Raw genomic sequence first — 69,534 nt, 5'->3', positions numbered from 1 at the left:
ATAAATGCTGAGTAAGCTGCTGCGCTCGCCGCTCATTCCCTTCTCAAAACTGGGGACCATCTTCGAAATGCTGCACAAGCCAGCTGATGTTTACATCATCACCGTCGAGCCTAACCAACAGCCATGCAATTTCTAGCCAGCCTTGTCCTGCACTCACCTTGTAGATAATGGTCTGCGTGTACGGATTTGGGAAGGCGCGCTCCAGTAGCCTGATGGGCGTCATTGCCACAGAGAGGATGCGCAGCAGCAACTTGGCCAGCAGCGGGTGCGGCTTGATCAGCCCCTCGGCCAGGGGGTTCTGGTACCTGATGGACAGATAAGAGCGAGACTGTGAGGCTTCTTCGTGTGCTATACACGTTGAGCTTATCTATCGCGTGTTATCTATGGAAAACCGCGGAGACACCCACAGCACGACTCACGTGTGCAAGCAAACCGGAAGTATTCACAACACCGACCATTACTTCAGAGGCGATACCTCCCACGCCGGCATCGTTTCCGCTCCGCACAACTTCCCCGGTCCATTCACCGCAGCTGAACGCAACTCACCGCAGTCCGCAGAGGCCGACAAAGAAGCCGCCGTCGGGCCGCGGCCGGATGTTATCCGGGAATCCCGGCAGATTGTCAGCGGCCACCTCACTGGTGCCGGCGCGGCCGCCCTTCAGCCACACCCTGCGAACACAGGGGGGGGGGGGAGGGAGTCAGTGGGACAGGGGACATACTACCAACACAGATAATCAGCGGCCACCTCACTGATACCGGCGCGGCCGCCTTTCAGCCACACCCTGTGAATAGAGGGAAGAGTCAGTGATACAGGAGTCGGTGGGACAGGGGTCACACTACAAATATAGAGGGGGAGGAAGTCAGCTGGACAAAAGTGGTGGTAAAATGGCGAGCCGCAAGCGACGCCAACGCAACATTTTTTGATCGAGTTACACTAGTTTTCCGTTCCGCGCCACTGGCACCCGAGCGACGGGTGTCAGTGGCGGCCCAACTGGCTAACTGGGAATGACGAAAAGCCAGACAAGGATGGGAGTGACGAAAAGTCAACGATTTGCTGTTATGTTGGGGACGGGGTAGTCCCTTTCGGTCTGACAAGACCATTTCAGGGCCAGAAGGATGATAGGAATTAGGGGGAGACATTGGTTTGGACGAGCATCCTGGTGAGTCGCCGGGGGTGAGCCTGTCCAGAGGACAGGCCACCCAGCCCCCCCCCCCCCCCCAGCACTCACCGCACCCGGCTACGGGCGTGCTCTTACGGGCAATCCCGCATAGAATAAAGTTGCCCGTCCAGCCCGGAACAGGGGGTTGAGGTGTGGTGGAGAAGCTTTTGGAAGTCCTAAGGATGTAAATGACGGAACAGCGATGAAGTCAAGGGTGTCGGACTGGGCGACGTCTGATCAAAAGAAATGTTATATGTATTAACGCGCGAGACTCGGTCACGAGACAGATAAAGAGAAATCCGAAAAGAGTTCGAGGTAATACCAGAGAGGCGAGGAAACAGCAGCACTGTGTCTTGGTGTCCGGCCTCACCTCAGCACCCGGTAGCGCGCCGTCTCGGACACCAGCAGCGCCGTCTCGCGGCCGTTCAGCGCGATGCCGTTGGCGAAGTTGATCCCAGAGAGCAGCACCGTGGTCGTGTTGGTGACCGGGTCGTGTCGGAACAGCCTGCGGAAATATATTAGAATTGGCGTCCATGTATTACTGACAATGTATTCATCTCCTATAAAAACTGCTCGTGCTCTTCGTTCATCGTTGCTATCTTTAAGGAGCTCTCAGACGATCTATTCTGACCCTCGTTTGCAGCAGCAGCGGACCAGATTCTACTGGTGCCCCTGATTGTCAGAGCATTGATAACTACCCTCCCCCTGTAGCCGTGGTGGATTGACCTGCCGTTGTCCCGTACTGACCTGCCGGTGCCCCGAACGGCCAGCTCCATGAAGCCGTTGTGCAGGTCGGCGATGGCCGATGACGAGGTGAAGTAGATGGTACCGTCGCTGGCCGACAGCACGTCGTTACAGAACCGCAGTGGCTCGCCGTCCACCATCACACCAGTCGGGACCAACCGCTCCACGGCGCCTGATGGTAGGGCACGGTCGTCAGCAGGTCGGGACAGACCGAGCCGGCGAGTACAAACGTTATTAAATCGGTACAATGATACACCAGAATAATACAATGATACGTGACAGTTACGACTCACGATGTCATTTAAGTCGCGAAATCAGCAATGATCAAGTTAGTTCACGGGCACTGATCTAGTGGTGCAGCTGAGCAAATCACGCAAACCTTACATTTTTCTAGCTTCAGTTTTTATTAACATCATCAGGAGTTTATTCCGTTATTTTTTTGCTTTTATACTGCATGAAAATAGCAACGAAAGTGTTTAACGACAGCACAAGCTTATGTCGCATTACTAGTTTTTGGCCCCAAAAGAATATCCAGAATATGTACATAAATGATATTTTTCCAGGGGATGTAGTCCGTTGCAGCGTTTATTGACGGAAGTTCCCGAGGCAGAAATTGACGCTGCTGTTACCTGAGCTGACGTTGACCCGGTGGATGCCCAGGTACGCGTCGGCCACCAGCAGACGGCCCTGCTGGTCAAACCGGATCCCCAGCGGCCGGCCGCACCGCGGACTGTCCAGAGGATCGTCTGCGGAGAGGGGACATTCAACCATCAGCGCAAACCCGCACTACCTACGCTCGATAAACAGAAAAAAATTAAGTCCTGCCTATCATGACCTAGCTGAAGGGAAATATGTGTAGTCAAGCATGTAGCTGGAAGGGAACGATTCTCCGATGGGACCGGTGTCACGTCGCTGTTGGCAAGTTCCCCGGATATTGACAAATATCACTATCAAAATACCCAGCCCGAGAGGAGGGAACATAGCACCACTGCAGGCGTGCGGCAGTCTGTCGCAGCACTCACCGCAGCGGCCCAGCTGGGCGACGGTCTCCGCGCCGCCGTCGTCTGTCAGCCGCAGGATGGCGCCACCCTCGACGCCCGTGTAGACGGCGCCGCCGCGACTGGCGGTGGACTCTGGACCGGTGGCCAGGTCGCCCAGCAGCGGCTCCATCGAGGACAGACGCTCGTTGCGCTCCAGCACGCCCTCCAGCGGCGGACTGTCTGAGAACCTGCCACGGATGTTTGACAGCGAGAAAGCACAGCAGTGAAATTGATTTCATATTGCCCCAGTCACATTCAGCTAACTGTTTAGATACTGATCTTAGATGGATTTATGCAGCTTATGGCCCATTTCCAAGCTCAGCATACTATAATGATATATAAATGATTTAGTTGTAACTGAATTAAAAATACGAAAGTCAAAAGAAGAATGACAAATACCTATGTTCAATGATTCTTAATAAGAATCACAGATACCAACCTAACATCTGATTAAAGCAATTAAGGGAAATAAATTAATGATAAGAAAGAAAATAGGTAGGTAAATGAGAAATAAAACAATAACACAGGAGTTTGTTTTACTTGCAATAGCTTAACCAACAAGGTATAACATTATCCCTAGGTAGGTACCCTCCTGGGTTTTTGTGTTTTAGGATCAGACAATGATCCAGATTTTTGTGATACAATGCTAGTTGCAATATGACAGTTTGCTTCAACTGCAAATACCCACATCAAACTGGATGTATTGCTTTAAAGCACCCAGCAGAAAATAAAGTAGGTACCAACAAAAGAGATTAAGATGAAACATACCTAGTAACCTCAAATTCAGCATTTGGGGATATTCCTGGGAACAGCATTATAGCTATGGTGATGACAGTGAAGTCAAGGAGCATACGTCCAATCCATTTTAGGAGCCCCATCCTGAAACCTGAAATGAGAATCAAAACTTATCAACAAAAAGCACACAGCATTGCTTGCATATGGTTGGTAAGCAATTATATGTAAGAAACATGCATTACATGAAAAACTATTCATATCAGTCAGTAATATTTTAGCAAAATGATTCCAAGTACCATGGAATTAGGATACAAATGTCATACCACCAAATACATATTGATACAGGCAGCATCTAGGAGCTATATACTGCCTTGACCTAGACCCTATGCTATTGAGGCCTGATGCTGTAGACACTAGTCCCATTCAAGGGGACTTACTAACAACTTGATAAGATCAACTGGCCCAGTCTGGCCGGCCAGATGAAGATCAATGACGAAAGCCATGGCATTTATTGATATAAAAAGGTAGTAGATGGAGTTGAACACATAAAATGGCACTCATAGAAAAAATAGCCACCATACAGCGCCAGCTGGCAAAAAAATCCAGTAAATAGTACGACCCCCATTCAAGTGCATGAAAAACAGTTGGTGACATACCAGGGAAATAAGCTAAAAGTAGAGCGCTCTATTTATTGCTCCTGCCCCATGTTGAAGAGATACCCCTAAAAGCGTGATCTTTTATCGGCCCTTACGCAGCAAGGCAGTAATTCTCAGACCGGTGGATGGTATCAATAGAAAGAGAATGCGTCAAAGATTAACATGAAATAATTAAAATAACATTAAAATGTTAATTAAGCGTGGAAATTAGTCCCAAACATAAGCTAATTATTGCTCCTACCTCGGCGACGGCGCTCCCCGCAGTCAGCGGAGAAGCTAAAATAAAAGCCACCATCCTCCTCCGTAAGTCAATTTTAGAGCGGCCGAGTGGGCCGATGCGGGGCCACCAGACGGAGGTGAGACGTGGCTAGCAATTGCGAACTGCCATAGAAATCAATCGTACAATATGGGATGATTACTCTGAAGCTGGAGTGAAAGCATGAGTAGATTGCAAGAAACGAAATGCATAGATTGGTTGAATTATGTACAATAGGCACAGCTCAGATGAAGCCATTTCTTTGATGTTGACATTTGACATAACCCTTCCTCTCCTCACCTACGACCTAAGTACGTTGGCAGTTACCGGCATAGTTTTTTAGCACGAGTGTAATTCGCCATCGGACCGCAATGCATGTTGCTAGGCTGCTGCAATTATAACGAACATACGAATACTGCCTTCATTTGTAGACGTTTGTTTTTTAGGCGGTCTTTGACGTACAAGGGGGCATACCTGTCGACAACTTGAGTTTCTCCGAATTTCAAAAACTCCCAGAATTCCAATTCCTTATGCACTGTTGTAGGTACAGCTATGTTCACAAGTGTTCGTTTCCTCCTGCTCTAAAAAGGATGATATTTGTCGATTTCGTGCGTCGCTGATAGAAGGGTGCGTTTAATAATTAGGCCCAACGCTTTCTGCATCCGCGAGTACCTTGAAAAGGGAACAACAGTTTCCATTTATTACACTATGGGACAAGTGACAAAATGACCACTGCAACACGCGTGAAACGGAGCTCATATTCCTAAAAATGTCTACAATCACTTCTTTTCTGACACTATTAGCAAATACTATCTCAAGTTAGGTGGTTGACAGACAGTCAATGGAGATCTGGGGAGACTGAGTGATGCCAATTCACCACTTAACTGATAATGAGGGCCGAGGGAAGAGAAACATGCAACATGCACAACTGACAACTTGACAAGTGACAAAACACTACCACTATTGCGCAGTGCACAACAAATTACAGCAGCCAGCCCAAAAATGCTTTTGGTGGCTAATTGCAAAACAAGTCACTAATAAATGTCTTAGTTGCAGCTGAACACTGCACAATGATCACACTGTTCACACATTGAGTGAGATGCCACAGGTGGTTTGAATCACACTTTGGTACAACTGCAAATCTGAAGTGTTGTCATGAGGTTCATGCCTCCATGATCACAGCACTTTGGTTGTGGTTGGCATAACACTTGTAGTCTGCAGAGTTCCACATGAACTGCAGACACCTCATCTGGTGGTCTTCATGTTGCTCAACTTCTTCAGGAGGCAAATGTCGACCACCCAGCGGAAGCATGGTCCTGCAGAAAAGAAAGGTAATGCATAAGATACAAACATTATCTGCTGAAACAGCCCCTTCTGTTTGCTGTTATTAAACTTTTAACATAACATAACAACATGTATTCCATGTATATTACATTTGTTGAAGTAAAATACTGCCGGCTATTTCAAAACCAGAAAATGAAATTATATTGTGGCATAATTCACATGCTCAGCTATCAGTATCAAATAATAAATTAATTTAAAATTTGGCATATTCTATATAACACATTCATAGAATATTCTACTTCACGTCACAAGGACTCACAATCTTTCTGTTGGGTGTTTGATTGACGCATTAACTAGGTTTGTCTTGGGTTTTATTATTGCAAAAAATTCATATTGCATTATTGTATCAAAATACTGCCAGCAATAACAAAACAAGAACATGAAATGTCAATGAGCAAGCCGCCTTTCCTAAAAATGGATTACTTTGAAAATAATTTTAGTTTCTTTTAAGGAAAAGGAGAAATGATTATCAGGTAATTATCAAAACCACTCAACCAGCAAGTGGCTGGGTGGTTTCACAGCAAACATCAAGCCAAAACATATGCCTACATTTATCTAACAATTGAGCCATTTGACTACACAGGGATATGTGAGCAAAATAAGAATCCAATTATCCAATGTTGACTTCCTTGCAAAGTTTATGCCTTATTTTATGAAAATGTGTCACTAGAATATGATACTTATCATCGAATATTATTTAATTTACGATTTATTTCGACCGGAACGCACATGGGGTCCCGCGCCATTTTCGTCGACGATGAATATGATCGTGTTTCATGAAGAGATAAGGGGTTTCAATGGTCTTTCAAAGCAATAATTTGATGCAAAAATTTGTAGGAAATAATATAAAGCTGGTTCAAATGGCCATCAACCATTTAAAACACCGAAAATACTCACAACTCCGCCCCGACGACCACGCAGCACCGCGCACGCCACACTACTGGCACAATGCCAAAACTGCTGTCACAGCGGAAATGTTTTTTTTCTCGATTGCAATTGTGGAATTATTTATTAAACAGAAGATGATCTTTCCGAAAAACCGACTGATTTCATACACAGATGCATGGAAAATAAAAAAATCCCGGTAAGTTTATTTGTATTGTTTTGTTGATTTTGACATGCTCCTAGTTTGCAGCCATATTTCGATATGTTCTACAGGGAGTTCAGAATTATTTCAGGACCAATCTTTTCCTCATTCATTTTCCCGTCGATCATGAAATTTTTAGAGCGGAACAATTAGTTTCCAGGCGGTCCGAGCGGTTTTCGTGAGAAGGGTGCAAAAATCGGCGTCATTTTTAGAGCCTCGACACCAGCTCAACACAGGACCCTATGGGAGACGGTGAAGTAGCGGGAGCAATAAATAGAGCGCTCTAATTTTAGCTTATTTCCCTGGTGTGTCACCGACTGAAAAGGGTGGAAAAAGGTGTAAAAATATTTTGAGGATTTCAGTATGAACTATGTGCTTGGTTTAATTTAGGGAAGTTGCCAAAACTTCAAGCATTTATCAATATGATTGAGAGAGGCACTTGTTGTGGACCTGTGGCAAAGGAATTAAATAAATTCGGTTGTTTCTCAACTATTAATATTTTGATTTCAATAAGAATTTCAATTTTGTACACACGGTACACACACCTGAGGAAAATGTATTTGAAACTTTTGCGCCAGAAATGGCGACAAACTGGTTGAGCGAAAGAAATGAACGATTTGAGGGTTATATACGATAATTTTCTCAAGATTAATAGTTTTGCTGAATATTGAAAAAACAATTAACAACAAATTTGTGAATAGTCTGAAAAATGATACAAAATTGAAACTAAATAATCAATCTTTTTACTCTTGAGGATATTCCTGACCGCTTATTGGCCCACGTCCGTGGTGTTTTCGCGCATGCGCACAGGTTTGTTTACAAAGTGATTTTCGTCATGTATTTGACTTCGCGCTCATAGATTTCAATAGATTTGTTGTGACTGGTCCTGCGGGAAGTGCTTGAATAGCTCTGGTCTGCCACAAAATCACTGTGTGTCCAACCTGACATCATTTTCTGCATTTTGTCTTATCACAGTTTGAAGACAGATCAAGATCAATTGTGGCAACTGAAACCGTGGTTCGTGTGTGTCAGGAAGCAAGGAAGGATATTGATATTTTATATAACTGAAGGCAGCAGAGGCTGAAATTGTGACACTTCAAGATCAAGATGAATGTGGGCACTTTGTTTCTGATCATATGTTTTGCCCAAGCATGCTCAGTGCTGGGGAAGAAAGACTATTACAAAGTCTTGGGAGTCAGCAAAAGTGCATCAGAAAAGGAGATCAAGAAGGCCTTCAGAAAACTTGCCCTGAAGTATCATCTGTTGTGTATTAGGATGATGTCTCTTGTGACGTCATTTACTCTGCCTGGATTTAGAGAGTGTGCCTCATATGGAGAACCTTGGAAGTTGTTGTTCTTGGCCTTGTGTAGTATGGAAGAAACGTTCTGAGTAAAAAGGAGTCTTTGGAGTTAGCCAAAAGCATGAAGTACAATCGGAAGTAGCAGAATAAGGAAAGTACGGACCACTCGATACACAACAAAATGGCGACGAAGGTAAAATACGCGATTTAAAGTCCCGAAGACGCATCTGTAAGGCGCAGCACGTGTCGCGCCAAAGTTTGTCGCATTTCAAGGTTAAGGGCATATCTCGAGTTGGAAGTGCGCCAGTATTTGTCGATTTGGATATTTTCTGAATTATGGCTGTTAGTCTGCCTCCACCACCAAGTATCAAGGAAGGTGAAAACTTCATGACATGGATCAAATCAGTGGAAATTTACATGGGTGCAATTGATGTGAAAACTGCTTCTCAGAAAGTCAATATTGTTCTGCACCTTCTCGGACCTGATGTTCAAGGTATTATCGATACTTTGCCAGAGGGGGAAGGGACAAATGCATATGAAAAGTTGAAAGATCAGCTGGAGAAGCACTTCAAGCCAAAAGTAAACGCAGTAGTTGAGCGACATCACTTCAACACAATGGTGTACGAAGGCGGAAGAGTGGAAGGATACGTAGCAAAGCTGAAAACTCAAGCTCGGAAGTGTGACTTTGATGTCAATGAAGTGGATAACCTGGTGAGAGATAAGCTGGTTGCAACATGTCCCTCATCCAGAGTAAAGGAGAGCATGCTTAAGGAAGAAAAGCTGACTCTAACCAAAGCCATCTCTATATGGTCGACAGATGCCACTGTTCGAGAGCAAGCTCGGAAGATGGAAGTGTCAGAGGAAGGAGCATCAAGGAAAGATGAAAAGGTGAACAAGGTCAACTGGAAGCAGGCAGAAAGAAAGCCAAAGAAGGATGAAGCTGTGAGAGGGCAGCAAAACCAGATGAAAAATGCAAGAGGTAAGATGATGCAAAGCAGTCAAAGGGAAGATGAAAGGAAATGCTTCAGATGTGGCAAAGGTAACCATCTGATAAAAGACTGCAGAGTGCCGAAACATGTCAGATGTAACAACTGTTCAAAGCCGGGTCATCTCCAAGCTGCGTGCAGGAACCCGAGTGCTGAAGAGAGAGTGAGGGTGAACTGTAATGAAGGTGACAAAGTAGAAGATGACGAGGAAGACAACTATTGTGTGTATCAAGCAAGCAGGGAGAAGTCAAAGGCGATCAAGGTGAGCATGTCCGTAAATGGCAAGGATGTGGAATTCCTGGTTGACACAGGATGCCCAGTGACGTTGATGCCAGACAGTGTGCTTCCTGGACTGAGTCTGCGGAAAGCTGGATGTCGTCTGACCTCATATACAGGGCACAAGATCCCTGTGCTGGGTGTCACAGATGCAGAAGTAGTGTACCAAGGAAACCAGAAGGAACTGGAAGTGCATGTGGTGGAAGGAGATGGACCTCCACTACTGGGACGTAACTGGCTGAAAGAAATCAGACTGGACTGGGAACAGCTGGTGGGAAGTATGCAATCTCAGAAGACAATGCGTTGGAAGCTGGAAGATGTTCTGCAGAGGAATGAAGAGCTGTTTGATGGTACGCTGGGTCAGATGAAGAACACTGAAGCTCATCTAGAGCTGAAAGAGGATGCCAAACCAGTGTTCCAGCCACCACGACCTGTGCCATATGGTCTCGCGGACAAAGTGAAGCAAGAGTTGTCAAAATGGGTGGAACTTGGAGTGACAAAAGAACTGACGTCAGAGGATGCAACGCCGAAGTGGGCCACGCCTCTCGTAGTCGTGCCAAAGCCGGACGGATCAGTAAGGCTCTGTGGAGATTTCAAGGTAACGCTGAACCCAAACCTGGAAGTGCCGAAGCACCCGCTGCCGAAGATGGAGGACATTTTTGCAACAGTGGGACAGGTTCGATACATCTCAGTGATTGACCTCTCCCAAGCGTATCTGCAGATGCCCCTCAGCACAGAAAGCCAGGAGTACTGTGTTCTCAACACACCATGGGGGATGCACCGTATGCTGCGACTACCATACGGGGTGAAGTCAAGTCCAATGCTCTTCCAGAGGGAAATGGACAGAATCCTCAAGAATGTGCCTGGAGTGAAGTGTCTGTTGGATGATATGCTCATCACAGGAAGAACTGAAGAAGAAGCACTGAAGCGACTGGACGAAGTGATGCAGATCATGAAGTCACACGGTCTGCGTCTGAAAAAGGAGAAATGTCAGTTTCTGACAAAGGAAGTCCGGTACCTAGGGCTCAGGCTAGGAGCCGAGGGCATCAGAACAGATCCAGAACGTGTGAAAGCCGTGCTGAACGCAAGAGCACCCACCAACCAGAAAGAAGTTCGTGAGTTTCTCGGTGCTGTCACGTTCTACAACCGCTTCCTGAAGAACCTCTCGAAGACAGCAAGGCCGTTGAATGAACTCCTGAAGAAAGACAGCGAATGGAAGTGGACTGCAGAGTGTGAAGCCAGCTTCAACAGCATCAAGAGACAGCTGTCATCAACGGAAGTGCTGCGTCATTTCGACGTGACGGAGCAGGTGACGGTGATCACGGACGCTAGTCCAGAAGGACTAGGCGCCGTACTCGTTCAAGGGAAGGATGAGCGGCCGATCATGTACGTGTCAAGATCGCTGAGTGAACACGAGCGGAAATACTCTCAGATAGAAAGGGAAGGACTCTGTGTAGTCTGGGCATTTCAGCGACTGAAGCAGTTCCTGTACGGGCGCCATTTCAAGCTCGTAACGGACAACAAGCCGCTAGCTCACGTCTTTGGACCTAAGGCGCCGCTGCCGACGTTGGCTGCCTCACGGATCCAGAGATGGGCGATGAAGTTGGCGGAGTACGATTTCTCTGTGGAAGTCAGGAAGTCGGAACAGATTCCAGTAGCTGATTGGCTCTCACGTCTACCGAGAGAAGGCTCAGTGCTGAAGTCAGAAGCACCAGAAGACGAGTGCACTGTCTGTCTGATCGGACAACTGGAGTCGCTAAGTCCGGTGACGGCCGCAGCGATTCAACGAGAGACGGCCAGAAGCCCAATCCTGGCGAAGGTGATGCACTTCGTGCACAACGGCTGGTCAGAAGCCGTAAATGAAGAGCTACAACCATTCAAGATGAGGCAAACCGAACTGACCGTGGAGCGCGGATGTCTAATGTGGGGATGTCGCGTCGTGGTTCCGCCGAACCTGAGATCCAGAGTGCTGAGCGAGCTGCATGCCGGACATCAAGGAATGGTGAAGATGAAGCAGCTCGGAAGGATGCACGTCTGGTGGCCGAACATGGACAAGCAGATCGAGGCGGAAGTCCGGAACTGCGAAGGCTGCTGGCAAAAGCGAGCAGAGCCACCAAGCGGAGATCTCCACCCATGGGAGTATGCCAAGGGACCCTGGCAACGGATACATCTAGATTTCGCTGGTCCTGTGGAAGGTAGATTCTACGTGGTTGTCATCGACAGCTACTCGAAGTGGATGGAAATCGCTCCAATGAAGACCATCACAACAGAGAAGACGATTGAATACCTGCTGAACCTGTTCGCTAGGTGGGGACTGCCTCACCAACTGGTCACGGATAATGGTCCACAACTCGTCAGCAAGGACTTCGAAGGGTTCTTGGAGAGGAACGGAATCAAGCACAGTGTCACAGCGCCGTACAAGCCGTCCACTAACGGAGCTGCGGAAAGAGCAGTGGGTTGTCTGAAGAACCTGCTGAAGGCCTCAAAAGGCAAGAAGGTCAACATCCCGAACTTCCTGATGGCGTACCGCAGTACGCCACAAGCGTCAACAGGACGTACACCGGCGGAGTTGATGCTGGGCAGGCCGCTACGAAACCGCCTGGACCTCCTGAAGCCCAACCTCGCAAGTGAAGTTCGAGAGAAGCAACAGGAACAAGTAGAAAGATCACAGAAGGGAACCGACAGAACGCTCGAAGTCGGCGAATCAGTCCTGGTCCGCGACTACCGAGGTGCACAGAAATGGAGGGAGGGAGACGTCATCGAACGACAAGGCAGTAAACACTACCTAGTCCAAGTGCAAGACGAAGTGTGGCGTCGACACATCGATCAGATTGTCTGTCTGCCAGGTGTCCGACCTCCAGTGACTAATCTGCGGCAGGAGATCAATCCGTCTGAGCACTGCAATCTCCCAGCGCAAGACGCACCAGCGGTGCAGCGGGAACATGGACCGCCACTGCATAGCGCTGTGGAACAGTCGGTAACTTCAACCGGTAACCGCGGGCTCGTGCTGGAGGAAGATGGGATCGCTGCAACACAGTCACCTGAAGCAGCGTCAGCAGCGAAGGCGAACACTGAACAAGAGACTGTAGGTCCTAGGGCACGTCCAGCGGACGTCATCCGGAAGACCCCAGAACTGCGCACTCATCCCCAGCGTGAGCGTAAACCTGTAGTGCGCATGAACCTGTAAAGTGTTGTTTAGTGGGGAGGAGTGTTGTGTATTAGGATGATGTCTCTTGTGACGTCATTTACTCTGCCTGGATTTAGAGAGTGTGCCTCATATGGAGAACCTTGGAAGTTGTTGTTCTTGGCCTTGTGTAGTATGGAAGAAACGTTCTGAGTAAAAAGGAGTCTTTGGAGTTAGCCAAAAGCATGAAGTACAATCGGAAGTAGCAGAATAAGGAAAGTACGGACCACTCGATACACAACATCATCCAGATAAGAACAAGGAGGAAGGGGCAAGTGAAAAATTCAGGGAAATATCAGAATCTTATGAAGTGCTTTCAGATCCAAAGAAGAGAAAACAATATGATAATGAAGGAGAGTATCACTTCTCTGAGGGACCTGGAGGTGAAGGGCATGCACATTTCTTTGACCTTGATGACATCATGAAGATGTTTGATGATGATATCATGTCAGGCTTTGGTCACAGTTTTGGAGGCTTTGGACATGGTGGAAGTCAGCGAAATCATGCCCATCATAATCAGCAGCATCATGGGTCAAATGGCAGGAGAGGATTTGGAGGCCATCAAAGAATGAATGCTTTTGACTTTGATGATATTTTTGCTGACAGCTTTGGCCAAGGAAACTTCTTCATGCATGGTGGTCCAGATCCATTTGCTTCTGGTGATAGCTTCTTTGGTTCTCATGCAAGTGCTTTTTCTCATGGAGGAAAAAGTGGTCATGCAAGAGCATCTAGCTATGCAAGTGGCAACAAGCACCAAAGCTGTAGAACTGTTACCAAAAGGGAGGGAAACATGGTGTCAAGTCACACAATTTGTTCATAGAAAGTGTATTGATGCCACTGTATGATCTTGTGCCAGGAAGCTTGAATCTATATTATAATCCCTGTCTGTTAGGAGACTGACTGGGTCTATGGTCTGTGATATGTTGTTTGATCATGATCAGCCTGTATACAAAATTATGCAACACTTGCATGGCAATAGGTCTATTTTGTGGATGAATATCTTTGACTTTTGGCTTAATATATACCTGTAGTCTTGCAATTTTTCTTTACTTTTTCCTGAAAGATGATAAGCATGTAAAATTCAGCAGCTGAATATCATGTACCTATTACAATAATAAAGTGAGTGACCAGAGTGCAATCGCCAATCATTTGTTGTTTTTGGCACACTGGTATTGAAGTTGCTTGAATTTTATGTCGGCGTCTCCTCCTCCGTCGGGGTCTGAGGTCCGTACCTGGCCGAGGAGGGGCCCAGGAGCGACCCCTGTGGTCACTTGTCGCCGTCTGGGGCCGTGCCGCCGCATCGGAACGGGGAGTCGGGCTGTGACCCGCTGCGCGGGTGGGTGCCAAGTCGATTGAAAACGCAACTACAACGCATTGGACGACCACGAAACGCTGGTTCATAATATTTTACTTGTTATTGAGCGTGAAATCGATAAACACCCGCAGACATTTATTTCTCTTATGTCAATAGCCGAGGGGATGGGGTGGTTAGTGGTAATGTCGAACCTCTTCGCCTTCAACCTGTCACGGCCGAGGGGATGGTGATACCCCTTTACGTTTTTATTTATTTATTTCACGACTGCTTAGAACGCATCATAGAATAGTAAGTTGAAGGTTGGCATCCCTAATCTTTGATTCAAGTCGAACCGTCCTCGACACTCATGGCATTTTTAGTGGAGACCAGGTCACCGACCTCTGACGTCATAAGTGCACATCTGCAGTGTCCTAAAATGTCGCCTCGCAATGCCGTCAGCGGTGGAGAATCGTGTGCAAGGAAATGAAACTTGCAGGTATTAGGTAACTTCCCAGCACGGAAAACAGGTACTTGCATCTCGGATTTATCAAAACGGTTTCCTGAGGTCAGGTCACTTACATGACCTCACCATTAGGCATAAGTCAATGGGGGAAATATGGAAACTGTTTCTTTGTCGCCGGCCGCTGGGAACGGTCTTACACTACCTCAAGGTCAAGGACATGGAATTGTGATTTCATGCACCCCTTGAAAGGTCCAATGTTTCGCTTTTGCATCGTCGACTTTGCATGATGTCACTGAGCCGGTCATAAGAGTTTTTGTCAATAACTTCCAATCAAATTAAGTAAGCGGCTGGAAAGCCACCGATAAAAGCGCTAAGAGTTCCTGAATCGAGCGAGAGCGACATCCAACACGACATCCTTGATCCTTCGACCAATTCGTGACCTAAGCGGCTTTGACCTGACCTTGACCTCAGGTCAACACAGTAAAATGACCTCTACCGAACAGAAAGTATATCATGTAATACACCGGAACATGGCGAACACGATGGTGCCAACATCGCAGTTCTGCAGCCATGTATGGCGAAGTTATTCGCCAAAAAAGACGAACCCATACCTACTTTAGAGGCTGCAACGGTGACCGGTGACCTCGGAGGTCACCGGTTGACCTGAGATCTAGCGATTGGGTACGCATTGCTACGTCACGTAACACACACGCTAGTTTGTTGCGCGAAGCCCCCGTCCAGTTAGTGATCAGTGACTATGCTCGTTCATGACCGAGGAACTACTTTGAATTATTTGTTTTACCTACTTTCTTGTGCCGCTTACCGCTGTTGTTGCTTGGTGGGGTAGAAACCGACGGTGAGAGGTGAGGGCGCCGTAAAGGCTTTCCTCCAATACACTTTTTATAGAATTTCAAATTTGGGATAACGGGCTGTCGAATTTTAACAGAGCTCCTACCTCACGTAACAGGTGGTTGAAACTGTTTTACAAATAAAAATAAAAAACGAAAATAAACAATCGAACGGGGTCGAAGCCTGCAGTTCCCACTAAACCGCATACATAATCTATTCGAGCGTCGTGGAACGAGGTCAGATTTCCCGTGCAGGAGCTCTGTCCACACTGCATCGGCTCATCTTTTGCACGGTCGACGCTCAGCTGTGCCGCTGCCGACCGCGGTCGCCATTCGTCCACCGTTCCAGTCCGCTAGGTCACGACGCGACGCACACTGGTCGGAAACGCTCCAGCGCGAGGCCAGCGGCCTTTCCGCAAAAGTTTTTTGCTTGTTATTCCACAACTAGTGAAGCAAACTTCATAAAACTTTGCATACCTTCTCTGTCATATGTAAGCTATCATTTGGATGTCAAGCACTAAATATATGACGTGAATCTGTTAAGTTATGACGTCATAATTAAGTATAATACAGGATCTAGCACCACTTTAAGTCAACAAGGGAAATTGGGAGCTGCTATTCGGGCACCGGGAATGGTTTCATGCACTCCTTGCAAGGTCCAGTGCTTGACTTAAGCATTGTTGACTTTGCGTGACGTCATTTATGACGTCACTAAGGCCATGTAAGTTTTTCGTCAATAACTCCTGATCAGATGGAGCTAGAGAGTCGGGAAAGCCACCATTGGACTCAGGAAGACCTGCCGAATCGAATGATATGCGATATGACTTCCTTCAACCATTTTCGTGACCTGAGGGGCTCTGACCTGACCTTGACCCGAGGTTAACACCTTAACCCTCGCCGGCACAGGGGGGGGGGTTGATGCAACCCCCCCTAAGGTTTTTCGCGAATAACTCGCGTAAAAAGCGGTCGATCGCGACGAAACTTTCAGTACCCTCGCATTGATCAATTTTACACCTACCCTGAAAATTTCATGACCCTGACCCCAATGACCTTTGACCTGTGACCTCTTTTCCGTGACCATGTTTGGCCGAAATCGCGATTCGGCGTATGTCGGCTCGCATTAGCTGCGCGTTTGCAAGCTTTTCGTGGTTTCAGAAGCTCAAACATGTGATTTGATGTTGCTCCCATACATTAGGATGGGTGTCAAGGTCACCTGAAGGTCAGGTCAGGTCATTGACCTTTGGTGACCTCGGGTGACCTCGGTTCACTTTTTCGAGTTTTACATGTTTCTAGGCTAGTTTTTGGAGCTGAATTTTAATTTAGCAACCATTTGAACATTTACGAAGTAGTTTTGGCGCCTTCGTAACATGTTACGAAGCTGTCAGAGGCGGTTGACACGTATTACGAATACCCGTCACAACCCCTACCGGTTGACCTGACCTGACCTGACCCGACCTGGTCTAAATGCTTAAAGACATCATCTCTGATCAAAACTAATACAATATTCGTGATCAGCACCCCGGAAAACCACATAGCAGCCACAATTTACGACTTTCTAACAGGTTCCGATTTTCCCGGTTTTCGGGTCATTGACCTGACCTGGAAGGTCACCTGATGACCTAGGACCTTAAAATTGGGTATCATCGGCTTCCTCTCGTAACGGGCAACACGCTCGTTTTTTCCGCGAGGCTCTAGCTCAATCAGGGGCCAAACGCGAGAGGGGGGAGTCGTACCCCCCCCCCCCCTTGTGCCGTCGAAGGACGCAAAATGGCCTGTGCCGGCGAGGGTTAAGTTGACTTCACCCGACAGTGTGGCCAAATTGGTGATGTTGCGGGGAAAGTCGCCCCCAATGAAAAGTATAATGACATCCTCAGAAATTTTAAAATTACATCATCACAACGTTTTTGTTGTGAAAGCATACCTAGTGAAGGAATAAAGACTAAAAATGTTCCAATGTACGATTCACACCGTCATACTCGTACTGTCACGCTTGCAATGTTTTTTCATCTTTGATGACAATATTTGATTTTTTTTTTACTTTCCACCAGAGCTTGACGTCAGGTATAGTTTTTCCACATAACTTGTAAAAACTGCACCTAAAATGACACTGAAGACGAGTTTTTTTTTTTGAAAATAGTGACATCCTCATACAACTTTTTTATACATCCTCCCCCTAACGCTAAACCAATTTGGCCACACTGTCACCCGAACACCAAGTATAGCATTCAACGCGCCTGAGCTAGACAAACACGATTATGCCAAAATCGCGGCAGTGCGACCATTTTTGGCAAAGTAATTAGGGGAAGTTGGGGGAACGCCGAAGACTTTTTTTCTGACGCCCGTAGCACGCAAGGTAGACAACATAAGCTATTCTTGTTGGCGTCATTCGAGAGGCCAGTCTTTTGCCTTTCAAACATACCAGGCGCATTTGATGAATTCGCATACCGTTAAGCGCACAAACTAAAAATATCAAAGAAGTGACTTTTTCGGCGTTGCCCCGGACTGCGGGGAAAGCCGAAAATGGGAGAAATGATCTACGGGGAATGCCGACATTGATGTTTTGCCATTTTATCTCAAACTTTATCCAGAATTGATCAAAGCTGACACGCGTTTTAAGAGCTTGAGGACGCGGTGCACACTGGAAGTTATAATTGTGTGATATAATAAAAACATGCCAGGTAAATCATTCCTTATAGGTAACAGGCCGTTGTGTCGGTTGAAAGTGTAATTTGTGTGACTAAAAATACGCGTTGCTATTCTACAGCAGTAAAGTCCACGTAGCGTGCTTTTAACACGTGCGTAATCGCACGTTTTCGGCATTACCCCAACCTGCCATACTTTCATTTGCAGGCCCATAACTTTTCAACGTGCTGTATAAATTTCAAATAGGCAGCACACTTATGCAAAGACATGCTAAAGATTACTTGACCGAATTGGCCAGACAAACGGTAGCATAATGAGTAAGAAATGCAGCTTCAAAGGCGCATGTAGTACAAGGGAAACGTACCTTGAAAACGCTCTTGGCGCCCTCACAGTCGAAGTATTCCGAATGACGACTCGTAACAAACATGCGATAATTGTAGTCACTTAAGCTTCAGAGCATCACTGACAGGTGGCATCCATGTCTTACGGTTTTCGAAATATCTCGAATTTCGGCTTTGCCCCAACTCCGGCATTGCCCCAACTTCCCCTAACCTAAAACCGAGCCCGTGCCTTGTGGCACTTACCTGACCTAAGAGGTCACTGGCTGACCTAAGACCTTAAAATCGGGTAGTACCTAATTTTTGCGTCTTATAACGGCACACAAGCTTGTTTTTTTCCGCGAGGCTCTAGCTCAACTAGAGGCGAAACGGCGAGGGAGTTGTACCAACCCTCTCCGGTCAATGTAGAAAACCAATCGGTCCGGCCAGGGTTAAATACCGGAATTGTGATCTAATGTAAAGAGACGGCCCAAGGTAACCCGACGTCAGTGACAGGTGTCCTATATTTGCAGCGTCTTATATTCACGAAGGCTTCAATTTCCACTTTCTTCAGCCGAGTGATGGTTGTCAATAGCAAGGCTCTCTAAATGCAAGCCGTAATCGCCACGCAATATGTGGAAGGCTTTTGATGTCAATACATACATAAATGCATACATAAAACGCGCTTTTCACAAAATTCATAAACTCAAGCGCATCTGTTTTTAATGACCAGTCAACTACGCATGGATGCGTGCAGGCCACACAGGTCAGCGTAAGCCGGGCGCGGCGGCCGAGCCGAAACTGGGGCGGGGCGGGCGGTAGTTGGGTAGGAAGAGCGGCTCCTGCAAATTTTGCGCAAATATGCGCAGTTAGCTTTTATGTTGCCCTGGTGTAAATTTAAATCCTACTTCATCTCACAAAAAATCAGAGTGGAACTAGATGGGACTACCTGTTGTTTCCTTACCTAAACTTTGCAGTTATATTCCAGAATCACTGTAGAAGAGCCTTCATAAAAAAGCTATAGTACATCTTAGTTAGGGAAAAAGTATACCAAAAATTTTGCACTGACCAGTCGGCAACTTCATAACGAACATTTTGATGCATAATATGTGGGATTTCAATTTAATGTCTGTCAGCAATAAGACTCTGAATATCCGGCTCAAGAAACCTCTTGCTCCGCGTCAGTTTCCGAGTTCTGGAATACCCCATCTTCGGGGGCTGATTACAGCTATTTTTAGTCACCCGGATTAGTTTTTTTGGCCTAAGTATAATAATTTGATCAATTTCAAATCGATCTATATAAAAAATCATCCAAAACTCCGGAATCGCCCATGGCCTCTCATGAGGGCGTTTCCGACCAGTGTGCGACGGTGCGGTGCCGGCGCGTGTCCGCGGCCACCGGCTGCCGGTCTCCCAGGCGGCACGATGCAGCGGTGTGCCGAATAGCCAACCCACCGCCGCCGCTGGAGAAAGCAGCACACGGTGCGGCCGTATGCCCGTCCGGCCCGCGCAGTGCAGTGCATCGCATGCCTCTCGCTGTGGCGCACCCCCGCGACCTGTGCTCACGTGCTGTGGTAGTGTTTGGCTATCGACGAACTCGTATCCGTCGGCTGGGCGTGGCCGAGCGGCCTGCTGCAGTGACCTGAGTTTAGTCGGTTCGGACTCTAGCGGTACACCAACCAGACTGGGCCGGCGACCTGGACTCGATCCGGATGCTAGTCAGACTCGACCCGTACTCGCGCCAGACTCGATCCAATCGAGCTGGACTCTGCTGGATTCTACCCTGACTGCCGAGACTCGAATCGGACCTTTCTCAGACTTTCGACTCGGACTCGTACCTACGCTAGACGCATACAGCACGCGTAACGCAAATAAATACTGTGCTTCATCCGGACTTATCCAGCCCGACTCGCTGAGAGAAAACTGCACGACACGAAGACGTCAGATTTGTATGGAACGTATCTAAGAGTCCCACCGGAGCTGCATGCATGTTGCACCGAGACTGCAGAGTGCAGGTGACCTATACCGGGACCGGGTGAATCACACCTGCAGGCTGCAGGAGGGTGAGCATGCGCCCGCTGCGCCGCCGTCTCGCTCTCTCGCTGCTGCTGACGGGAGTCGGCACTCTCTTCGTGCTCAACAGCTTTGAAAGGCGCCAGCCTTGGTAAGTTTTCCGCGAGGGAGTGAAACGGAGGGGCGGGGCAGGAATAAAGCAGTGAATAAAGCAAGTAATACAGCGACCGTCGTTTCACTGTGATGCATAAATGTTCGCATTGTTACTTTATATTATTGTACCATCATAAAGGTGCATTGGGAAAAGCCGAAAATTAAATTCGAGGAAATTTACATGTATTCCGTTTTTTTTAATAAAACATTTTTTTTTAGAAAAGTGGGTAGAACGCCCACTTTTGCACCGTAGCATATAAATGCGCATGTTTTGTGGTCACATAAACGCTGCCTCCTTCATGCCATGTGCACATATGAAACAGTGAAAGTCATTCGTATTTGCATACTAGTGAATCGCATCACGTTTTCTCGACACTTGCTTCACCTACCTGTGTTGACACAAATTATAGAGGAAACTGCCCGTTTCACGCATATGTTTGTGTTTGCACAATTCGAGGGAGGCGGTGTGTTTGAGGTGTGTGTTTGTGTTTGTGCAGTTCGGAGGAGCCGGTGTGTTTGACGCGTCTGTTTGTGTTTGGACAGGTCGGAGGAGCCGCTCAGGGGCGGCGGTCGGCCCCCAGTGGTGTTCAGCCCAGCACCGCTCCACCCTCCGTCTCTGCACAGTGTGGTGGTGCGACACTCGACCGGGGCTCCGACGGAGGCGCCGTCGGCTGACCTGCGCGCCATGGTGCTCACCGAGTACGTCATGGAGGAGACGCAGCCCGGCTCGGGCGTGTGGCGCGCCTCCGCCTGGAACGACACCCAGTTCTCGGCGGCCGAGCTGGCGCTGCTAAGAGGCATCACCGCCTGGCTGCAGAGCGCCAGCGGCCGCTGCGACCGGCTGCAGATGCTGGGCGCGCCGCGCCGCTCCGGGAACGGCGTGCGGCCCGAGCTGCCCGTGTGCGCCGACCCGCCGACGGTGGCCGGTGGACGACGCACGCCCTGTCTCGTCTACCAGCTCGGTATAGCCGGCGGCGACTGGACATTCGCCGAGCAGATGGCACGCCGGGACTGTCACGTGTTTGTGCTCGACCATCGCGAGCGTGCCGAGCCTGAGGGCGAGCACTCGTACCACGTGCTGTTCCGGCGGCTGGGCGTGGGCCGGACCACCTACGTGGCGTCAGGCGGCCTGGTGCTGACGCTGGACGGTCTGATGCGCGAGCTGAACCACACGCAGCATCAGGTGCACTACCTGCGCTCCGACCTCGGCGGCCTGGAGACGGAGATGCTGTTCGACCAGCTGCTGGACCCCAAGTCGCGCCGCCGCCGCCGGTTCGTGCTCGACCGCGTCGACCAGATGTCGCTGCGGCTGCAGCTGCGCAGTCGGGTGGAGCGCGAGCTGACCTTTTACCGGATGCTGGGGAGCGCGCTGCGCCAGCTGGAGCTGCTCGGGTTCGAGCTGGTGCACAGTGCGCCGCTGGCGGCCGGAGACCTGTGGAAGTTCCCCGGTCGGGAGCAGCCCATGGCGCTCATACACGACGTGCTGCTCGTGCGGAAACGGCCGCCTGCCCGGGACTTCTCCGCCAATATGGTCCTATGAATCGGGCGAATTATCTATTGTACAATTATCTGTGATGTCAATGTAGATAGAAGATAGGTATAAGCCAGTGTACATATTCTTTTTGAGTGTGAATAATATAATAATAATGTCGCATTCGACGAATTTGTTTGTACCACGGGCCTATGAATGACGTGGCGAGTTACTATCCGCACTTCTACTTGCACTAACATATAAATTAAATTAGCCGTTTTCACGGCGGGCTGTCCGGCGAATGCACCTAATTTGACCAAATCTGCACCTAATCTCTTTTACAGCAAATATTTTCATTTAACTAATTTATCTCGGTATTTTAATCGATGATATTCTCTAATAAGATGATAAAGCAGACATATAAGCAATTAGTGCAACCCTAGCTGATAGCTACTAAGAGACACGCTGAACCTAATTTGACCAAATCTGCGCCTAATCTGCACCAAATGTGTACCAGATGGCCGTCGTGAAAACGGCTAGTAGGTAGGTACCACTTTAGACACCTATTACGTTACGTACATCAAGTCGTAGTTAGGTTAGCTAAGCATGGGTTTTATTTTAACATGTGCCTTTTTAGGATATGCTGGACTTATAGGCATGCTGGGTGCTCGATGTTTGGAGCATGGGCTATGCAATAAACCGGTATGTGAAGCCGAAAAGCTGTAGTTACTTAATAATAACATCGTTTGTAGATGCACAGTACACCGTACCTTCCTTTCTATCCCAAATGATAAAGTGACTAAGAAGGTCGTTGCCACGATGTGGCCAATGTTATGCGTGTTTAAAACGGTGGATGGCACGGAAATATAATAGTCATGGATGTTTTATGCTCGTACATAGTCAAGGCTATAAAACTATCGTAGTATTCGCATTCAGTCGTAACTCACTGGGGATATTCCGGCATCAGGTAAATCAAGTTTATCAAATGCGCGGCCTTAGACATATGAATATCTACTCGGTTACGTGAGCCTGATTATTATCGAAGGATCGAATGTTTTTGAATTGTAAATATTTACTGAAATTCCCCTCAACTCGCGCTCGATGCGGTAGGCTGGTAAGCCCGGCGCCGCTCGGACAAATTCTTCACGAAAAAGTGGTATGGATCGATCTTGAGTTCACAGTCTCCAGGTCAATAGCGCCATCCATCAAACTGACGGCCGGATATTCTTTTACGGGTGAACTCCAAGTGATGGTACCGTGAACCACGCCAACGGGCCGTTTACCTTTGTTTTCGGTCGCTACGTTGGTAGCCGCCCAGACGCGCGTCGGTCGCCGGCCGCGATGGACGCGCTCCGTCCCCTGGCCGTGCTGCTCCTCAGCTGCGCACTGCTGGCCGGCGCCTCGTACGTCCGCAGGTCGGATGCATTCTCCGCAGGACTTCTGTCCGAGTCCGCGGCGCCGTCTCGTCTCAGCTGCGCCGCCTGGTGCAACAGGACGTCCGGCTGCGGGGGCTTCACGTTCACGGCCGACGGACGGTGCCGGCTGTCGGGCGGCACGTTCAGCTCTCCGCCGGCGGTGGAAGTCACGGAGGTCGACTACACCCCGCCGCCGGCGGCGCCCTGCCGCGCCGGCTGGCACCCGTTCCGAGACAGGTGCTTCCTGCGGCAGACGTCGTCGGTCTCGCTGATCAGGAGCCAGAGCCGGCAGGCGTGCCAGGGCCTCGGAGAGGACGTCACCCTGGCGACACCAAACGACGACGCGGAGGCCAGCTGGATGCTCTTCCATCCCTCTCGCAAGACGTCAGCTGAATTCATAGGACTGAAGTACCAGAGTGGTGTGTATACCGACCTGGACGGGACAGCCATATCGTTTCAAAATCCGGTACCACCCACGAGTGTCACCGTCAATAGCTGTCTCAACCTCAGATGGCGGCTAGATGTTAGTACCTGGGGTACGCTAAGCTGCAGTGATGCTAAGCCTCACTACATATGCGAGTCCCCTACCGTTGGCTGTCTCTCTCAGGCGCCCTGTCCGCAAGACTGGCTGGCCCTGGACCACTACTGCTACCACTACGTCTCCGCGCCGATGGCCTGGGAGGCCGCAGACGCCCACTGTACCAGCCTGCAGCCGACAGCCAGGCTGGCGGTGGTGCCGCAGATGGGCCTCTTCCACATCCTGCACCGCAGCCTGTCGATGGGAGCGGACGTGCTTATCGGCATCACCGACTCCGCCGCCGAGGGCTCCTTTCAGGCCGTGGACGGCACCGCCTGGTCCATCGACTGGGCGACCGGCGAGCCGAACGGAGCCGAACGGGAGAACTGCGTGCAGCTGTCGCCGACCGGGGCGAGCGACATCCCCTGCACCGATACCAGGCCGTTCCTCTGCAGAATGAGCGAACGCGAGTGCTTGCTCTAGTCGCTCTCACATCATGGGTATCGGAACACACACCGAAGCACTGGCGGTCGCAGCCGCTAGCAAAAGGGGGGGCCAAAGTCACACTTGCGGGACATAACATTTATCCGTCACCGGGAGGGGGGGGGGGGAGAGGGGTGATCGGCTAATTTTTTACGTCCGCGAGGCGCCGCACAGTTGGCATTACTTATGCTTCATCCATCTCATTCTTGCGTGAAATCTTTGAGCTCAATACCAGTTCCATTTACCGTCTCACGGTGTGCCCACCGGTCGGGCCGCTGCACCGTCCATGACGACGGATCGGTGTAGCATACTGCATAGGTATACTGGAAGGTCAGGCACGCGGATTCATGACCTTACCACTATAAAACAATTCGGAAAAGTACAGATACATCTTGCTAAAAAGTACAGATACCTCTTGCTTTGAACAAGCATGTGAAACCCAGAGAGCATTTTTAGACTATGACATTTACCCATATAGGTACCTAGTTGTGTGGCGGCGGGAGAGAGTAGGTACACCGGCCTCTGGAGACCCCCACAGGTTCCGAGCTTTCAGAATTGGCATCTGAGGGCCGCGCGCGACTCCTGCGGGGCTTCGCAACGGCTCTGTTGGGGCTCACTCAACCTGCCTAGTCCTACTGCTAAAAAGACTGGCCCTGAGCCCTAAGGACTTCATCAGTCTCTGCCAGCCCCAGGACCCACACCGGCTCATGGGGTCCCGACTCCCGACCTCGAAATATGAGGGAATCAGCGCGGGACCATCAGGACGTAAAGCAATCTCGATCAGGACCAACGTAAGGCTGTGCCGGAGACTGCGTGAGCCCTCTGATCTTCAGAAACCCACCCATGTATGTTTTCATGTAGAGACTAGTTTAGGGCCCTCAGAGACCAGTACAGGGCCTGCAAACTACAAAGGCCAGTAGTTTGAGACCATCAGAGACTGAGTTGGGCTCTCAGAGGCTAATGTGGGTCCTTACTCATTACAGGCCAGCATGGGCCCTCAGAGGTCAGCGTGGGGCCCTAAAAGACCGGCATGAGCCGTCGTTGGACCCCAGAGGCCAGCAGAGGGCCCTCAAAGGCCAAGATGGGCCCTCCTCAGAGGCCAATGCAGACCCTTAGAGGCCGGCATCGGGTCTTCAGCAGCCAGTGCGAGGCCCTTATTGGCACCTAAAGGTTCGTCTTGGGACACCAGAGACAGAAATAAGGCCACCAGAGACCGGTGTGAGACCCTCAGACGCCGGTTGGGACCCCTGAGGCCGGTTAGGGGCCCTCATAGGCCAGATGTGGGGCCTCAGAGGTTGATGTAGGCTCTTAGAGGTCAACGTGGGCGCTTGACCGCCACTGAAGTTCCCTCAGAGGTCAGTGTAGGACGTTCAAAGACCGGTGTGGGAGCTATATTAAAAGCTGGGCGTGGTTTTTTTTAGCCTCGTGACGATCGAATAATTGCCAGGGCCCCATACACCTATATGGGGGCCCATTGGTTGTTTGAGGGGGGGGGGGGGCAAATGATATGATGGCCCCCTTTATTGACCTTTGGGGGCATGGCCCTGATGCCCCCCCGGCCCCCCGCGACCGCCACTGTGTACACATTACACACATGCCTCTGAGATTACATACTAGCTCATGCAAACTCTATGCAGGCCCCGGAGGTCCCACGCTAATCCTTAAGAAACCAAGCCGGCATAGGGCGTCACCACCGGGCTTCTGAGGTGCACAGCACCAACCCATGAGGTCTTACTTTAGTGTCTTGGAGCCAATCTCCTTTAGCAGGGCCCACCCGCCACTGCCGAAGAGGGTCTCATGCCAGCCATTGCTGAATGCTGGGCCTACGAGAGCCTCAAGTAAACCCACGCTGATATTCCATATAAGATCCGGCCATACTCGTGAACCGGTGCCAGCGACGCTGACCGCCAAATTGACAGAATGCGAAACTGAGCACACTCATGAGTGAAATTTACGTCCTTTGATGGCGCAAGAAAGAAAATGAAACATACGAAAAGCTTTTCTAGGACTTTTGTTCGATCTGAAAGGTGGGGCCAAAAGATAGTATGGCCCCACCTTTCAGCACCAAAGGGGGGGCCATGGCCCCCGTGGCCCCCCCCTGCGACCGCCAGTGCACCGAAGGAAGTGAGCTCGCTGGCTGGACGTGGCATTGGTGAAGCCGGTTTTTTAGCTTTATCCAATCCGTGAGGCGTAGGGTGCGATGGATTTAAGGGCACTGATTTTTATATCTTAAGTTGTGCTTAGTTCTTACCAATAATATATAACTATAGGTTCGCTCTACAGTTATGTCTCTGGAAAGCATCAGCACCGATATCTCAGCATACTACGAAGTTTAAACAAGTGACGTAAAGCATAGCCGGCAATGAACAGGGCTGAAGCTTATGTACGTGTATTCCACTTTCCCTATCACCTATGCTTAACCCGCGCCCCGCTGGGCTATTCAGCCTATATGCGCCCTGCTGGGGGGGGGGGGGGGCAGATTCTGCCCCCTGTCTAACTTCCGAACCGATGGTCGTAGAAAGACGGGGAAAACGGCAATTGAAAGCTCTCAACAAGCGGATCCTAAGAGCCAATTTTTTTGCTTAAGTAGGTCAGAGGTCAGGTCAAGGGCAGGTCAAGGGTACAAAATGCAAGTTTATACCTACAGTATCGGCCTTGCACCGTAGTTGCCGAAGAATGGACTGAGACTGATTGCCCAAAACGTGTTCTTAGGTTACCAAGACAATATCCGTTGCATACAATATCATGCAAAGGTCAAGGTCAAGGTCAGGTTAGGTCACCAAAAACGAAATATAGAAAGGGACATGTGCGACACATGTGTTTTATTGGTCATTTTATTCATAGAATTCAATACACAAACTCAATAAGTGATAGGTATGGACCACATCTGGATGAATTTCAGGTCGAGGTCAGGTCAAGTTAAGGTCAAGTGAGGTCAAATTTTGAAGTTTGTTGTTAAGACCTGAAAAGGGGTCTATGTGATGCAGTTTTTCACGGCGAATCGAATGGTGTTTTTTTGTTTCCGTACGAGGTCTAGAACTTCCAAAATATTTTTTAAAAAATGTGTGTCGTGAAGTCATAAAATTTTGAATAACACCCACATTTTTAACCGATTCTTCTAAAAATTGGCATGTAAGTGCACATAGACCACGTCTCTGACATTCATTCCGTTTTTATGCACTTGAAATTTTGGATTTTATAATTTTTACAAAAAAGTCAGTTTTTTTAAGAAAAAAATTGGGCCAAAATCCATAATACTAAAAAAAGCTGAGATAGCCATTTGATAGACAAAGTAGATCACGTAAACCTTTTTGTTGCGTCTTCATTCCTTTAAAAATAATGATATTAGCGGTGTTTGATGTTTTGCCGTTTTTGAAGCGAGAATGGCGTGACGTCACTTAAACGTCATTTTCTCAAAAAATTTCCGACGGATTTCGCTCAAATTTTCAGAGAACGTGTTCCTACGGTGACGCAGCCCAACCGAATGCCACCAGCCACGGGGGCCGTAAGTCCTATACTGATCGAGGTTGTGCACGTTTAAGCGGAAAACTTTACCATGTCTTTTACCCACTCATTGTGGCCATGCAACCACGCGGTTGTGAATTATTCACGCACCTAATTTCCGAGTCAAGTCCATGAATGGACCTCATGGAAGCATTGAAACCGACAGCCGAGGCGCAGGGTTACGATGCAGTCGCCTGTAAATCACTTAGCTAATTAAAGGTGAAATACATATCAGAAATTTGTCGTGTGCCTACGGTTACGCAGTCGAGGGTTCACTCATAAAGACGTATCACACATACGGAGGCGCAAAATGACCACTGCAGCCGACACGCCCAGCTCCAATGAACTAGCAAATAATGTACCTATGTGCAACGTAAGGCCACTCGCGTACTCGAGCAAGGCTACATTGTTCCGCTATTCGTATTAGCCAGTTTTCACGACGGATTGTCTGCTGATATTAGCCGTTTTCACGACGGGCTATCCAGCGAATGCACCTGATTTGACCAAATCTGCACCTAATTTCTTTTACAGCAAGTATCTTCATTTTATAAATTTATTTCAGTGTTTTAATCGATGATGCTCTATATGACAAAGCAGGCATATAAGCAATTAGTGCAGCCCTAGCTGATAGCTGCTAAAAGACACACTGAACCTGATTTGACCAAATCTGCACCTAATCTGTACCAGATGTGCACCAAATGTGTACCAGATGGCCGTCGTGAAAACGGCTAATGGCACAAAGCCTGGCCAAATCTTTAAAAAAGATATTTTCAGGCAGCAAATATCTTTGTAGCATGAATCTTTTTCAACGCTCTAAAATGTAATCGGAAATAATGTCCGATAATTGACAAATCTAGCCAACTGGTGCAACTAGCAACCCATAAGCAACTACATAGTGCAACCTAAGCTGAAGGTCAAAGGCTGCATCTAAGGTAAATACAATAATCAACTTTGAATTCCTAATTTGATCAAATCGCATCAAGTGATGAAATGTTTGCCAGGTAACCGTCGTGAAAACGTCTATTAGATACCCCCGAGGGAGTCCCGCGCCGAAACGGCCCGATGGGCCGCAGGCCCGCACACCATGCGCGGCGCGCTTCAACATCGAGTGGGCACTGGCGGTTCCAGGCAGGGGGGGGGGGATTGGGGGCAAATTCAATCCCCTCCCCCACAGCGCCCGAAATCGACGTAAATTTGCGGTTTTTTTCGAGGATATCGGCCTATTTCCCCTGTCACCGAGGATTACAAAATGGCCAGTGCCTGGGAGGATCGGGATTCGGGATGCGCACTGGGCAGGGGACGGGCTCTCTCGCCAGGCGGGAGCCAATCAGGAGCCGAGATCGCGGGGCTGGGGCACGGCTCGGGGCGGGGCGGGGCGGGTGGTGCTGCGGCTCGGGTTGCCCGTCGTTCTACACGGGACGGCAGTGATGGTTCACAGCTGAGTAGGATGGGCGGCGGCGGCGATCTGCTTACGCGAGGGCGAATCTGTCGCTCAGTGTTCAGCTCACCGATAGCGCTCAACTATGTTAGGTCGGCATTCGTAAGTTCAGCGCAGCGATTCACTGTGTGACTGACGGAGGGTCGATTGCCACAGTGCAGTGGGCGCGAAAAGGCAGCGATAAAGCTCGGTGGCTGTCACTGCCAGTTCGACCAGCATCGGATGTCGGTGTAACCGAATATTCATAGGAGGAAGGTAAGGAGGGACCCTCGTCCACTGGCTATTTGGTCTTGGGATCAGTTTTTTCCGAATGAAGCATTAGCCTTTTATATGCATTGACGTGTACATTTACAAAGCAAAAAATGCTGCACCTGATTAAATATGGTTATTTACATTTATGTTATAGCTAACGTGTACCTTATGAAATGATCCGTAAATGCGTGCCGCATGTATTCCCTTAGCCGTACAAATGACTGTCATCCACTTTCATTTTTTTGCACTTCTACCAGCCATTCTCAAAGCTCAGAGACGTGTCTCCTCTGTATCTGTTGTGCGATCGCCGCCGACCATTTGTCTCCTTCTCTGAGGCCGTATATTTAATCGGGTGGACCACGTGCACACACCACCCCACCTCAACCGAGCCGATCGTATCGCACTCCGGCGCCGCGTTCCTCCGCCCGCCGCCATGTCCACCAGCTCCGATCGGCGCCTGGGGACGCGCGGTGCAGCCTGCAGGGTGCCTCCCCTGTCCCGTGGCGCAACCGCGGCGTGGCGTGGCGGCCACAGCCTGTCACCTATACCTTACGGGTAGGTTTATGTGGGTACATAGGTAGTCCGGTGGTCTGTTGTTTTGGAACATACCTATTCTTATCCCTCGCCGGCCGAGGGGGGGGGGCGGGTGCCGCCCCCTCATAGGTTTTTTTTCGCGATAGCTCCGGACACGCTGGCGATAGAGAGCTGAAACTTGGCATACCTGACCTTTGATCCAAGCCGCATCTTTTGAAACCAACCGCATTTTTGGGTCAGGTCAGATCACTGACCTATGACGTCATAAGTGAACCTCTGCACGGTCTTCAGATGTCGCAAATTCGCAACGCCCTCACTGCCAGAGGAGATGTCACAGGGAAATGAAACTTGCAGGATCTAGTATCCATTATGAGTCTCACAACTTGTATATCTTGGATTTTTCCTAAAGGTCATATGAGGTCAGGTCATTTTCGTGACCTCACCATTATAAGTCAATGCAATGGGGGAAAATGAAAACTGCTATTCTGGTGCCGGGAACGATCTCCAACTATCTCAAGCACACAGAATCGTGATTTTATGCACTCCTTGTAAGGTTAGATGCGTCACTTTTGCAATGTTGACCTTGCGTGACGTCATTTATGACGTCATCAAGGTCATATTAGTTTTTCGTCAATAACTCTTGATCAAATTGAGCTAGCGAGTCGAGAAAGCCACCAATGGACTCAGGAAGACCTGCCGAATCGAATGATATGCGACATGACCTCTTTCGACCAACTTCGTGACCTGGGGGTGCTGACCTGACCTTGACCTGAGATCAACACCCAAAGTTGACCTGACCCGGACAAAAAGTATATCATTCGACGCGCCTGAGCGAGGCGAACACGATGCTGCCAAAATCGCGGCTCTGTGGCCGTTTTTTGCGACGTTATTCACCAAAAACTGAACCGTACCCTGGGGCACTTGACCTGACCTCAGAGGTCACCGGTTGACCTAGGACCTTAAAATCGGGTACCAATCTCTGCGTCTCGTAACGGCGCACACGCTCGTTTTTTTCCGCGACGCGCTAGCTCCACCAGGGGCGAAACGGCGAGGGGGGTCGTACCCCCCCCCCCCTCGGCCGGCGTGTATGTAGAAAACCAATAGGTCCGGCGAGGGTTATAGCAATAAACATATTCCTATTTTAGTGAACACATTTCACATTCCTATTCAGCGAACTGCGATCATAATGCCTAGGTATTATATTAAAATGATAATAAGAAACCGTAGCCTCATAATAAGGTTCAATATATTGCCGAATATAATTATAACAAAGTGAGACGACAGTTTGGGCGTAGCCCATTATCAAGCCCATTATCAAGCCCATTATCAAGAGACTTGATAATGGGCTACGCCCGAAACTGTCGTCTCACTTTGTTATAATTATATTCGGCAATATATTGAACCTTATTATGAGGCTACGGTTTCCTATTATCATTTTATTTACAATGAGCCTCAAAAAAGCGCTTGCCAACATTATCAAACATAAGGTATTATATTATCCCTAAAACAGACCCATTTCATACTGTGGCAAAGTTTCCAAGACAGCATTTCTGTTTCGACCAAAATTATGATAAGAGATATGATCTCATTGGATCTCTCAACGTGGGAGAGCTGGATTTGTGACTATACTGCTATAAACGGAGCCCTATCAATGGCTGTCGTTCTTCCAGACGTTATTCTATCATAGTTACGTTATCATTTAGGTATCAATACCCTCTCCTCAAGCTTAGATTCGTTTTGGTCTGTCCTGCCTTGAAACCGTTCTGTTCTTATTCTATTAGCTCTTCCGAGCTACTCTACCTGTTACCTAAATTACCTGAGTTATCAGAGTTACCTGAGAATACGATAATGAACTCCCGCCTTATCTCATTGCTTTTGACTTTATATCGGTATAAAATTCACTTGCACTTCTTCATGCGTCGTTACTCGCTACGTCACCTTCGTCGTTAACGTCTCAATCGTTAGTGAACGGCCGTGTTCTGCTCACAATGCAGACCGTGCCTGCCGAACATGGCAGGCGATTAATGACGTCACAATTCATGACCGGTGATCTTATCTTCTCTGCATGGGCCTTCCCTTCCCGCTGACGCCGAAGCGAAATTGCCGATCCTTTTGGCGATGGCGGCACTCCTACTGTCCTGGGGACCTGTACGACCCTAAACGTAACGACTTCGCAAATACGAGCTGCGCTTTGGTCATTATTACCAACCTTCCAAAGACCCAAACCAAATAATGCGGATTATAGTACATTTTTGCCACCGACGCATGCAGGGCCTCCTCTAAGGATTTTTCACTGGGTGGGCAAAATTTTCGCTACTCCCCTGCCCAAGGGTGGATCCAGCCACTGTTTTGGGGTTCAACCAATTTCATAACCTGTTACCGGGGGGGGGGGGGGGGGGCGGGGGTGAGGCGAAATAAGCAGTGTCTTTATTGGAAATAAGATGATAGTTTGCAAAGTTAACGTTTGTCGTATGTTTTATGGTTAGCAATGCTCGAGCGATTCGTTCCAGAGTTACATGTACAGCCCTCTGCAAACTGCGTGGTAGGTAGGTATTCTTATTCGGTATTCTTGCTATTTTGACAATGCACCAGTTTTTGTGACCTTGTGACCTGACCTCGGGTCACTGGAACCTAAAACTCCAAGGCCAAGTGACAAACAGATGCTCCAAGTCGTGTCTTAAATTTGGTAGCGCTACGTGCTATAGATCTCACGCTATCAACGAAAAACTCTGGCATTCGGTTGCCGCTAAACTGTTAGTCCAATTTTCCCCTGACCTTGTACCGGGTTTGTGACCTGGTGACTTGACCTGAAAAGACTAGAGACCTGAAATTTTCAGGACAAGTGCCAAAAGGTTGCCCCAGAGGGTATGCGAAATTTGAGCGCCGCCGTTTTTACGTTATTTGTGAAAAACCTTAGGGGGGTGCATCAACCCCCCTCATCGGGCGAGGGCTAACTAACATAATACATTGTAGTAAAGGCTACCCGAACCGGTAATGATTCTTGCTTATTTGTTCAGCTCAGCCGTATTTAGAGATTTAGCTGGCTTTGTCCATGAATAACAATATCGGCAGGGGCGTAGCCAAGGGGGAGGGGCCACGGGGGCAATGGCCCCCTCCCTTGAGCGCAAAACGCGCCATGGGAGAGCCCCTCAGGCCCCGGGATATTTTTTCAAACACTGGATAAAACGTCTTTTACTCGGAAGAAAATTGATATCGAAGTTTCATTTCTCTGGCCTTCTGATGACCCAATGGGCCCCTGCACTCATCCGATGACCCCCGGTTTTCTGGGGCCCCTGGTCGCCTAGGGGGCCCCGGTCGCTTGAGGGCTAGTCGCCTGGGGGCCCCTGGTCGCCTGGGGGCCTGGTCGCCTGGCCCCTGCCCCCTGGTCGCCTGGCCCCTGCCCCCTGGTCGCCTGGAAGAACGTTTGTCAACTGCAGTGGCATAGCCAAGGAGGGGGCCAAAGGGACCATGCCCCCCCCCCTGGAAGCCAGGGGTCCTTATTCTATAGGGGCCCCTGGCTGACACAGTGGGCCCTTGGCGACGCAAAGGCCCCTGCGGCAGATCCTTTGACACAGCTGAGTAGTTATACTTTGGCCAAGAGAGCCCCAATTTTAGAGCCTTGGGGCCCTATTGAAACCAGGGGGCCAGTTGGATGGGATGGGTCCAACTTGGGTCCAACGGTGTGTAAACAGAATCAATGCGTTCCGACTGATGGTCTGACCCTATATCGGTTTGAGGGAGCTGGGATCGGATCCACTGTCGATCTGAGGGGCCCCTATCGGTTTGAGGAAGCCCTCAAATGCCCTGAACGGGTCCTTAGTTTGTCTGAGAGAGCCCTCCGTCGGCATGACTGGGCCTCTGCAAGTGCAAGGAGGGCTTTTGTCGGTCTTAGTGGCCCTTAGGCGGCTTATATGACCCTCAGACGGCTTACGAGGCTCTCATGCGCTGTAGGGGCCTCTGACGGTCTGAAGAACCCTCATCCGACCTACGGGCCCTCAGACCGCCCTCAAAACCGACTGGCGACTCTATGAAGCTATTCGTGGGCCTATCTAACAGGGCCCATGGACTGCTTACCCCCTAAGTTCTAATATTTTTGTTAATAAATATTTTTTTCCTATTTATTTGGGCCCCCTCCAAAAAATATTGGATGCAACCAGATGGCTTTTTGGATTTTGAGGGGGTTATCTTGGGCCCCTGTGCGTTTGGCCCCCTCCTTGAGGAAATCCTGGCTACGCCCCTGAATATCGGGCAACCAGAAAACTTTTTTTGACCTTCAAACAGCATCCAGTTTGCTTAAGACCAGAAAGGTAGTACCGGACGTCCGGCCGGACCAGAATTTTTGCATTTGCTTCTGGGTGGGCAAATCGACGCCACTGGGTGGGCAATTGTGGTGACTGGGTGGGCATTTGCCCACCCAGTGGGTATGTTAGAGGAGGCCCTGGACGCATGTTAAAAAAGTTCAGTTAAATTTTTGTATAAAGGTGGCCTGCTGAAAGTCAGAAGCGCGAGAGACGGTTAATTTCAGTCGACGCTAAAACTCGGAAATGCCTATCAAAATCCATGCATTAAAACACGGCGGTTAATTTCATTATACGGCAGTTTTCTTCTCTTCAAGAGCTCCCTGTCAAACAATGCATTGGCGTTACTCTGGCTTGTAGCCAGATTATATTAGAGTATATATTAGAGTTCAGTGCTTGTAGCTTGGAATAAAATGAATTGCGAAACAGGTTGACAGGTGAATATTGGCAAGAACTGTAATGACTTCTCGTATTTATTTCAAAGAGATGGCTTAGCAGGTTGCGCAGAAATCTAGAAGGCAGGTTTCGAGGCACACGTAGTTCTCAAGAGCCAATGAAAAGAGCAATTGAAGCTGACCCTTACAAAACGGGAAGAACAGCACTGCCAGGAGCCAGTGTTCGTAGTAAGATCGACGCTTGTTATCATAGCTTCATGGATATTGGATGTCAAAATATAGGAAAGAGGAGAGAACGCAACGACATTACATTTCCCCACTGATGAAGACAAAACATGTCTCCGCAACGCCTACTCCTCACTCGCAATTTCTTCGTAGCATGAATGTCTAAGAAAAGTAACTGACGCGTCTCCCATGTTTACCAGGAAATCTCTGAGAAATGAGGGATGAATTTCAAGCAAAATACGACGTGGTAGGCAATTTACAATTTGTATAGGCATAGTGAGACCAAGTGGTAGATTAATTTCGTTATTCGCCCATCGTGTGTTAAAGTCTAATGGCAATAATTTTCATTATACGCCCAAAGCTTGTCTGTCCCGTAGCTCAGTTGGTAGAGCATCGGACTCCCGGTAGTGAGAGCCCGGGTTCGAGACGCTCCGGCGCTCGATATTTGAGACTCCTGACGGGGATGGTCTGCGGTTGGTGGGAGCAGCCGCAACCAGTTGAAGTCAGTTGAGTGGGACAGGCCGTGTCCGGCTTTGAAGGGCACGTTAAACTTTGGCATCTAAATTCTCCCGTTATCCGGAATTGCGCGATCGGACGGTAGGGGTCGGGGTCTACGCAACAAGCTCTGCTTAGCATAGGCTCCGGCTCTGTCAATCCGTCCATTCAAACATTCGAGCTAAATTTATAAAAAAAAGCTTTACCATTTGCTGCCCCCCCCCCCCATCTTCGGTGCTCCTCCTTGATGTCGAAGCCCAAAATCGAACTCTTTCTCAAAGATGCGTTGGTGCTCGGTGCCAAAAATTTACTATAATAAATTTAATTGCCCGGTCCGAATACTATACCAGCCATGATACGGTCGCTTTTCCTCAAGGGTGTTTTCATTGAATGTGCTCGCAGGCTCGCACATTCAATGCGAAAATTGCACTCATTTCATTCGTGCAATTTTCGAAAATAGCATCCTCACTCCGTTCGGACGCTATTTTCGATAAAATAATGTCCTCACTTCGTTAAACACCCTTGGGAAAGCGACCGAATAATGTCTGGTATAGTGCGCGGACCGGGCAATTAAATATATATTACAGACACCCAGTTATGCAAATACCTAACAAGCGCGTCTTTTCAAAATAGTCAAATTATATAGAACCTTTCTCCATCAATGATTGAGGGTGGACATTCCAGAGCGGACACGAGACATCACATGACTGATAAAGGAATGTGAATACATCCTCATTTCTTCCACTTTGTCATGCCTATATCTCCGCATGTGCCATGACCATAAGACAGAAGAACACAACCTGCAGCACATCGAATGGCTTTCGTATGCAACCACACAACTGCCCAATTCAACATTACTATTTTATAGGTCCTTCGAAGGCTTCTACCGTGCCAACGATGCCTGGAATGTCCCTTCCTAAGCCTTGAAGCACGACTAGCACGACCGCAAAATAATCTGGCCGCATAATGGACACACTCGATTGCAGTTTTGCCGTTCCGACCCGCTCCACGTCACCGTATTGTGGACCAATAGAGCCATCATCGGCAGAACAGACGGGCCGACACGATGGTTATCGTGTTTGGGCGTCTCTGACGGATGGCTCTGCCATTCTGTGACTGACAGTCCCCATCTGTCGTACCTACAGGCCGCGACCGTGATATCGTGGTGATTGCGGCTGTCCGCGGCACGGCCCCACCGAACGGCCTGTGGGAGTACATACAAAATAGTCGTTCTCAAGAATAAAATGCTTGTTCCTCTTGTATCTTCCTTGTTGTAGGCACATACGTTCGGTATTATAAAATCGCATTTAGTAACTACAACTAGATGCCGGCAGCGCTCTTGCGTTGCCTTGGGCCAGAATTGGAGGAACGGTACGTACTGAGGGCACACACCGGACCAAAACCTTGACCAAACCACCGAAACTTGACCGAAACCCAGACTGAGCTTGAAATGAACCTGAAAAATGTATTAGGTATTCTTATGACCTGCAAGTTGAGAACCAGTTAGAGCTGCCGTTTACCCTGCAGGCGAGGCAACGTATAGTGCAATCGGCTTGCACGTGCATAGCTCATGCACCACAGAGTTAAGCTCAACCAAATGTGCACTTTTTTGGAGGCCTTGCTTGGGACTACCATTGAACCGATTTTGGAATTGATAGCTCAAAATTTCTTTGAGCCAGAGGACCTCACGTCAAAACGGTTTTTCGCCACCAGCACGTGCAGCCTGCACCCCTCGTAGATGGTGACCTCCTGGAAACTGGTTCGAGGTGTTACCTATGTGTCCCACCAGTGTGACTTTGTCGGGTTGACCTGTAGCCTTGACAAAAAATTTCGTTTCACCGAAACTTTGAAGCGGAATGGAATAGCATGTGCCACGAAGCACTGAGCGAGCCGAGGCCAGCACCAAAAGTTTACCTCGCCGGAGACGAGTCGAACTCGTCTCCGGCGAGGTAAACTTTCGTCTAGGTCGATCCATCCATTTTGACTGCAGGTCCAAAAAAGCTTGGACAAACTCACATACTCACATACTCACTCACATACTGACAAACAGGCTCAGCCGAACATGTTTTTTAGCGACCCACCAATGGGAATTTCCGGATGCAAAAGCATGCTATAATTCGCATGCTTTTGATCCTCCAATTCTGGATAAGCCATATAAACTTTAGGAATACAATTAGATAAGTAAAAGAAATTGACCTTTCCCTCGACATTAAAAATGCAAAAAAAGCCGAATGATGTATTAAAAAAAAAAACGGTGAGCTTTCGGCCACCACTGGCCTTTATCAAACCGAAAGGCCAGTGGCCGAAAGCTAACCGCTTTTTTAAAATATATTATTCGGCTTTTTGCATTTTTAATGTCGAGGAAAAGGTCAATTTCTTTTACTCATCTAATTGTATTCAATATGTTCCTTGCTCGAGTACTTCACAATATAAACTTTAGGAAAATGAAATGCGTGTCTTATCTTGACATCTACCAGCTGTATTCGCTAGAGCCAAGTTACATTGATTAGCAAATAACAAAGGGTGGCTGGTAGCAGTTGCAAAGTTCAAACAAGGCCATTATGGAAGCCAAGCATCCATGTGTGATCCTCGTTCTTTTGCATTCAACATGGGATATACATCAGACACGATGCAGCATTACAGAATGTGGCTACCTCAGACCTAAGTGCGTTATAAATAGCAGGCTCCTCACCTGAGTGCCACCTTATTACAACAGGAATGCCAAGTGCGGCAAATCTAAAGGGTAAAAAGGTCGTTTCGGAGGGGGGGGGGGTCATTGTTTTGCCAACAGTTGCTTCAATGCAGGCCTGACAGTTGCATGACCGCAATGCAGGAATATTTATATACGAGTGACGGATGTAAACACCATTTAAGCATCCTCGTGAGACTGCACTGCGCTGACCGGTCAGCACGCGACAGTGGGGTGGCCACTGGGCAGCCTGCTGGTTTCGGAGAACATTGGCATGGACGACAACGAATATCAGTCTGCCTCCACCCACGAAATAAACAACGCTTGCTTGGTTCCAATGCGACGAAAGATATTTTATGCAACGATAATTACATAAAAAATTATCCAGAGTCAAAATGTAGGTAGGTACATTGTTCATAACATGTAAATTTAGGTAGCTACTAGGTACACATTAGGATGAATGCGTATCGTAAAATTATTATAAACTGCAATGGTTGGGGGGCATATTGCCCCCCCCCCCCCAGATCTCGAGAACTACGCAACATAGCGACAAGTAGCAAACGGTGTTTGATAGCCCAACGGGGAACTACCTTGTGACCTTATTTTATTGACCTCTGACGCTCGGTCAAATCGATGACGTCACAGGTCAGGTCAAATGTCGAATTTTCACCGTTTACTGGCCTTTCAAGAAATGTGTTGTTAAATCGAGTAAAATGCATGTTATTGAGAATTAACGATGGGGAATTGTTCGTCAAACATATTTTGTTATTTGAGGTCACTGATACCAGGTCAGGTCACGGTTAGGTCACTGAGGGTCACAATATGAAAATATCATTGATGCATGTTTCATGGTCCATTTTACATGACAAATGCGACCATGTGGGTCAGGCAACCTTTGGGGTCAGTTAAGGTCATGTTCTGGACGGTGAAGGTCGGGTTAAGGTCAGGTCAGATTAGGTCAAATTTAAAATTTGATGTTTTTGCATAAAATGGGTATCGATTCGATGCAGCTTGTCACGGGGAGTCTAATAGTGGTCTTTGGTTTGCGCTACGTGGTCTAGAATTCGAAAGAAGAGCTTTGGGATTGTTTTCTTTTCTATTTTGTTAACTGTAGCTTGTGTGAGCGTTTCAAGATTTCATGTTTTTTGCTCATTTTTGCTCGAACCTCAGTTTGACCTCAATGACTCCTGACCTAAGGTCAGCTAAGACTTGAAATTTCGTGTGAAGGTGTCAAATTGATACCCGGGAAGGTATTGAAAAGTTGGCGGCGCTGCGCGCAGCCATTTTCCAGCTATTCAGGAAAAGCACAGGAGGGGGCCGTATGCCCCCCCCTCCCCAACTGCAACGGGGCGAGGGTTAAGCGTGTTTTTTTTGTGCGGTGTTGGACCACAGCATTTAACTGTGAATCTGGTCCTGTGATGCGGCACAGTCTACCACTCCAGGCAACTGATTGTCAGTGCCTGTGAAAAGTGGTAGATGATTCTGTAGTCAATTGTACATAGCCACCGGGACAAAGGACGCAAGTTCTAAGCAACGCAACATATGTACATAGATAATTATGTGGAAGCTGCAGGTCTATGCAAAGCTTACGCTCCGGCTCCCTAACCAAGCGAATGTCCCAGGTGTTGTCCCCCGTACCTAACTGCTGGCTGATTGATGCTGCAATTGCCACTAACGTACCCTCTCCTGGGCCTCGTTTCATAAAGCTCTGCCGTAACTTACACCTTTCCGTAATTCACACCCTTTCAAACTACGGAGCGCAAATGAAGCCGTTTCACAAAGCCACGACTGGAATTGTTTACACCTCCGTAACTAAGAACATTTGCGTAGTTACCGTAATTTATCAAGCGTCCTACAAATTACAATTTCATGTCAACACTTATTTTTTTACGAGAAATTATAAAACAAATATGTTGAATTTAAATCTTAAAAATAATTTATGAAAAAAACAAAATTGATATTGATGACCATCTTTTATTAAAACCATATATTAAAAACAGCAGAAAGCCAGCCAAGCAGAAGTGCCTAACTACGAAAGTGGCGCGGCGCGGCGAATAAACAAAATTCCGATAGTGGCCACAAAAAGCGACTGGTACAGAAGATTTGCAGTTTCTTTTTCTCATTTTGGCTGTTCTTTCTTCCTCACCGGGCTCAACATTATAAAATATATTAAAAATTAGCTTCGAATCTTCACATTAATTCAAAATCACGCAACATTTTTGTGCGTAGTTTACACCACTGATATCAAGAGCTTGATAAAATATTTGGCGTTAATTACGTCGTTTTATGAAACCCAAATGGCATCAATTGGTCCGGAATCGAGCATTTGCCGTAAATGAAGTTCCGTACTTTCGATGGCGTGAATTACTCCGGTCTCCGGCTTTATGAAACCGAATTGGCATCAAATACGCCAAATCTGGCATAATTGACGGAACGCCGTAAGTAATTCCTTTTATGAAACGAGGCCCTGGCTGCACTTTGAGCAGAGGTACCTAATTTGGCAATTTATGTGGCGTCCGGTTTATAGGACTAATTGCGCTGGAATTGGTTCTGCTGCGACCTGCAATCATTCCATGATGACCGATGACGTGCACCTGTTATTACAGCATGAGTTATAGGGTTGAACTCTCGATGCCTGGGTACCTATATTTCATGTTTTCGATGTGCCGCATCCGGAATGACCTCAGTCCTCAATATTGTAATTATCAAGCTGTAAAGATGAGTTTGTATGAATGAGCTCGGATGTGCCGCATCCGAAATGACCTCAGTCCTCAACATTGTAATTATCAAGCTGTAAAGATGAGCTGGTATAGTAGCGGATGGCTGTCTTCACCCTTTTGTAGTACAATTTTTCAACTTCACGATTACAGGATAATGATCAGTTTAATTTTGTGTAAGAACTAAGAAGAGTGATAACCTCACAGCCGGCAAAAAAAAACACGATGAGAACACGCCATACCTATAGGTCAAGTCGTCAAATGTCAACTCTCGTCCCTTGTCACCCGAACACCTTGGAGAAATGCCAACTTTAACGTAAAGGCTGCAGTGACTTCCTTCTTCCATAGCTACCTACATCTGAGCTCAATGTCAAGCGTAATGGGTTGTCGCGTAGTGTCACCAATTGCAATGTTACAGGTTCCAAAATCCGGACTGTATTTGGAGGATGTGTGTCCTCCGTCATCTTGTCCTGATGTTATCTGTCTCCCGGACATCAGCACAAAAAGGTGAGCTGATTGAATATTGAACAGACTGACACCCATGGCCAACTTACCCTCTGAAATCCTTCAAATAAATTCGCGTCAAAAGCTGTTAACTTTGAATCGTCTCCACATACTCAATACTCACCCATTGATTCATCAGCCAGATGCCAATGTGCATTGCGGACCAAGGCACCAAATCTGTTTACGAGTTGCTATGGTACTCGGGGCTATGTGGCTAGTCGGTATCCAGCAACCGACACAGCAGAGGCAGGCTATTTCTTGGTTATTTCGGCCGCAGAACCTTGTGAGGTCACGTGTTGAAAACCATGGAACCCTCATGAGACTCGGAAGTGCTAACATACATCCTTGAGGGCTGAGAGTTGTGACTTCCCTGACCAGTATGCGGTAGTCAACAGTGATCTTTTTGCGACACGATATCGGGCCGCGGGACAGATCCCTCGAATCAGCATTTAGTAATTCGCCTGCTTGGAATGGCTTAGATACAGAGGGAGTGGAGTGTGGATAATTATTACCTATACCTCAAACGGGATCGTTTCATATAGCGAACTTTCAATATAACATTATTCATGACAAACAGACACTTTAAGCGTTTTACTACATTCCCAAGCATACAAGTGCTTTTAACATGATTGGAGCAGGAAGCTACGAATCTTGTGATTTCAGGGTTGACAACTGAGGTTTACCCGGTACTATGGCTGAGTATTACCGGGGTTACATGAGCGATCCGTTCCAAATACGCACTACGCTAATGCGCATCAGCTCCCCACAAACGTATCTACGGCACCGGTTACATGAGACTAATTCGTTTTATCTACGTCAAACGGATCTTGTTTGGCTCACCCGCGCTGATTCCTCGACGGCCGGTAATTCGCATCACAAACGGAATAGGATTAGCGTACAGTCATGGCGCAGTTGCGGCATTTACCGGGACGACTGAGCTAAATTTTAAATACTTATATCATTTGATAGGCTCAAAAACATTTAAAATTAACATGAAATCAAAAAATGAAAACAAAGTTTTATTGTTTTAAGTCAGTGGGCACTGATTCGCCATGCAGCGACAGCAGGGTGGTCAGAAAAAATTATCTATTAAAATATTTCATTGGTTTTATTTCATATGCAAAGACTAAACCAAAATACCAACATTTTTTTTTTGCTATTTTCTACGAGGCAACCAATAAAAAAATGCTTAGTATTTTGCATTTTGACGCTTTCAGTCAGCAAAGAATAGTTCTTGTGAAATACGGCCCGAATCGTGTGCCTCGGACGTTTCGGTTACATGAGCGATCCGTTCCAAATACGCACTACGCTAATTCGCATCAGCTCCCCAAGAACGCATTCAGTGCACCGACTACATGAGCAAATTCGTATCAGTGACGTCAAACGGATCTAGTTTGGCTCTCGGCCCGATGCGCATTACAAACGGAATAGCATACAAATGTGGCGCACTTCCGTAGCAATAGAGGTGACTAAATTAAAAATTTATTATCTTATGTCTTTTTTGCATTTAATCTGCTCAAAACATTCTCAATTAACCTAACAAAAAAAAGTTGAACATAAAGTTGTCTTGCTTTGACTCATTGGGCAATTGCCTCTCTTGATTCGTCTGTAGTGCTGTCAGAAAAATGTTTCAACTGAAATTATGTGGATATTTACTATTTGGTTTTCACTATATTTATTGTTGAAAACTTGACAAAATACCGACATATTTTTTTAAATATTATTTCAAAAGAAGAAAATGAAAAAAATACCTATTATTTTGCATTTTAATGTTTCTTTTTGCGAAGAAATAGTTCCTGTAATACGTATCTTGGTCCTATTCGCTTCTAAGCCTCTTTCCCAGCGGATTTTGTTCGGACCGCCGATTCGTATTAGCAGGTGGATACATGAGTCGGTAGTGCGCTCCTGATTCGCATTAGCGGTGAATCCGATCGTGATACGTATTTGCTTTGCTCATGTAACCGCGGATCGGATCGCCGATTCGTACTAGCAGGTGGCTACATGAGTCGGTAATGCGTTCCTAATTCGAATTAGCGGCTAAATACGTATTTACTGTGCTCATGTAACCCCGATAAATGTATGCTTATATTTGACCGCATTCCCACCAAGTTCATTATCGCTTAAAGTGCAGCCAGGCCTCATGCGTGGTTAAATTTATCTATCGTGTCGCTTGGGCTTGGAACGGTGCATTGCACCACAAAATGTGTTCCATCACCCGGCTCACATACCTACTTCTCGGAAATCGTTAGGCCTCCGGCGAACGTCGCCAAAATGAGTGGCGTATAGGTAGACGGATAAGTAGAAAACCATGTAAATGGACGGAATTCATCGTCCAAGATAGTTACCTTGCTCCGTTGCCAAATTACGCTTGTTTAGGGTTATCATGTTGTCACATTAGTTCGTCAAGCTGATGATTGCGCGCATAAAACGTTCAATAACAACATTTCCGTGCAACTTATGTAAGCTCATCATATCCTTAAGCTGTGGATTGACGAGTCGAATAACTCACGAATTGGAACGAAAACAAACTCACGAATTGCCTTTTCTCTCCAGTTTTATTTGGCCTGTAGGATATGTTTACATAGGTATTATTCAGTAAAAATTCAGCTCTTTGAAGTTTTATATTGTTTTTATCCGTCAACATTTGTTTAATGTTCCGATTTTTTCGCCACAAAAGAACAGTGTCTTTTATGGTTGGGTTGGGTCGTGCTATAATCGCTTATCCTCCGTCGTTCGTGACCATTAGCTATTGTGAATTCTTTGAGCGGCCGTGGTGCGGTGGTAACCGCTGATTACCAGTCAGTCTTGAGGCCGTCTGCCGTCGCTCGAACGGGTGAAGGGTGTGAACGAATGGTGCCCGACGGGCTCGGACGGCGTCTCCGTGCCCGAAGTCCGGCCGACGCGACGTGAACGTCGCCGAGCCGCGGCCCCGGCCCTGGCCGCCGTCAGCCGGGGCCGCCCGGCCGCCAGTGTCCGCCCGAGCGCACCGACTGAATGGCACGCCAATTTCAGCACCGGTCAATGCCGCCAACATTTGTCGCTCCCCTATCGCCTGGTGGGAGTTTCATTGCAGTGCCATCCATTATGCTGCAGTCTGTCGCCGGTTTAAAGGAAAAGGGCCACCTTCGTGAAATATGAAGATATCGTTGTTTTTCATTTTGACATTATTATTTTTCATTTTCTTTTTAAAACTGGTGCCAGAAGTGCACAATTCGCGAAAAAGTATTTAAAACTATTTAACATATTGGTACTATGTTGATACTCTCTACGGCACCTACTGTATGATGGCATAGCGATGACGTCACACTCAAGCCAATCAGCGTTCAGAAGACAGACTCGTCGGATTGTGTCAGATAAGCTGATTGGTTTAAGCTGAGCTGGTTGGAGCTGATTGGTAAAAAACCAAAGCCTCGCCGCGGGTGGCTGTATTGCCGGATAAGAACGCATTCCTGGGATAAGGACGCATTCCTGGCGTATTTTCTTTTAAAATTACCGATAACTACGAATGGAGGCCGAAATCGGCCGTAAGGAGGAAGACAGATAGGTTTTCGGACACGGGCTACAAGATGGCTATCTCAGTTTCAATCCCCATGTTAAAGGTGGCCCTTTTCCTTTAATGGGAATCGGATGGCTGGCGCTCGGACAGCGGAACGCGATACCTAATGGCCTGATGGGTCAGCTCGGGCGCCGTCAAAGCTGATCGGATTGATTTTAACCGTCACAGGAACTATCGGTTTTCTACATCGGTTCGGTTCCTTTGTCATAAATGTATACGCAGCTTTAGACTACCATACCTACGTCTTGGCATTGCATTATCCTCCGATGTACATATGCCATCAATCATAGTTATTGAATACTTCTCTTTTTGCGTCGTCATATAACAAGTTGACCCATTGAATAATGCAACAACTAATGTCAAAAAGTCAAAGAATTAAAACACTTCAACTCAATAAGTGCCCTATTAGTATCGCATGGTCCTGCTTGGCGGGCTTCCTGTGATGTTTCTTCAAACTGGGGTGCGCACTGTTCACACGTTTGTTTTTATCAGCGTTGATACCTATATCTGAGTGGTTAACGCATTAACCTGTATCACTTGCAGATTTGGGAATTTTCTTCGTGGAAGAGCCTCAGTCCGCGCTGGTATCGCCCGGTGAAGAGGTGGTACTCAGCTGCGCGATAAATCTGCCTGTCGACCAGCTAAGGTCTGCTGAATTAGTGACCTGCGCGCCGGAAAGTAAATCGTCCATAGACAGGCTAACACATCAGCGCTTGTAGAAAGAGTTCTAACAAAAATTGCGTTTGCTACTATAGGTAGGTACTGAGAGTGCTGAGCAGTGAGCAGAACCTGTTTGTCAGTGCTGTTGCCTGACAGTGCCGCTGTATTAGTCAGCTCAGCTTTGTCAGTTCAACTGTAGTGAATGCCGCTGCATGGCATTTCCAATTCGTTAGTGCCGCCATACATGTCGGTTATTGGCTCCTCAGATGGCTGCACAACTGGCGACCTCTACCCGCTGGTGACGGCGGCGCGGTGAAGGTCCAGCCCGGCCGGCTCCGGCTCCAGACCAAAGGGGAGCTGGGAGAGCACGGCCAACTCGACGGCGAGTACCGGGTCAGTTGTCGGAAACAGTGCGTAGTAGGGTGTGTCACTAGAAACAGATCAAGCGCTTCCGCTGATTTTCCTTGTCCCTGTGTCTATGGAAACCCATTGGTGCAGTTCTTTTTCCCGTGCATCGAAAATTCGGTCGGCGCCGGCTGAAAGAAGTTCGGGATTTATCGTGGCGCCCGGCGTTGCAGTCTCCATGTTTGGCGTAATGCGTTTGATGACACTAACACCAGCCGTGCGCGTCTTCGCCTGTTAGCGTCGACAGACGCTGTCAATACGGATGTAAGCAATGCAAACGAGGCAGTATCCTCTATTTAGACAACGGTTACACAGAAAAGATGCATCTTTGCCATTCAATAGCAAACTGAATTCAACTCAATTAGCATTTGCATACCTTGCATGGTTCAGGGGACCGATTTTCTTGCAGGCCTCCTTTGCAGAGATGTTGCCCGTCCGCACGGCTCTGGTGAGCTGATACAGCAGGAGCTTGTCGCTGCTGAGGTCGGCGATGATGTTGTCCGGCAGATCCAGCTCTGGGCCGCTCACCGGTCGGAACTTCACGGGAGAAAGACGGTGCACGGAGCCGCCGGCTGCCTTGCCCAACGGCCCCGTGAATGATCCGGGTCCACTGGTTTTGCCGTCCAAGTTCTGGAACACTTCCCTGAGTACAAGCTCATTCGAGTGCAGCTGGCAAACAAACCAATGGACCGTATGCCTTGAGCTCAGCGTCGCTGTGTTGTTGGTCCCGCGCGGCCACGGTACTTTGTCTCATCCGGCATCTTTCTCTCCATACTTTTTCGGGTCGATCAGCAATTCTGTTTTGCCGCTCGCTACGCGACCGACATCCATCTGAAAACCATTGATGACGGCCGCTACAGCACGGTTGGATAAAGCATACCTGTCAATCAGCTGCCAGTGCAGTGTTTGTCATATCATCATCGTTTGAGTCTTTGATGCATTTCTTCATCTCAAATTCACTTGTGACGTCTTCATTACTGTCGTTGGTGTCGGTCGTTGCCGACGAGTCTACCTGGCCTGTTTCGTCGATATTGACGCCGTTGGAATAGGTACGGAGGTGGGAAGGACGAGCTTGACCCACGTCGCCCCTCCCCTCGTTCCGCTCCCGTCTCATTCTAAGGCTCGCAGTCTTACGTCGTTTCCTCGTCTCCTCGTAGTCCACACCACCCAGTCGCATCTTCCAAACTCCTCTCTGGTCTCGAAGGAATGCTATTTCCGCTGAAGGTACCCGGTTTGAAAGTGGACAGGTACAGCTTCGCCGATCTTTACAGCGGCAGCGGGCGATGTCAAAAAGCTTACGAAACAGACTCGCTTCAGAAACACTTTGTTTCGTTTGTCCCTCCCAGTTCCCACATTCTTTCGGACACCTTGTTCGATTGGCGAAATCTTTCGTAGACTTGCTTTACCTTCCGAGCCACATTGTGCATTTGTATCGTTGGTATGCCCTCACTCGACCACATTGCAGCCACCGCTTCCGCTGCTTCACGTAAACATGCAGTGACTGTCCGCTCACTTTTTCTATCCTCTGCCAAGAGTCTCACATAGTTCACTACAAGTACATCTCTGTTGGTAGGCAGCTGATTTACCCGCAGCACACTGGGAGACCCGATAACAAAATGTTTCGCCTTGCTTCACCACGGCATCACCGCGGCACGTATAGTCCGATTCGATTGCACCACACGCACTTCTGCTCACGCCGCAGCTGAAACCAGACTCACCCACGTTCTTTGCAAGCTCGTGTGTCTCGGGGAGACAGCACATGACTCGAAAGCCGACACATTGTGTTGCCGACGGAGGGGTGATACCCGAGACCCCGCTCACGTTGCCCTCTGTCCATCCGTGCTCTCAATCTCCCTGCCCCACTCGTGATAGTCTTGCCAAGGCTGCAACGTGATCCTATTACGTACAGTGGCGGCGGAACACCTTCAATTAAGGGGGGGGGGGGCACTGCCGACTTTTGGTCCCATTCTTTCCATGCAACGCCCATAGGGCTAATGTTAAAATACCAAAATCAGAGGGGGACGGTGCCCCAGTGCCCTCCCCGTTCCGCCGCCTATATCCTATTATATTGATCATCTGTGGGTCCTGAATGGCCTCAACACATTAAGATAACAGTATGTTTCGTCCGACGTCCATTTAAACAAGAAATAGCAATCGAATTTTAACCGTCAAACGGTGTTGGCCGCTACAGGCCGACGGCGAGTCATATGGCTGGTGTTAGCGCTACGGTACGCATTGTGTTCAGTATGGAGACTTCAACGCCGGGCGCCACGGGAAATGTCGAAATTGAATGGGCTCGCGCCGCCTGAATTTTCGGTGCAGCGAAAAAAGAACAGTGCCAATGGGCTTCAATGAACCCAGGGACAAGGAATATCCGCGGAAGCACTTGATCTGAGACAAAAATATTTGATATGACACACCCTAGTGCGTAGTATGTACGGTACCGGTGCAGCCAAGCTTCCGACCTTACCTTTTTCTTCTCATCGGACTTCAGAGCACATACGTCCTTGGCAGAGAAACGGCTGTGTTCAGGGACACGTGTTTCCTCTGATATCTGCAGTGAAAAGAAAAAGGTAAAATGCAAGCTTGCCGAGTTTTCCAACAAAATTCCATTGCAATTGCCACTGCGAAGACGTTATTTTTAACTATGCATGGTTTACTGTTATGCGCTGTAGCGATGCAATTTCACCCATTTTACACGATGGCAGAGCTGCTTCTATTTGGCTAATTAAGCCGGCTGCGTCGTGTATACGAGTATGACGCACGATATAGCGGCATTATCAATTTGTTTGATCGTGTCATGTACCTATCTATGTAAACTGTAAAGTAATGATCATCGATCAGACCTCCCCTGCCGCACTCTCCCAATCTGTCTCCATTCTCCGCCATCGGCAGTGTATGGCGTGGATGGCCCCGATCGGGCTGGCCTCTCTGCCGGCGGTGGTCACTGTGGCGCACCTGGGACAGTTCGTGGCGCGGCCAAACGCCACGGTCACAGCGCCGACCGGCGGCACTGTCCTCCTGAGGTGTCCGCCGCCAGAGAGCGCTCCGCCCGCAGAGATTCGGTTCTACAGGGACGGAGAGGCGCTCATCAGCGATGGAGGTAACGTTAACTAAATAGCGCCATTGAACGCTTTAAAACCCTCGCCGGCCGAGGGGGGGGGGCGGGTGCCGCCCCCATAGGGTTTTTTTCGCGATAGCTCCGAACACGCTGGCGATAGAGAGCTGAAACTTGGCATACCTGACCTTTGATTCAAGCCAGATCTTTTGACACCAACCGCATTTTCGGGTCAGGTCAGGTCATTGACCTATGACGTCATAAGTGAACCTGTGCACGGTCTTCAGATGTCGCAACTTCGCAACGCCCTCACTGCCAGAGGAGATGTAACAGGGAAATGAAACTTGCAGGATCTAGTATCCATTATGAGTCTCACAACTTGTATATCTCGGATTTTTCCTAAAGGTCATATGAGGTCAGGTCATTTTCGTGACTTCACCATTATAAGTCAATGAGGAAAAATGAAAACTGCTATTCTGGCGCCGTGAACGATCTCCAACTATCTCAAGCACACAGAATCGTGATTTGATGCACTCCTTGCAAGGTTAGATGCGTCATTTTTGCAATGTTGACCTTACGTGACGTCATTTATGACGTCATCAAGGTCATATTAGTTTTTCGTCAATAACTCTTGATTAAATTGAGCTAGCGACTCGGGAAAGCCACCAATGGATTCAGAAAGACCTGCCGAATTGAATGGTATGCGACATGATCTCTTTCGACCAACTTCGTGACCTGGGGGTGCTGACCTGACCTTGACCTGAGTTCAACACCCCAAGTTGACCTGACCCGGACAAAAAGTATATCATTCGACGCGCCTGAGCGAGGCGAACACGATGCTGCCAAAATCGCGGCTCTGCGGCCGTTTTTTGCGAAGTTATTCACCAAAAACTGAACCGTACCTTGGAGCACTTGACCTGACCTCAGAGGTCACCGGTTGACCTAGGACCTTAAAATCGGATACCAATCTCTGCGTCTCGTACCGGTGCACACGCTCGTTTTTTCCGCGACGCGCTAGCTCCACCAGGGGCGAAACGGCAAGGGGGGTCGTACCCCCCCCCCCCCCTCGGCCGGCGCGTATGTAGAAAACCAATAGGTCCGGCGAGGGTTAAAGGGTTATGTCACAAGTTATATCAGGGTTATGTCATCGATACTTTATAATTATGGCTTACTACAATCACTTTTGATTATATTCTTCGCTGTAAAGATGCCTGTGGTTTGTCGCTGGGTTCATTTATCAATGATCAATGTCCATAACTACATGTTTAGGCATCGATGGAGCTCTCGTTTCGTTCGATTGAGCCTGCCTTCATGACTCATCACTCCTTTCGAGTTTCGACCCGCCTGTGACCGGGACCTCATTTCGCCGAGTCCCTTTAGTGACTCGGCCTCTTTTCTACTCTCTCACTGCGACAGACAGTCACCAGTTGCTCTCTGGAGGTCGCCTGTTCATCTCAAACGTGAGCAGTTCGCAGGCAGGGACGTACTCCTGTGTAGCTTCTAATTCACGTGTTAGACAGAAGACGTCAGCGCCATTCGTCACCCGACTTGTCGTCAGCAGCGGCGAGCAATGGCCAAAGAAACCACCGCGTATTGTGGTTTCTCCGGAGCCGGTGAATTGGGCGGCAGAGGGAGACACCGTCAGGTTAGAATTAAATAGAAAACTGCGCACTTAGTGGATGTTCATGCCGTTGAGTCATATTTAATCACTTCCTTTCCTTAGGTTTGAAAAAACTGGCCTAACACTATTTGTCTGCGTTGTGCGTCGCCCGATGCGTTGCGGCACAGCATACCTTCAGGCGCTAACTGTTACTGCCATCTAGCGGAAAAATACAAACTACGTGACGCTTGGTAAGTGGGCGCTGGGCTTGTCCAAATCCTTGCCGATCGTGGCTGATGATTGATGTGTGCTCAGTGCTGGGTTTCATGGTGGGGACATTGGTCAATGATCAGGCCTGTAAGTATTTAGTTTATTACGTTTGACACTTGCTGGAGTAACTATACACTTACCGATCCGTTCCACATTCCATCCGTTATATGTTCCACGCCCGACTAACCTGTCCCGTCGTCCCGTCCCGGCCAGGCTGGAGTGCGCAGCGGACGGGTGGCCGGTCCCGACGGTCGCCTGGCACCGGTCCACGCTCGGCGCTCGGTGGTCCGAACGCTTCTCCCAGGGCGCGGCCGCTCTGACGATACGACAGCTGAAGGTAGAGGACGAGGGCACCTTCATTTGCGAGGTGGTCAGCGAGGCAGGTGTCGTCACCCGCCGCCACAGAGGTCAGGGTCTCCGGTGAGTGACAGAATTGGAGGAAAAACAGCGGCAATGGTGACGATGACAAGGCAGCAGTGCTGCTCAATGTAGCGGAAGACGTAAAAATTATAAATTATTTACTTCCCAAACACAACACGCAATCTATAAACATCGAATCATAGACCTCAGTATACCAAGTATGTATGCAGAGGTCTATAATCGAGTAGAGCGAATATCGCGATCCGTAGCTATCTCTTTAGTACCGTAACTGTTTTGTGCCCTCCTTCAAGGCTTTGACTTGCATGAACCCGGCATGCGCTTTGCTCCTGTCATTTACAGCACCTGTGTCTGTGTGGACGTCTCCCACGGACCTGTCGGTGCCCGAGGGCGCCGCAGTCGAGCTGCTCTGCTCCGGTCGCGGCTGGCCGCCCCCAGAGCTGACCTGGGTCTTCAACGGCAGACCCGTGCCTTCTACCGAGCCAGACCCAGAGACGGATACCGCTCGGGAGCCGGAGTCAGCACAACAGCGGGAAACTGGGGCAGTGTCGGGGCGGAAACTGGAGACTGGTGCAGACGTTGTGCCTGAGGACGGGCAGGGAGCGCTGGCGGTGGCAGAGGGACAGGCCGCCGGCGCCGGGAGCGGGCGGAATCACGTGCGGAGACGTGCTCTGAAGTTCCGCGCGGTCCGCCGGCAGGACGCCGGCCTGTATCAGTGTTTCGGACACGGCGCCAATGGTGACGACAAGGCAGCAGTGCTGCTCAAGGTAGGCGATACACTTAGGCAGTCGTGGGGTTAATTTATATTTGAGTGTATTAATTACAGAATAAGCCGGAAGAAGCTCACTAACAGGGAACTAGGAAAAAGGTTTATTGTTTGTGTCGCTGATGTTAACATGTTTTCAAAGTTTTACCTGATTTTAGAAGCATCTGATAGAATTACGTTGGTTGTTGAGTTTATTTTATGTCGATGTTATTATTTTACGTTTCCCTCCAAAAGTACCGTAGAATTAGCATTATCCATAAATAAGTCCTTAACAATTGAGTGGATTTAGTACATATATGCCTTCCATTTCTTACAAATACATGTGTGAAAACCCATTGTATAATGTATGAGCCATCGCGACATCGTAACAGGTACATCGCGACAGGTAATTCCGCAAAGGACGGTGTCGGAGGAGCGTCCGTCTGCGTCACTGGAGTCATTCAAGGACCGGCACGACACCAGTGACCGGCGGCCGACAGGTCAGGGATAAACGTTATGGATCAGTTGTTTCACTTCCTTTCATTCCTTTTCATGTATTTAGCAGCGCTCACTAAACAGCGGCTTAAACGTCTTGTAATTTTTATCAGAACTGGATCTGCGCAAGACGTCCTAAAATACTCCGATGATTAGCAAAGACATAAGGTTAACCTTATACGATGCTGCCTGGCAGACATTGACAGTTTCTTGATGAGTTTTGTTTTTGTAACGGTCGACTAGAATTCGCTTTCTATCCCCACCAAACCCGATCCTTCTCAACCATTTCGGCTTTTCCTACCCGTCTTAGTTCGGCCATAACGTAAAAAATAAGTTATTTATGACACTATCTTATCTATCCAGGCATCCCATCTTTACCCCTGACGAATTTTCCCGCTTCCTCTAACCCGCCGTCTACCCTCTGCCGCCCGCAGTCCTGATGGTACCGCCCGGCGCCCCGGCCGACTACCTAACCTTCCGTCTACCGTCTGCCGCCCGCAGTCCTCCTGGTACCGCCCAGCGCCCCGGCCGTCTACCTAACCCGCCGACTACCCTCTGCCGCCCGCAGTCCTCCTGGTACCGCCCAGCGCCCCGGCCGACTACCTAACCCGCCGACTACCCTCTGCCGCCCGCAGTCCTCCTGGTACCGCCCAGCGCCCCGGCCGACTACCTAACCCGCCGACTACCCTCTGCCGCCTGCAGTCCTCCTGGTACCGCCCAGCGCCCCGGCCGACTACCTAACCCGCCGACTACCCTCTGCCGCCCCCAGTCCTCCTGGTACCGCCCGGCGCCCCGGCCGTTTACCTAACCCGCCGACTACCCTCTGCCGCCTGCAGTCCTCCTGGTACCGCCCGGCGCCCCGGCCGACTACCTAACCCTCCGTCTACCCTCTGCCGCCCGCAGTCCTCCTGGTACCGCCCGGCGCCCCGGCCGTTTACCTAACCCGGCGTCTACCCTCTGCCGCCTGCAGTCCTCCTGGTACCGCCCGGCGCCCCGGCCGACTACCTAACCCTCCGTCGAATCTCTGCCGCCCCCAGTCCTCCTGGTAAGTACCGCCCGGCGCCCCGGCCGTCTACCTAACCCGCCGTCTACCCTCTGCCGCCCCCAGTCCTCCTGGTGCCGCCCGGCGCCCCGGCCGTCTACCTAACCCTCCGTCTACCGTCTGTCTCCCCCAGTCCTCCTGGTAAGTACCGCCCGGCGCCCCGGCCGTCTACCTAACCCTCCGTCTACCGTCTGTCGCCCGCAGTCCTCCTGGTGCCGCCCGGCGCCCCGGCCGTCTACCTAACCCTCCGTCTACCGTCTGTCTCCCCCAGTCCTCCTGGTAAGTACCGCCCGGCGCCCCGGCCGTTTACCTAACCTGCCGTCTACCCTCTGCCGCCCCCAGTCCTCCTGGTACCGCCCGGCGCCCCGGCCGTCTACCTAACCCTCCGCCGAACCTCTGTCTCCCCCAGTCCTCCTGGTAAGTACCGCCCGGCGCCCCGGCCGTCTACCTAACCCTCCGTCTACCCTCTGCCGCCCGCAGTCCTCCTGGTACCGCCCGGCGCCCCGGCCGTCTACCTAACCCTCCGTCTACCCTCTATCTTCCGCAGTCCTCCTGGTACCGCCCAGCGCCCCGGCCGACTACCTAACCCTCCGTCTACCCTGTGCCGCCCCCAGTCCTCCTGGTACCGCCCGGCGCCCCGGCCGTGTACCCCATCTCCGAGTCGGCAGTCATGCTGCAGTGGCAGGTACCGCCCAACGACGGGCTGGCCGTGCTCTTCTTCAAGATCCAGTACCGGCGCACGCCGCGCCGTAGGCACGGCTGGCACACCGTCGACTCGGACGTACCGGGAACGGCCAGGTCGTTCGAGGTCAGCGGACTCAAACTGGGCGGCAGGTACAAGTGAGTCCAGGGTCGACTGGAAGGGATTCGAGGATAATGGAATGCGTTGTCGTCGGTGAGGAGGGGAAGGGTCAGCAGAAATGACTTAACACGCGCAGTGGAAGGGTTGCCAGTACTACGCCCAGTGGAAGGGGGGGGGGCGGATGTCGCCCCCCCCCCTAAGATCTCAGCTCCCACTGGAGCTAGAAAGACGAAATTTGGAGGGTAGGTGGGGGTCATGGGGAACTCTGTTGTGTGTGAATTTCATGACCCTAGGTCAATATCTTCAAGGTCAAATGAGGTCAAATGTGGTCAAATCTGCCATATGAGCGACTTTTTTGCGTTTACACGCCGATAACTCAAAAAGTTACCGGCCGATTTTCTTTATTCTTTCACTATTCGAAAGACCAAACATTTGTGAGTATGTAATGTGAATTTATAGTTAATCCAACAATAAATATGGCAGTTAGAAGCCTGCTAAGGGTAAGATATCGCCGGCTGAAGCGGGATCGGCCGACGCGGGAAACGCGGCAATCACAATTTTGTGTTTACACACTCATAACTCAAGTTGTTACCGGCCGATTTTCAAAATTCTTTGACCATATGATTCCCTGTACATTTCTCAGTCTTCTCACTAAATTTGACGCGAATCTAATATAATCAGCGGTAAGGAGCGCGATGTAAAGACGGAACCGTCCCGCCCCGGCACAGTCTACAATTCAGGCGGCGCGTAACGGCTAGCGCCGGCCGCCGCGCCGCCGCGCCGCCGCGGCGGCAGGATGTTTGACTTTACATCGCTCTTACTAGAAAAGTTGTGAACCGATTTTCTTATTTCTTGCACGAGAAGATCCGCAATTCAATTTTGGGCAGGTAGCCAAAATTTCACATTAATATTTTGTTTGTGGCGCGAGTTATTGGCGAAAAACAGGAGGGGTGGGCGAAATCCGCCCCCCCCCCTTCCACTGCGCGTGTTAATAGGATGACGTTTTTTAAACATTGACTTGTTATCCATGATGTGACGCAAATTATTGATTCCGCGCGGTTCGCATTTGTATTAGTTCACCAGTGCTTGCAAGAGTCATATCTCTAGTTCATCTCTAGAAAATTAATACCCCGTCAAATTATTTATTTGTATAAATTCAGTGCTACGTTTTGATGAAATACTTGACGGCAATAAGCGTTACGGTTACCCACCTCCCAGGTTTCGCGTGTTGGCCGTGTACGAGAACAAGGACAACAAGCACGGGCCCAACTCTCGCACTGTGAGGATGGTTCGGCTGCTCGAGACGGCCCGTCCGCCGGGCTCGCCGACCGTCACCCAGCTGTGGCCTCTCAATATCACGGCCATCCGCTGCTCGTGGTCCTACCACGACGTGCGAGCGGCACCCGTGCAGGGCTACTTCATACACTACCGGGACGCGGCGACCGCCGGCGGCTACTCAAAGGTAGGTGTCGAGTTTTGCCAGTCTTGAGCCCAAACAAATGATCCCACGCGTATTTGCAAAAGTAATAAATAATGGATGCAATCATTCTGTTACTGAGGGGTAGTTTGCGGTGTACAGCTAAAACGCAAACCAGCGAGAACGATTAAAGACGAGTTTTCCCGTCCTGTGACTTTATCTTTGAACATGAACCATATCGCTATAAAACACCATTCGTAAAAAATTATGTTTTTCTATTTAAATTAGCCTGAGTTCTAGGATAATTTTGTATAACTGAAAGTTTGTATTTAGTGAACTGAAATTAGCAGCTATCTACGTGGAGGTCTTGAGCCAGACGTAGCTACACCCAACCCTGCCCGTATCGCTGATGGTTTCCACCTCCGTTGATTGTGACGCCAGGTGACCGTGCTCGGCGAGACGACCAAGACTCACGTCCTGACAGCTCTGCAGCCGGCCACCGTCTACGAGGTCAAGGTGCAGGCCTTCCACAGGGCCGGCGGCGTGTCCACCTTCTCGCCCATAGTCACCCAGTCCACGAGAGGTGAGCGATATTTCTGGGAACGGTGAAGGAGTGGATGTTTTAGTTACTTGGTAAGGGCAAAGTGCCATCCTGAGTCTATTCGGTGCTATTAACGTTAGGCTCATGTGTTCTGTTTTATTATCACATAGATAATGGGCGTATGTCCCATTTCATTAGAAGTGTCGCTCATGAAACTGCTGAGTTTATAATCCTTCTCTTTTTCGTCAAACTAGTTGCTTCAAGTTTAAGATCGGTAGCATATCTGCTATATCGACACTTTTTTTTAAACCCCACATCTGCTCTCCCGTGAATTTCGGGAGGCACGAAAGATCTCCTTTTAAAAGTGTCCAATCGTCCGATCCTGATCAAATATGTGTGTTCGTAGGCCTGTTCTGGTATTGCTTTATCTGCCAAGACAGACAAACTTGAGAAAAATCGAGTGATTGTACCTTTTTGAAGGTCTCTAAGCAACTTGTCTGAAATTCACCGGAGAACAAATGTGGGGTTTAAAAAAAGGTGTCGACATGTAAACACTAAACATTAAATTTCAGTTTGCTCACGTTCAAAGCACGACCCCACCGCCTGACTTCTGGTCACACACCTCTCTCCCTCCCCGCCAGCTCTTCCAGAAGCCTCCACGGACCGCTCTACCGTCTCCGGGGAGCACCCATCGGCGGGTGGTGGGCCGGGCGGTGTCCCCACCAGTCTGGAGACGGTGGTCGGGGGAGCGATCGGTGGACTGCTGGTACTGCTGGTGACTCTGGTCGTCGCCTGCCGGTGTCGCTCAGTCACCTCCGCAAAACGGAGAGGTGGGTCGGTACAACGGTGTACTGAGGGGTGAATATAGACGGAGAGAGAGAGTAAGCCAGTATCCATTTAATAGATTAACGAACAAAAATCCTTCTCACCTGCTATTTGAAAAGCGACCGGATCTGTCGTGAAATGACTGATCGCTTGCAATACAAAGGGACGCTTCTTTACCACCATGGGTGGCCTTCCGGAACCCACCGGATGACTACGATGTGCTTGTTTAGCGCCTTCTAGTCCCATAATATCGGTGACATATGTGCTGGCTGATGGCGCGTGAGAAGACGTGACTGAACTGAAGTCTGAAATGGGACTGATTAATGATATCTGCACTTACTGGCACGGCGTCCAAAGAGACGTCCCGTGTGGTCCCTAACGTGGCGAGAGGTGATTGATGTTTGGGAGAACAGAGAGAGAGAGAGAGAGAGAGAGAGAGAGAGAGAGAGAGAGAGAGAGAGAGAGAGGGAGAGAGAGAGAGTGAGTGATAGAGAGAGTGAGAGAGAGAGAGAGAGAGAGAGAGAGAGAGAGAGAGAGAGAGAGAGAGAGAGAGAGAGAGAGAGAGAGAGACAGAGAGAGACAGAGAGAGACAGAGAGAGACAGAGAGAGACAGAGAGAGACAGAGAGAGACAGAGAGAGACAGAGAGAGACAGAGAGAGAGAGAGAGAGAGGGAGAGAGAGAGAGAGAGAGAGAGAGAGAGAGAGAGAGAGAGAGAGAGAGAGAGAGAGAGAGAGAGACAGAGAGAGACAGAGAGAGACAGAGAGAGACAGAGAGAGACAGAGAGAGACAGAGAGAGACAGAGAGAGACAGAGAGAGACAGAGAGAGACAGAGAGAGACAGAGAGAGACAGAGAGAGACAGAGAGAGACAGAGAGAGACAGAGAGAGACAGAGAGAGAGAGAGAGAGAGAGAGAGAGAGAGAGAGAGAGAGAGAGAGAGAGAGAGAGAGAGAGAGAGAGAGAGAGAGAGAGAGAGAGAGAGAGAGAGGAGAGAGAGAGAGAGAGAGAGAGAGAGAGAGAGAGAGGAGAGAGAGAGAGAGAGAGAGAGAGAGAGAGAGAGAGAGAGAGAGAGAGAGAGAGAGAGAGAGAGAGAGAGAGAGAGAGAGAGAGAGAGAGAGAGAGAGAGAGAGAGAGAGAGAGAGAGAGAGAGAGAGAGAGAGAGAGAGAGAGAGAGAGAGAGAGAGAGAGAGAGAGAGAGAGAGAGAGAGAGACGGGTTAGGAGTTCGCCGAAAAGAAATTGGTGGTAGGTATTACGGGGCAGATATGAAATTGGTGGTAGGTATTACGGGGCAGATATGATTTGGGAAACTGAGAAGTTTTGGCGATGATTGCTGGTAAAAGTTGGATTGAAGGCGAAAGTGCAATTAATGGCAGATCAACTTTTGTGGCGTATCTCTGCCTGCGAGATATTTGCGAAGAAAAATTTTGCATGATCGTTTGAGATAACAGTGTCGATTTCACTTCGCTTGAACATTTATACAGGAATGTGCTTCGTGTAATTGCTTTGTGTAATAATGACTTATCCATTAGTAACATTCAACGGTGCTGATAATTATTATTTTTCTCACATACTTCAGCGGCGATGAAAGGCAGCGGTGACAGCCTACGGGAGGGCAGCGTGATCCAGTCGCTGAGGGTTTCAGCGGCGAGGCCTGAAAACGACCAGATGCTGGAGACCAATCCCTATACGCAGGTCAGAGTCTGTTTGCAGTTTACCAGATGTGATGCTTGGAGTTTGAGGTTTTATCATCGTTTTCTCGCTGGGTCGGGTTGTTGGAACGTCTACCTGCAACAGATTTCCGTTAGTTTCAATTAGGAGACAGGAGTAGCTAATATACTCTGTGCTGTTGCCTGTTTTCATCTTTTTTTTAGCAGTGTCCTGAGGTGTGACGTGCTATAGGAGTGCCCCTTCGTATCAAATGCGACATGCGGAACAGCCTACTTTTAGGCGTTCGTCAGTAGTGACATCCGGCGGCGAAAGTAAAAATTATTCAGTCCTGAACACCAAGCAACGCTCTAGCATGGTTTAGCGGTGATGCAGCGATTGACGATGTTTTGTCGGTAATTTCAGGAGATATCCGCCGAGACGAAACTCACTGAGGAGTCTCCAGACGCAGGAACATCGAACAGAGGACACAGCAGCACCTTACCAGCTGCGCCCCTCAACAATAACAAACGCCGTCCCGGGAGACGCCGGCGGCACAGTCCTCCGTCCGACTTACAATCAGGTGAGGAAACTGAGCATAATTGATGGTTGAGCAGTGAGCAGTGAGCACGCTGTAATGGACAGGTGCTTACCTATGTGTTTATACATTCATTTTTTCATTCATGTTTTTGTAACTTTCCACTTTACAGCGGCTGTTAAAAAGCTACACGTCTTGTAAATGAAAAAGGTGAGACATAAAACGAGATGATATTAACATGATCAAACCTGATAGAACGAGGTGATCAAAAATATATGGGGGCTGAAACAATCTGAATGTATGTATTTATCGACTGATGTGTTTTTATAAATTATAATAGGTATAAAGCCAAAAGACACCAAACTAATTATTACGACATAAAATGCTTTTTGAACGCAAAATTCTTTCACTACAAGTGTTTGTACACTATTCAGGCGTTTAATCCACCGCTCCGAATAACTCTTGTCTAACGATGCATCGGCTTCTCTTGTGTTGCCAGGCATTGAAATGCAGTCCCTGACAAGAAGACCAACAATATGCTGATCCGAGTCCAGGGAAAACGCCGAGCTGTGAGCTGATTCGTCATTCCTTCCCCGTGCGAACTCGCGTGAACCAATGGCTGAACAGATGGTATATATAATGTAACTACATACAACTGCTTACAATAACGTAATTTCATCGCAGGTTCATAAAACTGATTTGTTTGTTTTTATCGTGACCATTCAGCGATATTATCGTCGACTGCATGCATATGAATTGCAGGGTCTTTTCCGTCCATGTTTCTGTTTCTTACCTGCGGCTGCCACCCTGTGCTATGTAAGCAGTGGCGCGGGAACCGGGGGGGCTAGCGGGGGCTGAGCCCCCCAGCTTTTCGGCTGGGGGGGGGGCTCGTAATGTATTTGAGCCCCCCCAGCTGGAGGAATCGAAATAGGAAATCTACCAACATAATTTCATAGATTCATACATAGGCGCGGGAACTGGGGGAGGGGGCAGTGGGGGAAGCTTGCCTCCACAACTCTGCGGCCGTGGGGGCGGTGCCCCACAACGTTTCATGAGTCCAGGAACCGTTGGGCAGCTTGTCCTCTCCAAATTAGGGGTTGTGGGTCGCAAAGGAAGAAAGCATGTACGTGAAAAATCCACCTATTTCACTGGCTCGGCAACTCATTTGGCAGATTAAAACCTTTACTGCAGGTTGCCAAAACGGTAATTTCTTCACTCAGCTGAGACGGAATACCTCACTTTTTGAAAATATTTTCGTTTTTTTATTGCTGTTGAAAAGGCCAATGTCTGAAAAATAAGTGGCCTAAAACCGGTGAGAAAACTAGATTTGGGGGTACCCTAGGTTGATTTCTATTATGGTTTAGCCCCCCCAGTCTGGAAGAAGTTCCCGCGCCACTGTATGTAAGATAGTTTACTGCAGACTTGTAATGCTCACTACAAAGGGGAGTAATAGTGTGGCTACTAGGGTGACCCGCGTGCTCCGCAACGCGAAAAGGGATATTTTCGATCGGCGGGTGTTCGGTTGTTCTTGAGTCGGTTGGGTTATCTATCCATTTCGGTCGATTGCTTTTTGACGGCTAAACGTTTTGGTTTGTGGAAAAAAATATCCACCGCATCGAGGTGCCCGTGTCTGATAAGCATGCTTTTTACTTCAAAATCTGTCAAATGTGCTTTATAATTGAGGTGCGTAGTTTTAAGACAAATGAAAGGCGTAGATAATTTTCGCTAAAAATCGTTTTGCAGAGGTTTAAAACATTTATATTTTTAAGAATACTGTTGCTTGTCATGCAAACGTGATGATTGGATCTTGGAGAGAATTGAATGCTCTTTCTAATGATAGCATTTTCAATTGTCAAGCGTATCAGGTTAAGCAGCAAATCCCGTGTATCTTTTTAGTGGCACATTATGGACAAATACCATTTTAATTCAGCGATTTTTCCACATTGTTTTTGATCAATTAGCTGTCCACAATTTTTCCATGAGAGGCGGTACATTTCTCTTGGCAATTGACGTTGTTTCAACTCTCTCAGTCTGATGGTCACGGGAAAATAAAATAAAATCCAAAATACGTCTAAAATGGCACTTTTTGAAATGAAATTGCCCTCACACTTGCACGTGGCGCGTGCCACCCATGCACCGCACACTATTCGATTGCCCGTTCGATTCTCTACACGATGCTGTTTTCCCCGTGCCGATCGGGCGCACGGCTACCGAGATATTGCACGGGGAACGGACCCGTGTCGGGCAAATTTAGCCATTTTCGCCCGTTTTTGCCAGCCGATTTATACATGTAAAGTCTATGACGCGAATTTGCACTTTTTGGGCACGCGCCACGCGCTCGCTATCGATCCGATCGAGCCGAGACCGCTCAAAGGCACGTTGTCCATCCTTGTTCTATAACTTGCGCAAATTTCAGCGCGGTAGGTGCAACGGTGTGACCTGTAACCCGCGCTACGTAGCACCATGTCGCGACCTTCGTAATAGACAGAAACTACGCCTTCCTCAAATAGTAATATAGATACTTATTAGTCATAACACAGTTTTCAGCATTCACGATATCCTGCAATACGTTTAGCTGGAATGTGCGCCATGTTGCACGCTTCCCAGCATAAGTTTTAATGTTTTTACATTGCCTGTGCTCAAACACTGTTCGTGAACAATTATAACGCATGTGTGCGATGATTACAATATTGCAATAAGAACTTATTACATAATTAACTAAGTACGTGCGTCGGTATAAGAAATGGGCAAGAAACGTGCCGAAAGCATTACTTTTGTATTTACATCGTCAACCATCGGCTGTTTCAATCGCTGACTGGTAGTAATCTGGATAAAGAAACGCTCTTGAACCGAAAACATTGCGGCGCACTGTGCAATGACATATAGCATCTTATGCTCACAGAACGAATCACTCGACTACCTCGTTTCGGATGAATATTTATTCAAATATAAGCATAACCGTTGGCTATACATGGCACTTAGTCGAACACGACATGACTGCGACCGCCCTTCTCGCGCGTATTCGAAAACGATCCACCTTTAGTCCTTATCATTGTACTTTCATTTCATATACCATTTGCATCATATCACTTGCGAAACGAACACAGGCGAAGCGTGATAACATTTGGCCCCGGAGACTGACATGTGTTACCGTGATGAACGACAAGTATATATCTAAAAAAAGCCGTCTGCTACCCCTTTTGTGCCAGGCAAAGAGATGAGACTGGCCTCACGAGGAAAAGCTCGAAATGACTACACGCCGGTACTGCCAATAAAAGACATGCTAACCCTCGCAGCAAAACAAGTTAGAGGCACTATAGTTGATCTGTGAGTTCCGTTTATCCTGTAAAAACGACCTGACTGAGACGAGTTTTATAGAGGCATAAATACGTTTAAGAATCGCTGAATCTCAATATGCGAAAAACTCGATCTTAGCTTAGGTTGGCCGGCTAATCGCGTACAAGCAGAACAACGCAAAACACTGGTAAAAAGGCAACACGAGCGAATGCACTTCACTCATTCCATCATGGCACTTCCATCGCGAATGATCGAGATACTTGCTCAATCTGCGAAGTGTGAACACTAATACCAGTCCCAAATCTTAACACAAAGGTTGAAACGCAATTATCGGACGTCGACTAGGTAATAAATGGTGGCACGAGGAGCGTAAAAACTTCTCCAACACTGCACTGCACTAGATCGAACGGCCCACCATAGACCAGAAAACTTCGGGGCATCATCAAACCCCAGAGACCTTTGAATAGCACCGGAGACCAACGAGGACCATCAGAGGCCCCCAAGTTCATCGAGGAACACCAAAGACCTTAGGAGATCCCCAGGAGCCATTGAGGATCACCATGAACCCCATTGGAACGCTGAAGATCACCAGGAACCACTCTCGACCGCTGAAGATCACTGCACTGGCAGCCACTCAGAACGCAGGCACAAGCGTATCTTTAACACCGCGACAACAGCGACGTCAACTGGCCTCCGCGACAACTAACTCGTTTGCCGCCTGTTGCGCTCGGCGCATGAAGTTTGACGGCCAGGACGAGTACGAACCCTGGATGCGACTTCCCCGCGCAGAGCGATACGATATTTCTGCCGCAGAGCAGCACGGAAGCCAGCTCAAAGCCCCTGCAAGCGCCGCCCAGCCTCCGAGCTGTCCCCTGATGCATTCAGCACTCAAACACGAGGGATTTCACTGCCCTCTTACACCAATTGTTCGCATCCGACCGGGACCGGTATTCGGTAGTGAGTGTCAGCTTCGACCCCCGGCGGCAGACGGGAAGCATGGTCTTCATCCGGCGCAGGAGAGCTCGCCACCGGCGTGTCCTCTCGCTGATCTCTGTGCTCTTCCGAGGCTTCCGCGACGGCCGGTCTCGCGGGGCGAGACACTTTGGTGCCCATTTTTGGCGTGGATGGCACGCGACCCTTGCCGGCTTCGTGGTAGGACGGGTTATAGAAGCCGTTCGGCGGCGACTCGCGCGCCAGCTGCGGCGGTGGCGGGAACTCGAAGTGTCCCGCGCCGTCACGAGGCCGCGGCGAGAAGACGCCTCCATCCGGAGAGGAGTCGGGTCCGGGCGACATCAGCAGGTAACTGTCGTCGTCGACCAGCGGAGCTGGGGCACCTCCTGTGGCACAGAGTTAGCGTCAGCACAGCAGAACACACAACAGCACAGCGGACTAGCGGCTCCGAGCCAGCGGACCAGTGCAGAAACACGAGCAACGAGACATCGATAAAACACCAGCGTCGACACACGAACTTGACCATCGCAAACAAATCGAAATTCTCCTTCCAGTAGCCTCACAAACTTCCCTCCTCACACACTTAACTGTAACCTTTCCCCTTTTTTGTTTGTTTTGTTGGGTTAGGCCAACCTCCCATCACCCCACCCTCACCGTACTCCTTCCCACCCACCTACTACCTCCTCTCCCAAATATCACTGACCTTTGCTGAGGGCTATATATCCGGCGACCCCCGTGTCTGGCCACACGGTGACCCCCTCCTGGGAGCCCTGCGATCCTACGGAGCCCCGCTCGGAGCCTGCGCCGAGGGGTTGGCCGCGCGGCGTCACATTCTGATAGTCGGGACTGATGAGCGTGTTGACGTAGTCCACCCGGCGGTTGAAGTACTCTGAGTTCATCACCTGGTACGGCTCGTTCAGCTGGATGTAGTCCTGCCGAGACACGACGCTTACGGTCAGCAGGGTTGGACAGCACGGCCATGAGTCGGCTTGTATAGCTAAGGTGGTAAATTATAGTTATGAGGTGCACGATGGATCCAAGAAGTGAAACAAAAATTGCATTCGTCTGAAAAAAAATCCATCCTGCGAAAGGCGTCTTTGACGGTAGGCAAACATGATGCGTACAATCTTCGACGTACCTCAAGGAAGTTCCATACACCAACGAGCTGCTCCATTGTTTCTATAGACTATCTCACTGTCATTTCCTTCAGTATCTTGCCTTCCGTGCAACCATCTTCTCCCTAACATATCTAGCATAGTTCTCTAGCTGCTGTGACTGTCCTCACCTTGCTGACCGGCTCCTTTAGGCACTGTTCTCAGTCATCAGTCCTCAACAGCTCCTCACCATTTTCACCTGTACGTCATGAATTGTCTCCAGCCCTTTTTGAGCTGCTGCTCACCTTTTTGACCTGCTCCTCGAGGTAGTGCCCGAGCCGCTCGCTGATCTCGGTGAAGCTGGGTCGGGTACCCGGCGTCTCCTTCCAGCAGTCCAACATCAGCTGGTAAGTGGAGCTCGGAGAGAACTTGGGCGCCTCCATACGGTAGCCGTCCCGCAGCCGCCTGAAGCACGGACGGTGTGACGTCAGCACGTATACGGTGAGGTCACACTAAACCAATGATGACGTCAGCACACTCACAGTGAGATCACCAAACCCACGGACCACTGTCTGTGGCATCATCTAAAAAATTAAGGCAACAGCCGCCCATAAACAAAATCACTTTGTGGTCCTGACGAAGATACAGCCACTAATTGTACATATACGATAATTTTGCTTTCTTCTGAGAAAAACTGTCGCATGTTTCATCACCACGATCTTTTATTAGGTCGCTGAGAGGCGACGTCACCGACCACTCAATCTAAAAAGTACAAATACCCGATTTAGTCTGCATTGCACCTCTGACGGTCTCTACAAGCTGATAAATCTCTTCCTAGCCTATCACACCGTCGCACCGACCTGACGAAGTTGACGTCGTACTCCATGCCGGGGTAGGGCGTGGCGCCCAGTGAGAAGAACTCCCACATGACGACACCGAACGACCAGACGTCAGACTGGGTGGAAAACAGCGACTCCTGAATCGACTCGATCGCCATCCACTTGACCGGCAGCAGACCCTGTGGCGCAGAGGGCAGGCAAGGGGTCAGGTCAGGGGTCAGGTCACGTCAGGGGTTAGGTCAGGGGTCGGGTCAGAGGTCCTAGACAGTGGTAATATCAGGAGGCTTGCCAGCATTGAGAACTGGGCCAGTTTTAGGGTTATGATGGTTTTCAGGGATTATCCAATCACCAATCACACACTTTACACTTTTCGTCACACTGGCACGTACCTTGCCCTTCTTCCTGTAATCCTTTGTCTTATAAATATCCCGCGACAGTCCAAAGTCGGATATTTTGACGATCCGGCTCTCTGCAAGCAGGATGTTGCGGGCGGCCAGGTCTCCGTGCAGCAGTTTGCGCGAGGCCAGGTACTCCATGCCGCGCGCCACCTGGTAGCTCCACTGCAGGAGGTCTCGTGTGGTGAGCGGGGTGCGCCGGGGCCGCCGGCCGCCACCGCTCAGCGTGGCGAACCGCGGCTCGTCGTCTGTGGAGAGAGGGGCGGCGAGAGAAGCTGGTCAGACATCGCTACTTCGTTACGTCTCTCCGTCGAAGTCCATTCAGTTCTTCTTCAAGCCAAGGTGAAAAGGGTCGGCACTAATAAAGCACAATTTAGTTGCTCTGACAACTGTTTTATTTTGGATAACATATGAAACCGTTTTAAATCCAAAGATTCTGAGAGATAGAAAATCCCATCACTGGGGCATCACGTAACTTTATTATTGCGACGGTATTCCAATCAGCCAGCATGCTTGCTTACCACGAAAAAAATCGCATCCCTTTCCTCCTCTGTGTCCCCATCGCTCCCCTCGGCCCATCTCTACCACTCACCGAGCGCGCTGGGGCTCTGGCACACCGAGTCCTCAGCTCCGGCGCCGGTCGGGTCCGTCGAGTCCCAGGCGGCACTGTGGACGCTGGAGCTGGTGCTACCACGCCGCGGCGACCGGTAGAGGCTGCGGCCGGGTGTTATGGTCACCTGGCCGTCTGAGCTGTGTGCCAGACTGGCGTATTGCAGCGGAGTGCTGGCGGTAGTGTTAGTTGGGGGAGGGGCGGGGAGTGTGTTAGTTGGGGAGAGCGTGTTAGTTGGGGGAGATGAGGGTGTTAACGGGGCGGGGCGCGGTGGGGAGGGTGTTAGCTGGGAGGGGAGGGTGCTAACACCCTTCCAGGGTGTAAGCAGGGCGGGGCGGCGAACTATGCAGTGTTAGTCATGGGCGGAGGAGGGAGGTGTTAGTTAGGGGAGGGGAGGGTGTTAGTTAGTGGGTGGGGAAGGGAACTAGTTTTATTGGGCGGGGCGGAGAGTGGTAGTGTTATGGGGGGGGGTATTGGGCTGGGCGGGGGAGAAGTGTTTGTGCGGAGATGTTCGGGGTCGGATAGGTATTCATAGGGCGGAATAGGTAGCGGAGATCAGAGATGTTAGTGGATGGGGATGAGGTTGGGGGATTTTTCGTATGTGTGTGGGTAAGATGGGGAATTGCCAGTGCTCAGCTCATAGTACGCCGGAAATAGATAAAACCATACTTTCAGTTACCGAATAAAAAGAGCGATACTGGCGTCAAACTTGGAAGAATCAGCCATCATATCAAATCACCCTCAGTAGCGGGAGCCACCCAGCTCCGGCTGGTGAGCCCCTGAAACTGACCTCTCTGATGTGGAGTCGCGCCTCATGGCAGCGGCATACTCCTCCTCTCCCAGGGTAGCGTCAAACTCCCCTGTGAAACGGCACAGTCTTAATGGAGACCGACCGACGGAGCGTCATTGACGAAACAGGTCGGTCACATAACGACGACACATCATACTCTGCTGGAGATATTGTGTTTGTTTGTCCAACCGCAGTCGGGGAAAACTGTGAGGTAAAAGTTATTTAAAATTGCTACATTTTACCTCAGGTATTAAGAGGTAACACGCTGAACACTTATATTTTTCAGCTTTACCCTCCCAGAAGCTCGACGTCCGTGTTCGTTAGATGCAGGGATGCGGAGCCGGAGCCGGAGCCGGAGCCGGAGCCGCCGGAGCCGGTATATTTTGCCCGGAGCCGGAGCCGGAGCCGGAGCCGTGAAACAATATAGCCCGGAGCCGGAGCTGGAGCCGGAGCCGCCAAAAAAGGGGGCGACTCCGGCTCCTTTTTATTTTTTGAAGAGGAAAAAAATAATTGACCTAGTTCGGTTTGACAGTACAAGGCAGTAAAACATATCGTACTATTGGTCTCAATATAAGTGCCCAGGCGACCTGTAGTTTTGATGCGGTGAATACCCTCACCCTCGCCACAATGCGTGTGGGGGTGGCGCTGGCTGGGAGGAGGGGTGCACTCGGCCCGAGTTGTGGCGAGGGTAAGGGTATTCACCGCATCAAAACTACAGGTCGCCTGGGCCCTTATCTTGAGACCAATAGTACGTCATGGGCCATCAAGTGCATGAAAAAGCTGAATATCCCCAGTATCCCACAGTACGCAATCAACTTCCTGTCTGCTCCTCCCCCCCCCCCCCTCACGTCTACTGCATCCCCAGAACATGAGGACCGGTCATCAGGTGACGACCATTGTTTTGAAGCCAGTGCAGTGGACTGCGACTCCCAGCACCGTCTCTTCCCACCCCACCCCCCCCCCCCCACCCCCACCCCCACCCCCCCAATGCAGCCGAGATGGGTGTCAGCTTACGATGGTTCAGTGAACTCCGATTCGCGGCGACTGCGTTTCCAATGCCATCGCTTCCTAGTCCTTTGTTCTGCCAGTTCTCTCCGAGGTGCGTTTGCGCGGGGACGCGGTGAGCCGGTCATGGCAAGAGAAGGTAACGCGTATAACCAATCCAATTTTTCTTCCACCCGTATTTGATTGATTGCATAGGGGATGTACTGAGTCGGAGCCGGAGCCGCCGGAGCCGGAGCCGCCGGAGCCGGACCATTTTACTCGGAGCCGGAGCCGGAGCCGGAGCCGCCATAACATTTCACCCGGAGCCGGAGCCGGAGCCGGAGCCGATCTTTTTCTCCGGAGCCGGAGCCGGAGCCGGAGCCGTTTGAAATTTCCACGGCTCCGCATCCCTGGTTAGATGTTTCGCGTCTAGCACTCACCGGTGATGGGGTGCACCTGGTTGATGAAGCTGTTCTTGTGGCGGTGCAGGTACTGATGCAGGTTACCATGGCGACAGTACTCCACCATCACCATAAACTCGCCTGAAAAAGCGCATCAATCACCGTTATGGGTCATCTGCTAACGATTGGGGTAAAGGCTCATGTAGCCTCCAATGTCTCATGACGACAGGAAATGATATCCTGCGGGCCAGATTACAGTATAAAACTCCCATGAACGGTAGGGTATCCGTGTGAGTTAAATATTTCAATGGCCCTGTTAACCGTAAATATCCCAATGTCTGTTGGTAACACGGGTAACTATCGATATACAGATCCCTCACAACTGAACCATAGGCTTCGGCTGAGCCAAGTAGAGCCCCTCTTCCACATGCAGAGGAATATGCAATGCAATTTACTCTGTATCGAACACCAACCCGCCAACCCGAACCAATGGGCATGGCGTATGGGGGGCAGGCATCGGTAGGATTGTGATTGCAGGATTGCAAAATCCTGATTGCATTCCTTTTTGGTGGATTGCACCTGGATTTGAAATCCATAAAAACAGGATTGATTGCGGATTGGAATGCACCATACTTCCAATTTTTGCAATCCAATCCGGATTGCGTGTTTTGGTGTTTGATTAGTGCTTTGAAATGGTTTGTTGCGATTGAAAATTATGAGATCGGCTTCATCGGCTTAATGTATGTACTTTGCATATCAAG

General features: G+C 49.2%; 6 protein-coding genes across 7 annotated transcripts in view; 4 read left to right on the top strand and 2 right to left on the bottom strand.

Annotated features, from left to right (window-relative positions):
- LOC122388465 (adipocyte plasma membrane-associated protein-like) overlaps positions 1-3,149 on the bottom strand; it is a 5,006-nt gene extending 1,857 nt beyond the window's left edge. Inside the window, exons 1-6 of the mRNA XM_043379603.1 lie at positions 2,927-3,149; positions 2,534-2,650; positions 1,908-2,076; positions 1,531-1,665; positions 547-669; positions 158-305 (exon numbers count right to left, since the gene is read on the bottom strand). Of these exons, the coding sequence (XP_043235538.1) occupies positions 158-305; positions 547-669; positions 1,531-1,665; positions 1,908-2,076; positions 2,534-2,650; positions 2,927-3,074 (840 nt within the window). The 5' untranslated portion in view covers positions 3,075-3,149. The remainder of the gene's footprint in view (positions 1-157; positions 306-546; positions 670-1,530; positions 1,666-1,907; positions 2,077-2,533; positions 2,651-2,926) is intronic.
- Positions 3,150-8,482: 5,333 nt separating this feature from the next.
- Positions 8,483-12,640, top strand: LOC122388464 (uncharacterized protein K02A2.6-like). Its single transcript, XM_043379602.1, has 2 exons — positions 8,483-12,063; positions 12,507-12,640. The coding sequence occupies exons 1-2, from the start codon at positions 8,659-8,661 to the stop codon at positions 12,543-12,545; spliced, it is 3,444 nt and encodes a 1,147-aa protein (XP_043235537.1). The 5' UTR covers positions 8,483-8,658; the 3' UTR covers positions 12,546-12,640.
- Positions 12,641-19,704: 7,064 nt separating this feature from the next.
- On the top strand, positions 19,705-22,158 carry LOC122388463. The gene is made up of 2 exons (XM_043379601.1): positions 19,705-20,497; positions 21,043-22,158. The coding sequence occupies exons 1-2, from the start codon at positions 20,403-20,405 to the stop codon at positions 22,037-22,039; spliced, it is 1,092 nt and encodes a 363-aa protein (XP_043235536.1). The 5' UTR covers positions 19,705-20,402; the 3' UTR covers positions 22,040-22,158.
- A 7,182-nt stretch (positions 22,159-29,340) lies between these two features.
- LOC122388444 (cell adhesion molecule-related/down-regulated by oncogenes-like) lies at positions 29,341-53,043 on the top strand. The gene is made up of 9 exons (XM_043379521.1): positions 29,341-29,582; positions 41,351-41,439; positions 45,536-45,638; positions 45,919-46,045; positions 48,953-49,160; positions 50,532-50,598; positions 51,199-51,392; positions 51,706-52,130; positions 53,038-53,043. Exons 2-9 carry the CDS (start codon positions 41,379-41,381, stop codon positions 53,041-53,043), a joined length of 1,191 nt encoding a protein of 396 aa, XP_043235456.1. The 5' UTR covers positions 29,341-29,582; positions 41,351-41,378.
- On the top strand, positions 50,532-61,349 carry LOC122388481 (interference hedgehog-like). The gene is made up of 11 exons (XM_043379618.1): positions 50,532-50,760; positions 51,199-51,405; positions 51,706-52,130; positions 52,515-52,608; positions 54,260-54,485; positions 55,666-55,909; positions 56,306-56,447; positions 57,047-57,235; positions 58,807-58,922; positions 59,301-59,457; positions 59,912-61,349. Exons 5-11 carry the CDS (start codon positions 54,316-54,318, stop codon positions 59,953-59,955), a joined length of 1,062 nt encoding a protein of 353 aa, XP_043235553.1. The 5' UTR covers positions 50,532-50,760; positions 51,199-51,405; positions 51,706-52,130; positions 52,515-52,608; positions 54,260-54,315; the 3' UTR covers positions 59,956-61,349.
- Positions 61,350-62,329: 980 nt separating this feature from the next.
- LOC122388479 (vascular endothelial growth factor receptor 1-like) lies at positions 62,330-68,910 on the bottom strand. 2 transcript variants are annotated; one of them, XM_043379614.1, is made up of 8 exons: positions 68,813-68,910; positions 67,389-67,458; positions 66,581-66,771; positions 65,983-66,236; positions 65,615-65,772; positions 65,060-65,219; positions 64,364-64,592; positions 62,330-64,046 (listed from the first exon to the last, which is right to left on the bottom strand). In XM_043379614.1, the coding sequence occupies exons 1-8, from the start codon at positions 68,904-68,906 to the stop codon at positions 63,625-63,627; spliced, it is 1,578 nt and encodes a 525-aa protein (XP_043235549.1). In that variant the 5' UTR covers positions 68,907-68,910; the 3' UTR covers positions 62,330-63,624. The 2 variants fall into 2 exon arrangements, with proteins under 2 accessions (XP_043235549.1, XP_043235550.1); XM_043379615.1 differs by having other exon boundaries at positions 66,581-66,702.
- Positions 68,911-69,534: the final 624 nt, after the last annotated feature.

Source organism: Amphibalanus amphitrite, unplaced genomic scaffold (assembly GCF_019059575.1).
Source record: "Amphibalanus amphitrite isolate SeventyFive unplaced genomic scaffold, NRLGWU_Aamphi_draft 000323F_arrow, whole genome shotgun sequence".
NCBI lineage: Eukaryota > Metazoa > Arthropoda > Thecostraca > Balanomorpha > Balanidae > Amphibalanus > Amphibalanus amphitrite.
Note: the sequence above shows the minus strand (reverse complement) of the source record. Positions and strands in the feature narration are given on the sequence as shown.

What these genes read in the sequence shown, in the direction of transcription:
- LOC122388481 (XM_043379618.1), top strand. Translation starts at nt 54,316, where the DNA reads ATGCTGCAGTGGCAGGTACCGCCCAACGACGGGCTGGCCGTGCTCTTC. An exon ending in AGTCACCCAGTCCACGAGAG is followed by an intron (nt 56,448 to 57,046) that starts GTGAGCGATATT and finishes CCTCCCCGCCAG; the next exon opens with CTCTTCCAGAAGCCTCCACG. An exon ending in TCCGTCCGACTTACAATCAG is followed by an intron (nt 59,458 to 59,911) that starts GTGAGGAAACTG and finishes TTGTGTTGCCAG; the next exon opens with GCATTGAAATGCAGTCCCTG.
- LOC122388463 (XM_043379601.1), top strand. Translation starts at nt 20,403, where the DNA reads ATGCGCCCGCTGCGCCGCCGTCTCGCTCTCTCGCTGCTGCTGACGGGA. An exon ending in TTTGAAAGGCGCCAGCCTTG is followed by an intron (nt 20,498 to 21,042) that starts GTAAGTTTTCCG and finishes GTGTTTGGACAG; the next exon opens with GTCGGAGGAGCCGCTCAGGG.
- LOC122388479 (XM_043379614.1), bottom strand. Translation starts at nt 68,906, where the DNA reads ATGGTGATGGTGGAGTACTGTCGCCATGGTAACCTGCATCAGTACCTG. An exon ending in CCAGAGCCCCAGCGCGCTCG is followed by an intron (nt 66,237 to 66,580) that starts GTGAGTGGTAGA and finishes CTCTCTCCACAG; the next exon opens with ACGACGAGCCGCGGTTCGCC. An exon ending in ATTACAGGAAGAAGGGCAAG is followed by an intron (nt 65,773 to 65,982) that starts GTACGTGCCAGT and finishes TCTGCGCCACAG; the next exon opens with GGTCTGCTGCCGGTCAAGTG.
- LOC122388444 (XM_043379521.1), top strand. Translation starts at nt 41,379, where the DNA reads ATGTGTGTCCTCCGTCATCTTGTCCTGATGTTATCTGTCTCCCGGACA. An exon ending in AACTCGACGGCGAGTACCGG is followed by an intron (nt 46,046 to 48,952) that starts GTCAGTTGTCGG and finishes CGCCATCGGCAG; the next exon opens with TGTATGGCGTGGATGGCCCC. An exon ending in AGCAGTTCGCAGGCAGGGAC is followed by an intron (nt 50,599 to 51,198) that starts GTACTCCTGTGT and finishes CGTCCCGGCCAG; the next exon opens with GCTGGAGTGCGCAGCGGACG.
- LOC122388464 (XM_043379602.1), top strand. Translation starts at nt 8,659, where the DNA reads ATGGCTGTTAGTCTGCCTCCACCACCAAGTATCAAGGAAGGTGAAAAC. An exon ending in GTCTGAAGAACCTGCTGAAG is followed by an intron (nt 12,064 to 12,506) that starts GCCTCAAAAGGC and finishes AGCGCAAGACGC; the next exon opens with ACCAGCGGTGCAGCGGGAAC.